The 66319-nt window shown below is 45.7% G+C and overlaps 3 protein-coding genes across 5 annotated transcripts in view; 2 read left to right on the top strand and 1 right to left on the bottom strand.

The window, feature by feature from the left end:
* Positions 1-6860: 6860 nt before the first annotated feature.
* Positions 6861-40912, bottom strand: tbcd (tubulin folding cofactor D). 2 transcript variants are annotated; one of them, XM_079746515.1, is made up of 39 exons: positions 40468-40912; positions 40325-40375; positions 40141-40238; positions 39947-40048; positions 39418-39564; positions 39000-39055; positions 37639-37771; positions 36638-36683; positions 36022-36154; positions 35496-35650; positions 35327-35387; positions 35083-35157; positions 34687-34781; positions 29473-29629; positions 26065-26122; positions 25935-25964; positions 25476-25561; positions 24821-24901; positions 24602-24672; positions 24356-24473; positions 23210-23270; positions 22622-22644; positions 22483-22514; positions 22251-22313; positions 22071-22147; positions 21793-21874; positions 21130-21248; positions 20943-21034; positions 19576-19716; positions 17810-17893; positions 17176-17334; positions 14267-14405; positions 8661-8782; positions 8305-8382; positions 8090-8179; positions 7897-7984; positions 7520-7629; positions 7320-7404; positions 6861-7096 (listed from the first exon to the last, which is right to left on the bottom strand). In XM_079746515.1, the coding sequence occupies exons 1-39, from the start codon at positions 40649-40651 to the stop codon at positions 7085-7087; spliced, it is 3594 nt and encodes a 1197-aa protein (XP_079602641.1). In that variant the 5' UTR covers positions 40652-40912; the 3' UTR covers positions 6861-7084. The 2 variants fall into 2 exon arrangements, 1 of the variants encoding a protein (XP_079602641.1); XR_013812258.1 differs by lacking the exons at positions 6861-7096; positions 7320-7404; positions 7520-7629 and having other exon boundaries at positions 7892-7984; positions 8090-8232.
* Positions 30558-34662, top strand: znf750 (zinc finger protein 750). Of its 2 annotated transcripts, none has more exons than XM_079746291.1 (3): positions 30558-30764; positions 32254-33514; positions 33621-34662. In XM_079746291.1, exons 2-3 carry the CDS (start codon positions 32268-32270, stop codon positions 34249-34251), a joined length of 1878 nt encoding a protein of 625 aa, XP_079602417.1. In that variant the 5' UTR covers positions 30558-30764; positions 32254-32267; the 3' UTR covers positions 34252-34662. The 2 variants fall into 2 exon arrangements, with proteins under 2 accessions (XP_079602417.1, XP_079602416.1); XM_079746290.1 differs by lacking the exon at positions 30558-30764 and adding an exon at positions 30775-31686.
* A 20332-nt stretch (positions 40913-61244) lies between the features above and the next one.
* Positions 61245-66319, top strand: part of LOC307082854 (interferon-induced protein 44-like) — a 10691-nt gene continuing 5616 nt past the window's right edge. The window contains exons 1-5 of the mRNA XM_079746579.1: positions 61245-61348; positions 61446-61466; positions 61574-61607; positions 64246-64474; positions 64850-64996. Coding sequence (XP_079602705.1) covers positions 61339-61348; positions 61446-61466; positions 61574-61607; positions 64246-64474; positions 64850-64996 — 441 coding nt within the window. The 5' untranslated portion in view covers positions 61245-61338. The remainder of the gene's footprint in view (positions 61349-61445; positions 61467-61573; positions 61608-64245; positions 64475-64849; positions 64997-66319) is intronic.

The raw sequence follows: 66319 nt of genomic DNA, 5'->3' as shown, positions 1-66319 counted from the left end.
AAACACACACAGAGACATGCACACACCCACACACACACACAGAGACATGCACACACACACACACACACACGCACACACAGACATGCACACACACACACACACACACACACACGCACACACAGACATGCACACACACACACACACACACAGAGACATGCACACACCCACACACACACACAGAGACATGCACACACACACACACACACACACAGACATGCACACACACACACACACACACAGAGACATGCACACACACACACACACACAGAGACATGCACACATACACACACGCACACACACACACACACACACACAGACATGCACACACACAGACACACACACACACAAACAAACAGAGGCTTTAAAGACCACCCCTGAGAGCTGACCCAGCTCTGCCCCCCACTGCTCCGGACTGGCACGCGGCCAGAACAAACTGGGCCCTCCCCCGGGGCGAGGGGGGGGAGCCACGGGCCCGGGGCCGTGCCGCTCCTCAGGCCCCGAGGAGACGGCAGGCGGCCAGTCGTCAGCCGCTGGCTCCTGGGGAATAGCATCATCCCACTGGCCGGGCCCCGGGCTCCCGGGGCCCCCGCTAGCCGGGAGCGGGAAGGCGGCGGTCAGGGGCCAAGGGGGGTCGAGTGGAAGCCGCGCGAGGGAACAAGCAGCTGGGCGGACCGTTCGGAGGGATGAGCTCATCGTTCTGGCCATCCGCCAGCCGCCGGGCCCTTGACCCTGGGGTCCGAGCAGTCAAAGCCCCAGCCCCCCCCTAGCTCCCTAGCTCCGCCCCCCCCCCCCCCCCCCACCCCGTCATGAAGTCACTCTCCAGGCACGGCGCAGCACAGAGCCGGCCAGGCACTGTAGCATCACTGGGGGCGGACGAGACTCCACACACACACACACACACACACACAGACACACACGCGCACATGCACGCACACACAAACACACATGCACCCAAGCACACACAAGCGCACGCACACAAGTGCGCACACACACAGAAACACACACATGTGCACGCGCTCACGCATGCACGCACGCATGACACACACTCTCACACACGCACACGCCACACAAACACGCGACACAACGTGTCGTGTGTAGATCACAGCCAAGTATAGAGAGATCCTTTGAGACGTGCTCAGACAACCGGCAGGCTCTGGTGATCGATTCGATGAGCAAACCCTCAAGACCCACAAGCACGCACACCAACACAATGGTTATGTCTTTAGAAAACTCTGAATTTAACCTCATGCTGGCTACTGAGTACACTGGAGAGACGGCCAAGGAGAGGCATGAGGGGATAAGATGTAGAAGCTTCAAGGCTAATTTTAGTCTGGTTTCAGTCCTCCCCAGACTACTGTAAAACAAGAGAATATCTTTCAGCAGGACCTTGGAGCCCATGCTGCCGTTAAGTCATGGTCTAAGCTCCGCCCCCTTGCCCTCGAAGGACAGATACCCGAGCAACAAGATATTTCCCAGAAGGCCTTGGGGCGCTCTCGGCAGGATTTGTGATGTCATTTTTAAACACAGATAGACCAGTTGGCCATCGACTTGGATATTTGGATCTGGATTCCAGATAAGACCAGAGCATCTGTCCTTCAGTGTTCCGACGTGAAGCCGTCAACGTGTTTGATTTGAACCAAATTCAATCGCATTATGGACACACACAAAAACACAAACACAGACACAAAAAGAAACACGAGACACAAATTCATACACATGAATCACAAACACGAGACACAAACACAGACGCACGACTCACACAAACACAGATACGGATACGGGCACATACAACTCAAACACACACACACACACACACACACACACACACACACACAATGTAAACAAACACGGTGGAACGCTGATAAATACAGACATTCCTCCTCAAACAGACCTGCCTGTATGGGTCAGGGACACCTCCACAGCAGAGGAATGTGCAGCATGCTGTGGCTGATAAGGATGATGAAATGAGTTCAGGACAGCCATGATAAGGAGAGATAATCACCTTCAGCCCTGAAGTGCTGTGTACTACTGCTACTACACACAGACACAGCTATATATATATACATTGTTGATCCCAAAACCAAAGGACTGTCAAGGTTTATAAGGTTCCTAATTGCAAGTACATTGCTTTAAGTACATTTCTAACCGTTGGTCAGTAAAAGGGCACTTTTTAACTTTTACTTATTCAATTAGCCAAATAATTGAAATCCGGCGCACGCGCGCGCGTGTGTCAGCGTGCGCGTGTGTCAGTGTGTGTGTGTGTGTCAGTGTGCGCGTGTGTCAGTGTGTGTGTGTGTGTCAGTGTGCGCGTGTGTCAGTGTGTGTGTGTGTGTCAGTGTGCGTGTGGGTGTCCACCTGGTACATACAAATCCAACTACCAATTAACCTGTGGTCCTCTAAGTAACAAAGCTTAGCAAGGATCCTGCACGGGGCTGAGGGATCCAGCTGCCTCTGTGTTCAAAGGACATATAATTCCCAACAACAACGTGGTCCTTTGCCTGAGTGCAGGGCACATGTTTGGCGTACGGCTGATTATGGCCTGCTGGATACATATGACGGCTGTGGCTTCCTGGAGTACCACCACATCAGCTGTCATTTTTTATAATCATAGCATCGGTGCTATTTCTAACCAATCATGTAATTATCATATCTCGGCTATTTCTATCGGTCGTGTAATTATCATATTCGGTCATTTCTACTGCCATTTCTTTTTTACAATTTCTTGGTTACATTTATCTTTTTGTAAATATATATATATATATATATATGTATATATATATATATATATATATATATATATATATATATATATATATATATATATAACATGATAGTTTGACTTTCATCTAACTGCTTATTGTTCAATGGTTTGATTACTGGTCAGATCTGGGGTCACAAACTAAAGTAGGGGCACTATGCACCATTGAGAAAGAAAAGGCGTGTCCTTGTCATGGCTATTGTCACGAATGTTACTTTTAATCCTGTTGACTTAATGTTCCTTTGAAATTGTCTCTTTTAGTTGAATGCCACAGTATGGCTGAGCACATACAAAGGGGAAGGCATCAAATACATTACGCCTTTACATCGTGTTATGTACATAATCTACACCAACATGTTTAGGACTGTTGAGGCATTACAAGGATTCTTAAGGTCACGTAAGTTCACGCAACACACACACACACACACACACACACACACACACAGACACTTCAGGCCAATCTTCCCGAAGGAGGTCAGTAATTAGCAGGTTGTCGTGTGGTCAGGCCATTCAACGTGGGATCTGTGTCAGCAGTTCTCTCTGTTTCTTTTATCTGTTGCCTTAGCGAAACATAGCAACTCTTACGCTACAATTGAGAAGAAAAAGGGCAAAAACAACAACACACAATGACCGGTGGTTAACGACTCAGCCCTAAATGTTCTGTTCACTGGAACACGGGCTGGAGGTCCACTTATCGCTGCCTCGTGAACCTCCACTCCATAAATCGAGCTAAACGAGCACCTGGACTGTTACTGTCGCTAATCACACCAACGAGCAACACCAGGTGTGGGTTAGAAAACACAGGAAGTATCGGAGTATAGGAGTCCCACCTGGTAATAATCAGCTCTCTCAACAACAGACAACAGTTCCAGTGTAGGCCCAGTATAGGCCCAGTTCAGACCCAGTGGAAGCCCAGTATAGGCCCAGTTCAGGCCAAGTTTGAAGCCTCAGCATACCTTAATCATCAAAGAAACGGTTTCCTAAAAAAGTTGTTGGGCAAAGAGGAGGCAAACCCCCAACTTTGTTCCTAGAGCCTAAAGTCTCTTGTTTTTTTCTTATTCCATTTTCCTGCAAACTATTTTTAAAGAAAATCAAGTACTACAAAGTAGATTCAATCGCAAACATATCTTTCAGAATGTTTAGTACTCTGTTGCTACTCAAAAGTTTTTTATTTCCATTTTAACTGCCTTAACAGTGCTTTTACCCTGTTATTACGAGTCTGTTTTACAATGGTTAGTTTGTAGCTTAAGAAAAAAAAAACCTCTAGGTTAACTTCAGGGCAAACAGAGTAAACATGGGTTGGTGCTTTCTCTGTTGAGTCGCTGATTGCTCTGAGGAAATGAGCTTGATTATCTACGCTTCTGTAATGCTGATCGCAATCTGGGGATCAGGAGGAACAGAGAGAAGTCTTCCGAGTCGAAAGACATCTGTGAATAGCGTAGTGGACGTTTCCTAAAATATATAATAATGGCTTCTCGTTAAACTCAACCATTTCACTGCAAAAATTCATAGTTAGAGAGACTCCACTTCATGTATCCCAAGTTTGCCAACAAATGAATAAAAAGCCATTCATGCTGCACACAGCTCAGCATTGTGGAGCTCTAACCTGCTCCTAAGTATATAGAGTGTATTTAAGTGTATTTAAGAGAGTGAACCCAGTGCCCACAACCACCAGTTGGGTTTCCATCCATTATACCAAGTCTAATTCCAACCAAACCCCATAACACGGTATACAGCTAAATAGGCAAAAACAATTGTTTTCCTGGACAAATAACTTTATTTTAATCCCATAATAAGTACAACAGTGGAAAGTGCAAGGAGGCTATGTCCTAATATCAAACCAGTGAGTCAATGAGGGAGTATAGCCCCCCCCCCCCCCCCCCCCCCCCCCCCCCCCCCCCCCACCTTTCGGCCCTCCTAAAAGGGCACCATTGTACAAAAGGGAGAGAGAGAGCGAGAGCGATCGCCATGGCTACTGGGGACCAACTGTAAGCCTTTTAGAATTATTAGCATTCCTCTCTTCCTCTGAGCACTGTAGCAGAGCTGCTCGCTTCACCATCAATCCTCCTGAGAGAGAGACAGAGTGAGAGAGAGACAGAGTGAGAGAGAGAGGGAGAGACATGGAGTGAGAGAGACATGGAGAGAGAGAGAGAGAGAGAGAGAGATAGAGAGAGAATCTCAGAGAGAGAGACATGGAGGGATGGAGAACGAGAGACATAGAAGGAGAGAGAGGGAGAGAGACTGAGAGAAAGAAACTCAGAGAAAGAGAGAGAGACATGGACGGAGAAAGAATGAGAAACATAGAAAGAGAGTGCGAGGGAGAGAGACACACACACACACACACACACACACACACACACACACACACACACACACACACAGGGGCGGCACACCATTTCTTTCAATAGCCAAACACCGGAATTCCCATCTAGCTGGGGAATTAATTAAAGTCGAATTATGGGGCGGCGGGCGGCGGCACGATATTGAGCGACCCGAGATAAAACCCGACAGCACCCTGGGAGGGGGGGGAGGCAGGGAGACTGACTGAGGGTGGGTGTGTGCCCTGGAGGACGCTGGGTTGGCTGAGCCAGAGCCATGGGTGTCACCACTAGAGACAATATGGGCCATTGATAGCCAAAGCCTCCATCTATCTACTGGGCCGGAACCATCCATAGTGGGGCGATGACGTGAAGCGTGCTGATCATAATAATAATCAGGGGGTTTATGAAATCGAGGACATTTTATGAGCATTTAATGAAATCATGTGTCCTGTTTTGCTGATAAGAGGGACGATGTTATCCATCTCCGGGAACAGCCCGGGCCTGTGCTGTATGTTGGTGTCATTGGTTAAGGGACAGACCGAGTGAAGGAAGCCATCATTAAGTTGTATGTTAATCAAGGTCAATCATGGATATGGTTATCAATGCCCCACCCCAGACACTAGAGCCCAAAGCACAGATTTCGGTTCGTATTGGTGGCGAGAGCCGACGATGAAATGGAATTTTTTTTTTTTGATTATTTTTTTGGCATTTTCAAGCTTATTTGACAATACAGAGTTGAAATGGGGAGACAGAGATACGGGGGGGAATGATCTGCAGTAAAGGTCCACAGGTCGGACTCGAACACGCGACCAGTGCAACGAAGGCCAGAGCCAATATGGTACCACTACGCCACCGGAATCATATTGTTTTAATGGAGCAAAACAAACCGCACAAACGTCGTGGAGCCATCATTTTGGCTCGTTTCATTTAGGAATCGAGTCTATTATGGATGAGTCGATAATGAAACAATATTTTAGTGTCTGTCCCGACACGGCTGTGTGCCTAAGAATAAGGACAATTAAACATTATTCACTGTACTCATAACAGTAGGCCTAACCTTTTCTCAGCTCTGTAGACTACATTCTGCCCACTGAACTGACATACATGGGTCTGATTTTTTAAAAAAATAAGCACCTGTAAAAAAGAGGAAATGAAAACCCATATTCATCGAGTGACCAGATGTGTCGTTCATGCCGCAAGAATGCACTGCCCTCAAAGAAATGATCAAACTTCCTTCCGTTTGAAAGCGTGGGCACATTTAAAAACCATGTGAATCGGCTGCAGAAATCCCTGCTCCTCAATGGTAAAAGTAATAAACTACATCATTAATTGCATTACAGCCAATGTAATGCAATAGGGTCCAGATTCCGTGGCCCGAGGGCTGCCGAACGGTTAACAAGCCCCGGCCCCGGCCCAACCCAGGCGTCCAATCAGAAAACAACTGCATCTTTGTTAGCGTGGGACAAGCAAGCGAGCAGAAACAATGCTGCTCCTATTGGGAGTCTAATGAGAAGGCCCGGTCTGACGGGGACACCACCGGCCCTGTCCGCTCCGGTCCCGTCCGGTCCCGTTCTGCTTGCTGGCTACAGGACGAGGGAACTGTTAACTGGCCTGGGACTGCTCCGCCAGGGAGCCGGGGGGTGTTCCTCCTACTGCTCACTGCTAACTGCCCAGTTTCATTGCTGGTCCCATTTAGGTTCACCACCATAAGGGAGGAGAATTATTCAACTTTGAGAAAAAACAGGTATGTTCCTTTCATAAATAAACATCACAAAAATGCCTTGGTGTTTTCATCTATTTATTTTTGCCCAACAATCTTTATTTTTTGCAATCCAACTGTGATTAGAACGGTTTAAACGGATTTGAACGGTGAACATTTAAATTGCACTAATGGTAAGTGGTTCTGGACTGCGGAGCACGGTGGTCAACTCGGCCCTCATCGATCGTCCTCTACGTTGTTCCTCTACGGGTGCATGCTGAGGGGTTACTGGTTTCAGCCGCCCTTCTAGGCGGGGCTCTGTCACAGGAAGAGAGGATTCAAAGTTAATCAGAGTAAAAAACAAAATAAAACATGGAAATTGGAAGAACTAGCACAAGTGATCAGAATACTTTATACCAAATACCAAACACACACGTTTCAAACCTCAAATGATTACATTTCACACCACACGGCGTCAAGCTTGATCAGTGCCCAGATCCACTTGTGTACATCTTAGGGCGTGCTATCCCTAAACAGTTACCTTAACAACTAGCTGGGGACGCGGCACCCCCAGCATGTCAGAGAGCTGATTCCTGAACGTCCGGACGGTGGCGAGGTCATTCTCCCTGGAATGCACATCGGGCAACGCACCGTGAGAGACGGACACGCGCATACGCACAGAAACACGCTGGAAAATAGACGAGGGACACTACGATCGCAGCGCTCACGTTCACCACTGACCAGTTCGTGTCGCTCAAAAGGGTCATGGCCTCGTCCAGAACCTCGGCGTCGACCACGTCGTCGTAGGTCAGCAGCATCTCGTACATCTGGCCGGCTGTTTCTTTTCTCACCTGCGGATGAAGGTGAATGGTGGTGGCATGGAGATATGGAGATTCAATGAGCAACAACCTTCACCTAGACTGGCCGAACACCAACACCAACTCCAAATTGTAACACGGACCATTCTCTCCATAAGCTTCTCATTTACCCAATTGCCACCATTCAGCTGAACAAGAGATGTCCGTAACACTGTATCCAATTATTTCTCCAAAACCAATAACAGTGATGAAGTGACACAATCGCGTCCCGATTGATCTGATCCAAAGTGGCAGACTCACCGCAAACAGGCCATGTCCCAGCAGCACCAGCAGCTGGGACAGAACCAACTTCCGGACCGCCCCCCGGAACTGGATCAGCCCACAGAACCTGGAGCAAGGCGGTCATGTCAACACACTTTCCCCTCACACGCACACTCCCAAACGGGTACACAAAACCAATTTAAGCGGGTCGATTGGCTGGGTCGGGACTCACACAGCGATGCAGGAGGGAAGCTTCTGCATACTCATGGACTTCTTGATCTCCTCTTTGCAGAGCGCCAACAGGTCTACGCAGAACGGATGGCTGCAGAGGTGAAGGAAGAAAATTCCAAGATCGTTTCCTTGAGTCCGTACTTCCTGGATACAAACACAGCATGATGCGAGGCTGAACTAGGACAGCATGTAAAACCATCCCTCTGCGACGCTTACTCTTCTTGAGTGGCGAAGACTTCAAAGCAGTTGTTGGAGAGTATCATATCGAGCATCTTCAGCAGAGGAATGGACACCCTGCGGGGAGAAACAGACCAGCGTTTTGACGACGCAGAATGATCACAAACATCTGTGTGTGTGAGAGTGAATGAGTGAGTGAGTGAGCGAATGAGCGAGCGCGTCTGTGTGTGTGTGTGTGTATGTTTCTCTGTGTGTGTGTGTCTCTGTATGTGTGTGTGTGCGCATGCGTGCGTGCGTGCGTGTGTGCATATGTGTGTGTGTGTGCATTTGTGTGTGTGCACGGGCATGTGGGCGTGCTTGCGTGCATGCATGGTTCTGTGTTTGTGTGTGCATACCGGTCACGGCGAAGGTTGTCTTTGAAGATCTTCAGCAGGGTGTCACCGAAGTGGCCCAGGGCGGTGCTGTCCTGCTGGATGCCCTTCAGGTGCTCGAACAGGGACTGGGACGAGAAGCGGACCTGGAGGAGGTAAACAGGGGGCCCACGGCATTGAGCATCACCGCTACGTCACGTGACCTAACCCTAACCCTGTGTGACTGCCACCCTGGGTCAGTGCTCGGTGCCATGGAGGTCAAGACGAGGCTACCTTTGTCTGTGTCTATCTATGTTGTTTTTCTATGAACACATCCTAGGAAAACACAGCACCACATCCAACGGGAATGCCCATACGATGTAGTAAGTGATACGGTAGCAATGCGGACTAACTAGTGCTAATATACAGACAAAAGGAGGGCCTAACAACGAATTGTTCTGGGCCACATGCCACACCATATTTCAAAGACATGCAACTCCCGCTGAACTATAATAAACAACAGTCATTTGTTTTTCTTTTTTTTACTATGGCACAAACCAGTGAACCCTGGAAACAACTCTTGAGTTACATTATATGATGATGAGGATGATATATTTTGCCAGACTATTTGCCAGAAACCTAATGAAATCAACCTGTCACGTCGCTGGAGAAAGAAAACAACAGACTAATGGCCGTTCTTTGTGGGCTTTACTTTTTTCCGCTCTTCCCTGCTTCAGAGCTTTGATTAAAGATGGAGATAGCAACTGCAGTTCAAACCAGGACAAAGGAAGTCAACCCAAATGCTTTCTCCCCATGGCTTTTGTGTGTGTGTGTGTGTGTGTGTGCGCACGCGTGCTGGTGAATGTGAGTGAGCTTGTGTATATTATATGGATACGTGTGAGAACAGTCAATTCCAAAGAGATGGATGCTGTGCTGGCTTGGTTTCCCCCAACACCGCCCTGTCCAAACATATCAGTGCTCATAGCCTCCGAGGGTCTAGGAGGAAAATAACTGGGGGAGAGGGGGAGGGAGGGGATGGAGGTGAGGCAGGGAAGGGGGAGAAGAGGGAGGGAGATGGTGTTGGAGAGCAGCGATGGCTAAACAGAGCCAACAAAGTGCCAGAAAACCGCACGGAGGGAATAGGCTTACGGCTATTGTTGGCAGGTGTCCACTCGCTTTGCCGTCCTCTGTGCTGTGAGCGCTCGGGCCAAAGAAGAAAAAAGGCCCGGGCCATATTTTTCTTCATTAGAACCGTAAACAAAGTACAAATGTAAGAAATAACCAAAGCCCCACCAATCCTCTGTTGATAGCCTGGAGGCAGCTCTCTTAAGACGGGCTCCTTCAGTCCCAAGGCCCACCGAGGGAGAAGGGCAGCGGTCCTAACCCCACCGCTGGAGTGAGGGGGGCATGGAGGGGGCATCGACCAGGGCAGGTCATCACTGTGCTTAGACGCTCCTACCCTGTAGTGCAGGACAGTGCAGTGGTTAAGGTGCTTGAGCCCTAGCCAAAGGCTTGTGTCCGTAGTCCACCTGTAGGCTTTTGTTGAGCATTGACTAAATAATAGTATGTCCCGTTATTCTTCAGTGCAAATGCACAATTTCTGATGGGTTTGACGGGTGACGTGTACTTATTCTCAATCGCTTGGGATACAAGCGTCTGCTAAATACCCTAAATGTTAATCCAATGATGATCCTTCAGATCACTCCGACATGGAGGTAACTTATCCATTGCTTTGGGCTTTGCCAGCGTGTTGCGTGCAGGGAGTAAAAAACAACAGGGCCTGTTGAGCCTGTGGACGCCCTCTTTATACAGCCTGCTCTTCGGTAAACCGTGGACATAAAGCTGTTTAGGAATATTGGTTTCAGCCGTCGAAGCGTTCCAGCGTTACTCCAACGGCACGGAGCCGAGGTGATGGCTGAAGGAATGTGCTGGAAAATCCTTTATGCATTCTTCCCTAATTATGCGGTCCTCATAAAATAAAGACGTTTTTAATAGACGTTTGCTGTTGCCCTGCAATATTAATATTCCTTCTCTCGTCTCTGTCATCGCCCAGATGTTTCTCTGAGAGCCGTACCAAACCGATGTGGCAAGACTCAACGCTGACTCATTGACGCGGACAAGGAGGTCATGCAGATGAATGATATTGATTCAAGCGTGTTTGTCAAAAATATATAATATATATATATACTGATGAACATTTAAGCTGCATGAACATTTAAGCCGCATTTATTGCCAGTTTGCCTGAGTTTTTGCCTCGTAGTAGTTTGTTTGTTTTCTGTTTTGAAAGATCACAGCCAGACAGATTTATTTGTCCCTCCAAGTTGATGGTCAGCCATATCACATTCTCTGTGGTTCTGCCAGTCAGCTGAACCGCAGCTGACCTTCAGATCCCCGCCCCAAGGAACATGAATGGTCGAAACTCATTTGAAGTAAAATAAATAAAAACGTGCATATTTGAGCAGGTTGATCAGGTTTCTGATGTTCTGATTTGTGAGACCGCTACTCCGGGGAACATTTGCAATGTGCAAAATTTTGAAGGAATAGATCTCGCCAAAATTTGACAGAAATACATCACAGCTTAACAACATGTTACTAATCACAGCGAGACTATCGACTCACACACCGATTGAACGGTGTTTCGGGACAACTGCACCTAGGCCTCCATGAGCGCTGCGTTCCGTCTGACTTGGAAGCTGCAGCGCGCCTTGCTGGCCAGACACGGAATGAAAGGGCCCCGGGAATGATGTGTGATCAGCCGAGATGACGCAGGCTGTCCCAGCAGCAGCTGCCCTGGGGAGCAGCATAAACAAGCAGGTCCTGCAGGGATCAGGAAGCCTGGCGCCTGCCCCGGCACGTTCCCTCTCACTCAGCCTCCGAGCGGGGGAGGAACCGGTGTGGCAGACACAGGGAGAGCGAGGCCAGGTCATCAGACATTTAAAAAAAAACGTTTGGGAGAGATAGAAAGAAAGGGGAAAAAAAGTGGGATGAAATGACAATCTTGTTTTTGGTGAAACCGTTGGTGAAACTAAGGCAGGTGGTGGGGGAGGGGGCATGGTCCCAGGTGTGTGTGTGTGTGGGTGTGTTTTGGTGTGCGTGTGTGTATATGTCTGTGTTTCACTTTGTGTGTGTATATGTCTGTGTTTCACTTTGTGTGTTTCGCTGTGTGTTTGTGGGTGTGTTTGTGTGTGTGTGTGTTTTGGTGTCTGTGTTGGTGTGTGTGTTGGTGTGTGTTTTGATGTGTGTTTTGGTGTGTGTGCGTGAGTGTTTAAGTGTGTTTACTTGTGTGAGTGTTTAAGTGTGTGCACTTGTGTGTGTGTTTTAGTTTGTGTATTTGTGTGTGTGCGTGTTCGTGCGTGTGCATGGGAGTCTGTCCGACAGACATTTTCCAGAGTCTTCATCAGGGATAGAGAAACGGATCGATGTTGATGATGCTGATGTTGATGATGACAGATGCATGTTGTTCTTCCATTTGCCTCGTTTGTGCTTCAGCACCGGACTGTGAGAAAAGGATTGTTTGGTGCACCTGTAAGTGCGGGAAACCCATTGACGCTGATGGGTACAGACGCGCCCCAATCCAGGTACGACCCACTAACATTCGCCTTGGGGCCTTTGAGCAACGCGCAGTGCATTCTGTCCCACATACAGACTTGCACCTGCCAGCCAAACCAGATAATATTTTTTTATATCTCCAGTTCCGAGGAGCTGGGTGTAAGAAGAGCCTCTTCTTGTTTTGATTTCCTTGGGCCAATTTGGTTGTTGGGTTTCAGATCCACTTTCTAGACTTTCTTGTTTTTCAGTTGTTTGGGGAAAGGCCTTCTCCCATTGACAGTCATACAGTAACACAACACAAGGCTGGGAGGGAAGACTGTTGCAATGGCACAACCTAGAGGAGGGGAAAAGTGCAGAACTAACAGGGAATATATATTCCTCAAATGATTGGCAATTGAGAATCACAAACCCCTGATACTATTTTCTACTACTTCCCGCTATCTAAAACAATTACAATTCGTTCAACTTTATTGCTACTAATTAATTGAATTACTTTATTTAATTACAGCTAATCACTTACTACTACTTTATTACTGCTCAATTTGATTATTCAATATCATTATTCTTCAAAATTAGGTAAATTCATAAATCTGGCATTTATCAATTTATAAAATAACAACCTAAAAAGTCAACCTAAAGAGAAAATCATCAAGTAATCTAATCAAGGTGGACCACCACAACATTATAGTGGACCGGACTACACTTCTATAGTGCACCAGACTAGATCACTATAGTGCACCAGACTAGATCACTATAGTGGACCGGACTAGATCACTATGGTGGACCGGACTACACTTCTATAGTGCACCAGACTAGATCACTATAGTGCACCAGACTAGATCACTATAGTGGACCGGACTAGATCACTATAGTGGACCGGACTACACTTCTATAGTGCACCAGACTAGATCACTATAGCGGACCGGACTAGATCACTATAGCGGACCGGACTAGATCACTATAGCGGACCGGACTAGATCACTATAGTGGACCGGACTAGATCACTATAGTGCACCAGACTAGATCACTATAGTGGACCGGACTAGATCACTATAGTGGACCGGACTAGATCACTATAGTGGACCGGACTAGATCACTATAGCGGACCGGACTAGATCACTATAGCGAACGGACTAGATCACTATAGCGGACCGGACTAGATCACTATAGCGGACCGGACTAGATCACTATAGTCGACCGGACTACACCATTATAGTCGACCGGACTAGATCACTAGTGGACCGGAGTAGACCACTAATGGACCGAACTAGTTCACTAGTGGACCGGAGTAGACCACTATGGGGGACCAGACTAGACAACCGTAGTGGACCAGGACCACACCAGACCACTCAAGTGAACCAGACCTCATCAATATAGTTTACCAGGCCCAGAAAAGACCAATAAACTGAACCAGACTACATTAATTTAGTGGACCGGGACCGGACTAGACCATTAAACTGATCCGGACTTGATCAATAAAGTGGACCGGGACCAGACTAGACCACTGCAGTGAACCAGACTCGATCAATAAAGTGGACCCGGACCGGACTAGACCATTAAACTGATCCGGACTTGATCAATAAAGTGGACCGGGATCAGACTAGACCACTGCAGTAAACCAGACTTGATCACTGCAGTGAACCAGACTTGATCAATAAAGTGGACCGGGACCAGACTAGACCACTGCAGTGAACCAGACTTGATCAATAAAGTGGACCGGGACCAGACTAGACCACTGCAGTGAACCAGACTCGATCAATAAAGTGGACCCGGACCGGACTAGACCATTAAACTGATCCGGACTTGATCAATAAAGTGGACCGGGATCAGACTAGACCACTGCAGTAAACCAGACTTGATCACTGCAGTGAACCAGACTTGATCAATAAAGTGGACCGGGACCAGACTAGACCACTGCAGTGAACCAGACTTGATCAATAAAGTGGACCGGGACCAGACTAGACCACTGCAGTGAACCAGACTTGATCAATAAAGTGGACCGGGACCAGACTGGACCACTGCGGTGAACCAGACTCGATGACTGTAGTGGACCGGGACCAGCCTTGACCCCCGTAGCGGCCGTTCTAGCGTGCGGTGCCTACCGTGGAGCAGGTGAGCCCGCCCACGGACACGGTGAGCCCCAGCAGCGCGTGGTAGCGGTAGTGCTCCAGGCCCAGCAGCTGGGTGATGTAGGGAAAGGCGTGCGAGGGAGCGTTCCAGTTCAGAGTGGTCCCCGTCTCACTGGAACACACAGAGGGGGAGAGAGGGGGCATGCATCCACCATCAGTACCGACACCACCATAGAGCTCGCAGTAGTCCGCCCCCTTCCGGTAGACCCCCATGGGACCTCTGAGATCGTAAAATATGAATGGGTTTCAATGGAGAGAAAGTGATAATTTTCTGGTCCCAGTCTTTATATGCCCTGGATTACACGTGTTGTTGCAAAGAAGTTTGAAAAGGTTAGGTTTTGTGTGAGGCCGCTTTGTGAACTACAGCTCTTCGCTGCTCTCGACGCGAATGATACACGGCACCACCACTCTTGTGCAGACATGGCGATCTCTCTGCTCCACTTTACTGCTTTTTTCCAAGGGGAGGATAACAGCATCGAAAGAGGTGAAAACCAGTATAAGTCGGGGCATGTGGAGAGTTTCAGTTATGCCGATGGGGAGATTGTCGGTCTTGTCCACGCCAGTCGCAGGGAGCGTGACGTCACATACGAGACGTGTAGTCTTTCTCGGCTTGTTTTCTCTACAGCATTTAACTGAACAATTGCACAATAAACGGTCAAACTCTTGGCATGAAAAAATATCACTTAAATCCACAATCAACATATGTGTAATCCAGGGCATATAAAGACTGGGACCAGAAGATAATTACTTTCCCTCCATTAAAACCCATTCATATTTTACGATCTCAGCGGTCCCATGGGGGTCTACCGGAAGCGGCGGACTAACGAGCTCTATTAAGGCTGGGTGTTCAAACATAAAACTGGGAGCTCAGTCTCTTCATATACTTTTGAAAATGAAAATAATTGCAGGTTCTAGTATATGTTAGTAGTGTAGGTAATATCAGTTCACAAATGTTACATGTAGGAGGGAAGTGCACAGGTCTAGCTCATAGCATGAATGAAGACCAGTGTTCCAGTACAGACCAAACTAATCAAACTCATCAACTCACTCTGACATCCTCTAAGCTGGGGCTAAGGCACGCTAAGAGAGAGACAATGGTAAGATGACATATAGTATCGTGTTCACTACTTCTTAGTGTCGCCAAATAAGGAATAAGTGCAGCACTAACAACCTAGGGATGAACGCATGGATGATTCTCCAGGATTTGGTTGGGTTGTTCAAAAAGTGACAGAACCATATGGGGTCAGAACAGTCTCATTAATAATGAATGCACAGAGAAGGATTCACAAAATTTTGTATTTTGTGATTTATATATAAATTACTCTCTTCTCATAAATACATTTCAATGCACACAAAAATGTGCCTTGTTTTAAATAAATGTAATATAAATCCATAAATATATGAATTAAAGAAATATTTGCAATTTTTATCAAATTGTATTTGGATGTTGTTACATTTATATACAAACTGTTAAACTTGAATTTACAAGACGCTTTTCATTTGTGAACTTGTTTGCATTTCTGTGGGAACTGGACTGTATTTATGTGTGGATTTTTGAGACTCTCCTGACGTGGCTGGATTCACAAATGCATTTTTTTCAACAAGGAACTCTCTGTAGCCAATCAGACGCCTCCTTCGTTTTCAGCCAATCACATGACTGCAGTGACTGGGTTTTTACATTGTGGGAGCCGTTTACTACTTTAACGGCACCGACAATCCCAAACCCAGTCGAAACTAGATGGAAAAAGTGTGTAGTTCAAAATGTGACGCAGCTTTGACTTCTTCGCCACTTAGAGATTGTTGTGTACGATGGGAACTGGGGAACGAGGGAACTGGGAGGCTCGGAGGCTGGACTCACAGGCCGAAACTGCAGTCATGTGATTGGCTGAAAACGAGGGAGGCATCTGATTGGCTACAGAGAGTTCCTTGTTGAAAAAAAATGCATTTGTGAATCAAGCCACTTCAGGAGAGTCTCAAAAATCCACACATAAATACAGACCAGTTCACACACAAATGCAAACAAGTTCACAAATGAAAAGCGTCTTGTTAATTCAAGTTTAACAGTTTGTATATGAATGTAACAACATCCAAATACATTTTTGATGTAAATTGCAAATATTTTTTAAATTAATATATTTATGGATTTATATTACATTTATTTAAAACAAGGCACATTTGTGTGTGGATCAGAAATGTGTTTGTGAAACTTATTTTTGTTTATGGATTTATTTTACATTTGTACATACCGATATCCATTTGTGTGTGCATTTAAATGTATTTGTGAGAAGAGAGTAATTGATACATGAATCCCAAAATACAAAATTTTGTGAATCCTTCTCTGTGCGTTCATTATTAATGAGATTGTTTTGACCCCATAGAACCAGCTTGCCAGCCTTGCGTAAGCCAGTCGCATGCTTCATATGAAGGGGAGTGGAAACGCTGGCATCGTGTTATCAAGTCAAAATGCACGCCTGCCAGTATGGACAAGTTGTCGATAGACACTAAATCCCTTAGGGGTAGAGGTCATAGGTTTATTTGATTGATATCAAATGATACAATAAACAGATTTTTGGGGGGCGGATTTTGTTGAATTGGTGAACGTCAAGACTGTGGAAATGAGCTAAGAAAAGCCTACATTTACATCTACAAACAAGTCTTTTTTTTTTTTTCTTTCATCCAAACAAGTCACAGACCTCGGGGTCGAACCCAGAATCCTTTGGCTGTGAGTCAAACATTCACACGCCTGCCCCAGGGGACATCTGCACTCGGTATTCAAAACATACCCGAGATTCATGTGACAACCCGTGTCTAACCTGCGGTGACACAGATGAAAGACAACGACAAGCGTCGACTGTGACAAGCCGCTGGCCCGCCCGACTCACAGGGGGAAGATGCTCAGCAGCTCCTCCCTGTGGTGGATGTGCGGTACTGCGGGGTCGGAGCAGTGGAGGAGGCGCAGGAAGACCATGCCCGCGTGAGCCCTGTAGCGGTCGATCTTTTCCGCTGCCTGCTGGGCGATGCAGCACATCATGCGCTCCACCCTGCGCATACGCATACACACACACACACACACACACACACACACACACACACACCATCATCATCATCATCATCCTGAAGTCCTGTGCGAGCATGTTTTCAATGGGTGGTTCAAAAGGCAGAACAAGTGTTTAAGACGTAACGTAGTTAGTGGTTGAAAGTCAAGCCTGCCAGCACTAAACATTAACATGATTTCGGCTGCACAGCGGCTGGGACATGCTTAGTTTAAAGGTTAACTGGAAGGTTGGCTTACAAAACATTATATTTGTTTTGCATATATATGTATGTGTCTTTGATGTAGTCTTTAGGAAACTAAATAAGGTTAGAATTTATGCTTCTGAAGGACTTTCACTACTAGAGTCACCTAATCAAGGCACTGGTCAACACTCTGATTGGTCAAACGTGGCACAACCCAACCCCCCTTACCCTCATCGTAATGCTGCTGGGAAATGTAGTTTGTGTCCAAAGTGTACTCACAGGTCAGGTGCGAGGAGCTCTGTGGCCGTGCTGACCACTAGGAGGGTCACCTCCATCAGGCTGGTCATGGCTGCCTCCCTCACCCTGGACACGCACGCACACACACACACACACACACAACAAATCAACAGACAATTTATCAAGGCCAAACCCAACTGACGGGACAAATAGTCCTGCTTGTATGCAAACATCTTCATAGATCTCGGTCGGACCGTGCGCGGCTCTCTGGCCGTTCGATGACCTGCGCACACTCACAGAGGCGCAGTCCTCCAAGAGCTTAGCGATGCATCGCCCTTCTCTGCAGAGGAACGCGTCGAGTGATCACCGATTGGTTGAGCGGGGAAGAGGGCGTATTGTTTACAATAACAGCTAGACACGAGAATAAATGAATGCACCCGGTGAAATCCAATCACTCTTCATTTGGTTGCGATACACCGACCACCTTTTGTACATTTTTTAATGATTTTGTCTTTTTTACATTGATACTTTTTCCAATACATTTTTGTATGGAGCAAAATCAATCTCCCTTTCAGGACTGGCTCACCAGTTTATTAACACATGTTAATTAACAGTTGCATATGGGGTAGGAGACGATATACTTCTCCCTTGTGTGCACATTGCCGTGACGCCAAAGCATAGACGCAGGCAGCTCTGTACGGATCTGGGCCACGTCACAGAGTCCCGATGAGGATTATCTCCGCAAACCCACGCTTCATACAGAACCGAGAGGTCAGCCTCAGGCTGCTCGATTATGGCAAAAATCATAATCACGATTATTTTGGTAAATATTGAAATCACGATTATTCAAACGATTCTTTTTGCGTGTGCAAACATGATGCATTCATTCATCATTCTCTCCAAAAAAAACCTCTATGAAACTGAGAACTTAGAAATCTCCTCTCGATTAATGGCACAACCCTAGTTCAGCCTCCGTTGTTACACTTCAAAATGGTTCCGTCTTTGCACATTCATTCTCAATGCCCAGTAATAACACGCTTCGTCTGAACGCACGTAAGAGACACGCAGAGAGAGAGCGGGTGCAGCTGCAGAGTGCGTCGCTAAACGTGCCCCGGTGCTGGTATGTCGTCCCCTCCCTGATGGCTCCCTCCCTCGGCCCACCGCCGCGAGCTCTCAGTACCCGTTGACAGCGCCAGATGGCCGCGGGGTGCCTTATGTTTATGTGAAACGCTAAACAACACTCCTTCTGGATCAGAGTGTGGTGAGCCACACCCGGCCAGTTATTGCAACAGTTGAGTAATCTGCTCAAAACTCAAACAGGTGGGAACAGGTGCACGGCGGAGAGGCGCACAGGTGGAATTTCTCAGGGAGGGGGAGGGGGAGGGAGAACAGAAAGGACAGGTGGAGGGGGGAGGGGGGAGGGAGGGTGAAACCTCTGCATCAGGAAGGTTTCACGGAGGTTTCACGAAAAAACAAGAATGGCAAATAACAAGAACGAAAATCGATCTTGTCGCTGATGTACGACGTTAACCGATTTGGAACATTGGCAAAATACAAATAGGAAAAAATGTAACACAGACGTTCACAACATGGCTTCTGAAGTGGCAAGGCTGGCGACAAATGACCCGCTAGGTGACATTCCTCGCGTGCAGGTAAAGGGTGCCTGGAGGCCACCTATAGGACAGGGGCGACACAGACACACCCAGAGGCACATTCCCTGGCCCTGAGGCCACAGCCCCGGGTGCAGAATGTGCATTCACCCCTGGATGGATCGTGTGTCTTTGTGTCTGTGTGACGGTCTATCTTACCAGGACCCCACGTCGCCCCTGCTGTCGGTGGTGTAGTCCCCCATGCTTTGGAGCAGGGGCCGGTAGACCTGCCCTATGTTCCCAGAGCAGATGACCGAGTCTGGGGTACCCTGGGCGGAGACGCCCACCTTCACACACAGTCTGAGCCAGAGAGAGAGTGAGAGAGAGAGGGAGACAACAAGATAGTGAGGGAGAGAGGGAGGGAGACAACAAGAGAGAGAGTGAGAGAGAGAGGGAGACAACAAGAGAGAGAGCGAGAGAGAGAGGGAGACAACAAGAGAGAGAGTGAGAGAGAAAGGGAGACAACAAGAGAGAGAGGGAGACAACAAGAGAGAGAGGGAGAGAGAGTGGGAGACAACAAGAGAGAGAGGGAGAGAGAGAGGGAGACAACAAGAGATAGAGTGAGAGAGGGAGACAACAAGAGAGAGAGGGAGAGAGAGGGAGACAACAAGAGAGAGAATGAGAGAGAGGGAGACAAGAGAGAGAGTGAGAGAGAGAGGGAGACAACAAGAGAGAGAGTGAGAGAGAGAGGGAGACAACAAGAGAGAGAGGGAGAGAGAGAGGGAGACAACAAGAGAGAGTGAGAGAGAGAGGGAGACAACAAGAGAGAGTGAGAGAGAGAGGGAGACAACAAGAGAGGAGTGAGAGAGAGAGGGAGACAACAAGAGAGAGAGGGAGAGAGAGAGGGAGACAACAAGAGAGAAAGAAAGAAAGGGGGAATAGATTAAATAATAGGAAAGAAAGAAAGAAAGAACGTCAGTCCAATAGTTAGCTTTTCTCCCAAACAAGCTGAAATAAACACGGGGGCTAGCAACAGGTGAACATGTCTTTCAGGTCTGGCAGGTAGGTGCAGCTGGCTGTTGATTCTAGTCCTTCAATCCACACCCGAGCAAAGACCCATAATCCCTCCATACCCCACCTGAGTGGGCAACAAGACGGCATGGGAACCAGGAGCCAGTGGGTGGGGGGGGGGGGGTCAGCAAGATACAGGCTAGGAAGCAACAAGCCCCTGGCCTTAGTGATCCCAGAGACACGATGGTGCACGTCGTTTCAACCGCAGTATGGACGGTTTTCACCAAGATGTTATGGTATGTACCAGGGCACAGGTAGTAGACTCCACTAGTGCAATGAGTCTACTACCCTCGCCCTGGTACATCGTAAAGGACCAGCCCTGAAATTCTGTGGAATGAGCGACACCCGTGTTGTTCCTGCGACGACGCCTCAATGAAAAGGGTCCATTGTTCTGAGCGAACAACGTCTCCTGAACAAGATGGCGGTATATACAATATGGGGTGCATGGCTTTGTGCTTTCTAGTGCACGAGGTTAGCGTGAAGACGCCGGGTCCAGGGTAAGAGGCGGTACTCACTGAGCGATGGCTCTGACTGCATCCCTCCTCCCCTCGGTGAAGCTCACTTCCTTCTGGCCCGCCACACAGGCCCCTCCCAGGCTCTCCAGGATCTAACACACACACACACACACACACCATGTTCAACTGAGTCAATAGGATGCTTGTGTGTATGTGACAGAGTGTAAACAAGAAGCTGTTAGCACACCTGCTGCAGTTTGGTGCGGGTCATGCTTTTGGGCAGGCAGCCCAGGGCCAGGGCAGAGCTGCTGCGAGTCAGAACCTCTGGACTCTTCAGACCTGCCACGTACTGGGACACCAGGAGGTCTGAGGGGGTCCCAACACACACACACACACACACACACACACACACACACACACACACGCAAAAAACAGGGCTGCATGAAAGGGCACTCAAGACACACTCAAACATTCGCCACGCATGTTCACAAACAAACACACACCAACACTTGAACGCACGCTCAGAGACGAGGCGAAATGCACACATTAACACTCGAACACACACTCGGACCAACACGGTTTATGTAAACCTTGACTGCTTATCTTGGCCTCCCTACCTAGCGATCTTGCACTGTATCTTATGTGTTTTTATGTACTGGTCTCTGTCGTTTTGTGTTTTGATGGTGTTTCCATCACTAACTGTTATCTTAGTCTGTGTCTCTTTGTTGGTGTGTTTGTTCGTACCTTGCTGCATCCTCATCTCCCATAGTGGGAGAATTCAATTTGACTTGACCTAACTCACGCCGGGATAAACAGAGACTCCCCTACAGACATGAACACCAGCAGGTTATGGGGTTATGTGTCTTGCGTTAGGTGACCCCAGAGGGTGTGACGGGGGGCTGGTTCTCACCCTGGACGTGTGGGTCCGCCTGGCCCGGTCCGACCTGGTAGTACTCGTCACACAGCGCAGCCAGCGCACCGATGGCTGAGTCCTGCGCAGGGGAACAACGAAAGCCATTGTTGAGGGGTACATGAAGAACACACAAGCCAGCAGCACGGTCTGTTTGTTCACCCAGTGGGGGCGGGGGGAACGGGGAAGAAAAGCCTGTTTTTTTTTATTTGCGCATCAAAAAGAAGCGCGGGGGAGAACAATGGAACGTCTGTGGGATGCGGGAATGCTGCGGTTACCCTGACGACATCTCTGGTACGGGACGACATGAGGTGAAGGCCCTTCAGGGTGTCGTCGATGAGCCACTGCCAGCCCTCTGGGAAAACAAGCATCATCACAACGCTTTGAACACCAGGACAACAGCAAGACGCCAGGCCGCATACACCATGTGGTCCAGTACGAACAGAAGGAGGAGGTACCTATGACGGGGTCGTCTTTCAGAGGCATCTTGGAGAGGGACATCTTCTCTATCAGCGTGCACACTGAGAAGGTGAGGGGGCCACATTGAGATGGTTAATAGCAGTTTAGTGTACAAAGGGATATGGTCCACCGTGACATTCCATTATGGCGAATCGGAAGAACAGATCGCAAAGCGTTGCATTCAGAACGTTCTTTGGATACGTCTTATAATTTTGTTTATGCTCAACTTACTTGCAGGTCTCATGAGCTCACCGCTGAAGCTCCTGTATGAAAACGAAACAGACTGTCGTTAATGATAAGTAAAGATCAGAACGAGTAGCATTTGATGTTATTCTACACACGAGTGTGACGACATTTGCTCTCAGGTTACCTGTACTGCTTTTTGTCCAGAAGCTGGAAAAGGGAAAGAAACACATAAATTATATGTTCCATATGGATTGAGTCGCCACAGGCGAATCAATCCAGACTTTGGACTTTGGTCCGTCAGATCTCGTAAGCCTAGATACACTATAAGATTACGAGATACTTTCAGCAGTCCAAACACAGAGGTAAGCCGGAGATGCACAGGATCATTCTTTGCAACCAATACATTTTTTATGTTTACAGCTGCCTTAAGGTAGAGTTATGGTTGGACGTCGACCCAACACAAGGGGGTTTACGGACCAATTATGTCCTTGCGGACCCACCTTGCGTCCAACGCAAGGGCCTGACGTGCGGCCCCGAAATTTGTAACCATGCGTCGAGACGCAATGTTACCGCAGCATCAAGGGCTGTGATTGGTCCGCTAACGTTAACCCGCCATAAACCCGACGCAGAACCAAATGGGTTCACGATTGCGTCGAAGTGACTGCGTGGTCATTGCGTCGACGTCCAAGTCTAACCATAACTTTAGTCTTAGTATAGTGTTACTTTAGTGTAGTAATGTGGGGTAGATCGGCTTATGATGCAGGATACTGACCGTCTTGTGGATGCCCTTAAAGCCCTCCACACATCCTGCTGGGATGACATCCGTCACAGGCCTGCAGGGAGACACACACGAAGGAATGACGCAGAAGGCCCAGGGACGAGAGGGGACGAGGGGCAGCAGGGACCCAAGGACGGATTAACATGACCAGGGGCCCTGGACACAAACCAGCCACGGACCCCTACCAATACGCTAATACACGCACTAGCACACTGAATTTGGTCGCATATTATAACTGCATGCAATCCACAATCACACAGGAGAGAGAGAGAGAGAGAGAGAATCTAACCCCGCGGCTGTGGGCATGCATAGTGCCAGCCGCTTGTTTAAACGGCAGAACATGGAGTCTGTCAGGCATGACTTTAAAAGCACCTAATGACTTCCTTTAACGAATTAACGAGTTCAAAAATGTTGAGATGGACGGTATTTGTTGTACCAGGGCAGTATCTTTAGTGTCCTTTTTTCGTTTATGCTATGCCGACTCACTTAGCACACGTTTCTCCATTTTCACTGTGAAATTGACCGTTGACCAAGCACTACGACATTGACGTCACGTCACGTTGTTTTCTTTTTTTAAATGTGATGTATTTATTCTGCAAATCAAAAACATTCAAATCCTTTTATGACTAAAGTCTTGAAAGTTGAATTTTTTTTAATTAAAAAAATAAAAAAATAAATTATAGATATATATATATCAAGGGCCCCCCCATTGGCCAAGGTCCTGGACATGTGCCCACTTTGCCCATGCGGTAATCCGTCATTGCTGTCCTGGGTTCGATTCTGAACGTCCACAGCCAATCTGGAGGCCTTCCTAACCCCCTGGCTGATCCTTAACCACCACATAACCCCAACCCTAATAACCTAGTCTCATTGGACTGTACATTTGAATACAAGTGTCTGCTGAATGACTCAATAGTGAATTACTCATAGCTTGTCACGGTCTCAGACCGTTTGAAGTTTTGCCCTTAAAAAGCGAGGGACATTTCTAGGGAGCGGTACTAGGTCTGAACTCTGCGCAGCGGCATGATGACTCTGAGTTCTGTGTTAGCTCGATGCTAACAAGTAGGATATGAACACACACACAAAAAACACACACACACACACAAACACACACACATTTAAAGCTAGCTGGGAGGCTACCTGTTGACGTCGGCGCCCAGCTTGTACAAGGCGTGGGTGATCTCTGCAAACGCCAAGATGGCACCATGGCGTCCGTGGAGGTCGCTGCTCGTCGTGCTTTGCAGGAGCTGAGGCAAAACTAAAACAGGACAGTGAGATTTAACAGGCTATCCCGGACATCCCACATTTCTATCGCATGCATACAAGGGTTTGGTGTACGGCTACAGTGAGGTGGTTGAATGCGGTGGTCAAGCCGCTGGGAGTCACCTGATGCCATGTATTCGGGAGCTTGAGGCGTCAGGTTGTGGAGGGCTTTGGTGGCCAAATCGCGGATTTCACTGGAAGAGAACGTAATGAGCAACAACCATCACCGTACGTCCAGGGGAAACCATCCACCCAAACAACATGAGCAACACGGGTTTGATTTTGTTTTGAGTAGTGACTCAGAGGCGAATGTCATGATGAGAGGATGAAGGAAGACCTTACTCGTTCCAGTGGTTGATCTTCATGGTGATCAGGTGGTCTATCATGGCTTGGGTGTACTCTGGGAAACTGGCGATGTAGACGCTGGGGAAAAATCAAAGCGACGTCACGGAGATCCGTATCTTATACGGTCGTCAACTCACTACCAGAGCTGCACAATGACACACCCTACCACTGACAATCGCACCTGGTTCATACCAGACGCAAAACTCCACGGGCTCTTGTTTTGGAGCCAGCCCAACTCTAGACATTGGTGTATAATAAGCGGTTCCTTTGTGATTTCTATGGAGTTAATTTGACTCCCATGATCGACTTCAGGCTATGTCACCAGTTGTAGCCCAAGGCTATTAAAGTCTTTGCAGTCGTACTTGTGGCGCTGTCGGGTTGAGCCGTAAGGACAAGTTCTGAAAGGCCCTCAGAAGGAGGAGGGGCGAGGAGGGGTTCAGGGCGTGGTCTTCTTTTGATATGTACACGGCCGACAAGCGGGCAGTGGTGTCATTTTGAAGATATTTGCATACTAGAAGGACTGCATAGCATTAAATTCAATGCATCCTTTCTGCTGAAGTACCTCCTTAACAACTCGGGTGTTTAGAATTATATATGCATGCTTATTATAAGGGCATGCCACGACACAATGGACATGGTACCCAGGTCTTACCTAATGGTGAGATAGCAGTTGCTGATGTTCCCCACCGCAAAGTAATCCGCCGTGGTTACAATGTCGATCCCGTGCGGGAACGTGCCCTGTGGGAGGTGCAGTGTTTAACCAGACAGGGACAATGGGAACCATTTTAATGTGTCAGACCATAAGGGCTAGCGTTACTATTAGCACCTCGCTGCTAGAATTACTCATTGATGTGCAGAGGCTCAAAGAATGATTGGGGAATGTTTGCCAAGCTTAGAAGCTTCGTCAATTACGGCCTGAAAGCCCTGCCGGCATACTGGGTGCACTAGTATCGTCTGACTGGTCTTCTTGGAGGCTTTTGTCTAGCTTCCAAGGGCTATGGCCAAGATTTCAAGTTGGTGCAAGAAGTCGAATTTCGAGAGGCAGAAATATAGTCATCGGCGGTTTCATTGGTGTTTTTGGAGGAGTTAAAAGGAAACCGGCGTCACAAACCTGTCTGCCGACATTCTCCTGGAACGCCGCCTGGAACAATAAAAAATTTAAAAATTAATTTTACAAGTAAAAATAAAGAGTTGTTGATGTTTGATGGGAGTTTTGATCTTATCCTGAGCTGCACACTTACCGACGCGGCTCTGCGACAGTTGACGCTGCGATCAAACACCGTGGTGATCAGCAGCGCGCTGCAGAAGGGGAGAGCAAGAGAGGGAGGGAGATGTTCATTACCGACGGCACGATATAACTAGATGGTTAAATTCAAGAACAAGGCACAGTCATTACAGGGCTTTATTCAGCAGGCGCACTGAAGGCATACTGCTTTACCATTATTGGTGATTGCTGATTGGGTGGGATACATCGAGACAGACATGTACAAGCAGAACGAGTTGTCCCCGACGGCTTTATAAATTGGATTTTTAGGTTCTCAAAATAGGTATTTGACTGAATTTAGCAGTGAAATACAGTCATGTAAGAACGTGATGATCACACATGTCCCCTATGGTGTTTTTGCCAAAGGCTTTACGCAGATTTTGTCGTTTTGCAAATGCGCATGCACACCCAAAACAACTTTTTTACATTTGTATACTTTTACCTTCACATCATTAATGACAAGATGTTAGTTAGGCCTCTTGCTCAAGCTGCCTTCAGGTAGTCAACCTACATTAAAAACCTTCATTAATGCTCAACATTTGCAAACCAACCCCCCTTACTACCCCTTCAAACTTAGAGTACAGTTGCTTATATAAAGCAACGCTGCACATGTTCACAGGCCTTTTGCATTGCTATTAATCTATGTAAACACTAATTGTAGGCCTGTGTCAACACAGTCACACATCGTTTACACGCCACAGGCATGTTTGCCACATGCTAAGATGTGGACCTGAAGCTGGCCACTTTTATTCCCAACAACTCGTGGCCTGGAGGTGCGGAAAAACAAAAGCAACGGAGCCCTGATTGTACCCTGGAGAGAGAAGGCTGGAGAACGGAATGACACTGTGTCAGACCTATATCGTCACGCAACCCCCCGCACACTCACTGTGTGTGTGTGTGTGTGTGTGTACTTTAGTGCGACACCAAGTGCGTGCCCACACACACACACAAACGGGGAGAGAAAACAAGTTGCGGGTATCGCCTGTAACACAATTTTAACTTGTGAGAAATGTCTTATTTGCAAAAGTGCTATTGTGAGAGAAATAGAGACAGAGGAGACAAAGACAGACAGACAGAGACACACACAGGGACACAGACAGAGGGAGAGACAGACGAAGACAAACACACACAGACACAGATAGAAAGGGAGAGAGAGTGACACAGAGAGGGGGAAAGCTACACAGAGCGACAGATACAGAGAGAGAGACACAGAGAGGGATGCCATGTCATCAGAGACACGATGCACGCAACAAAAAAAAAAAGAAAGAAAAAGAAAAAGAAGGGAAGCAGGACCCGGCTTGCCTGAGTCGCGCTGCCAAGCGGCGACCGAAACCGCCGTCGACAGGCGAAACCTGGCGGGGCTGGGAGCCTGGGAATGGCAGGGTGCTGCCGCCGCGCTACAGCGAGGACGCTCATAATGGCAGTCTCCAGGCTCCTAACCGACACACAGGCTGAGCTGGTCGGCACAGTCCCGGGCCACAGGTCCAAACACGCAGCCGCCGCTGCCGTCGCCGCCGCTGTGCACGGAGGAGCAGGAGGCGAACCGTCGGCGGGGACAAAGTGGTGCCGCGACGTGTGCACCAGTTGCGCAACACCGCTGTGTGTGTGTGTGTGTGTGTGTGTGTGTGTGTGTGTGTGTGTGTCTCTGTGTCTGTGTGTGTCTCTCTCTGTGAGTGTGTGTGTTTGTGTGTGTGTGTCTGTGTCTCTGTGTGTGTGTGTTTTTGTGTGTCTGTGTGTGTGTGTCTCTCTCTGTCTGTGTGTTTGTGTCTCTCTCTCTCTGTGAGTGTGTGTGTTTGTGTGTGTGTGTGTGTGTGTGTGTGTGTCTCTGTGTCTGTGTGTGTCTCTCTCTGTGAGTGTGTGTGTTTGTGTGTGTGTGTCTGTGTCTCTGTGTGTGTGTGTTTTTGTGTGTCTGTGTGTGTGTGTCTCTCTCTGTCTGTGTGTTTGTGTCTCTCTCTCTCTGTGAGTGTGTGTGTTTGTGTGTGTGTGTGTCTGTGTCTCTGTGTGTGTGTGTGTCTCTTTGTGTCTGTGTTTGTCTCTCTCGCTCTGTGAGTTTGTGTGTTTGTGTGTTTATGTGTGTGTCTTTGTGTGTCTCTGTGTGTGGCTGTGTGTGTGTGTCTGTGTGTGTGTGTCTCTGAATGCTTGTGTGTGTGTGTCTCTCTGTGTGTGTGTGTGTGTGTGTGTGTGTGTGTGTGTGTGTGTGTGTGTGTGTGTGTGTGTGTGTGTGTGTGTGTGTGTGTGTGTGTGTGTGTGTGTGTGTGTGTGTGTGTGTGTGTGTGTTGGAGGACTGTTGAATAATGCTGAAGCACAACTTCACTTCACACAAGATCCACTGCTTTAGCTCTCATGAACTGATGCCACTGACCCAACCCTGGTGTTCATCATTTGCATGTGTGTTGCATGGTGGACCATAATGTGTTCCTAAATGGGTTGCAGATTTACATTTGAGGCACATTTGACTAGTAATGATGATCTATTTATAATAATAACTTACACATACAAGTTGAGCATTCATTCCAAACAAACATCCTAGATGTTTTTCATCGCCTGTGGTTGATATTTTTGAGTAAACCTATGTACTCATATTCATGCATGGCCTGTTTTGCAAGTTGAATTTTTGATTTTTGATGCACAGCAGACATTATCACTGTAACAGAAAAAAACAAAAGAAATCAGAAAATTATAATAACTGAAAACAGCTGAAATAAAAATAAGTAAACACTTTATAAATCTGAAAAATAAAAAAAATAAGTGTAAAGATAAACAGGGCCATCAAGTGCTTTGATTCTCATCCTTTGAAAAACACATTCACAATGATAATGGTCCGTGGTATTGTAAGCTTATCTGCCAAATACTATTCGGTTAGAGAACGGAAAAGTAAAAACGCCAGACATGTCTTGAAAGTATCGTCATCTATACTAGTCGGAGGTTGTTGCATTCAACTTCAAGTTACACCATCATGAATCACTGCTGATGTCAAGTCATGTCACCGATGGGAGATAACAGGAAGGTGACAGAAGAGTCATCCCTTCGCACTCACATTCTTTGGAACGATCCAAAGAGTACCCGTGTGTGCATGCGTCACACGCACTCATGTGTGTTTGGTAAATGGACTGCATTTATACAGCGCTTTTTAGTAACCAGTGGCCACCCAAAGTACTTTAAAACATAGCCTCACTTTCACCCATTCATTCACACATTCACACACCAACGGGCTAGGGTTAGGTGGCTTGCTCAGGGACACCTCGACACTCATCTAGGAGGAGCCGGGGATCAAACTAGCAACCTTGCCATTACCAGCCAACCCGCTCTACCTCCTGAGCTACTGCCGCCCCTGTTTGCTGCTGCGGTTCATACAAGGAGCGATGGAGGCAGGATGGAGAGTCACCTGGCGATCTGGGAGACGAAGGGAGTCAGCTCGGGAGGCTCGTAGGCCCGGGCGAAGGCCCAGCACACGTAGCAAGCGGCGTCCCGCACGTTGGATCCCACACTGCAGGCGCCCCTCTTCTCGTCGTAGGTCAGGGCCTTCAGGATCAGGGGCACCACTGGGGAGACGAAACCGCAGTGGTTAGGGAACGCGGGCCGATGATCCGTTCTTCAGAAGCTAGTGGACTAGAATGGGATTCACGACAGGCGTTCTCAAGGTGGATGGAGTTCTAGCAGGGGAATGGATGGAAGGGTCGATAAAAACAAACTTGAAATAAACATTGGATTTAAAATTAATTCTAGTATGTGTATTAAATGATATTCAAGATGGTGTTCAAAAATGGCGAATGAATGAAGCGCAATTATTAAAGAATCAAAGAACATCTCAAATACAAGGCTTATCGCTTCCACACATTAGTGTTATATTCTTATAAAGAAAAACTGTGAAAAACTGAAATAATGCTAATATTATCACTAATGTGTTTTCAGATTATCACCACTACTTACATTTACCTCATAGTGAAAAAACTGTAAGAAGGCCAAATACACAACTTGCAAAAGAAGAAGGAAAACATGCTTCGACATGTTTTGTTGACCTCACTTGTTGATGAAGATGATGTGATCGTCATTATCTCGGAACATTCAAGCATTCAAAAAAACCTTTTTCATAATACCCATTTTTTCTAATATTATTATCCACATTTCAGATGCAGGAAAGACAACGTGAGCACAAACATTATCTAGGATGTGCTAAAGAGCAGAACAGGTGCCGCTGAACTCGATTCGTTACTCCTCAACAAACTGTGAGTGTGAGTGCGAGCAGAGGCAAGCCAGTCCCACCCCTTTGATTCCTACGAAGGGCATGATCCTCATGATAAGCAAGGGGGAGGCTATGGGAGAGAGTGAGAGAGAGAGAGACAGAGAGACTTTAGCCCAACATGTAAATTGTGGCTTGGGGCTTGACTAATATCAGGTGCATCAATGATGCCCGAGGGCCCTGCTGTTTGGACTGAGGGCCCGCCTCTTTCTGAGGCAACACCTTAGACCGAGGAACTCGGCACACAATTAACCATCACCCAGCGGAGCGGAGACACAAACACCAACACACACACACACCAACAGGCGTAATCACCCCGGACTCCGTCAGATATACCCCAGAACATTGTATATGGAAACTATCCCTGGCTGCTGATCTTGGAAAACTTCTCTGGAGGGTAACGCATCGGGAGGATTCTCACCGCACCAGCCCAGCAGGTAAGACCATTCGCTTTCGCCCTAACGGAATCAATGTTTCACCTGGGAGACAGAATACTCACTCGCTTACACCGTTTTAACGCCCACACACAACCAGTCAAAGACTTTGCCAGGGTATTTATGTTCTAAGTCTAAGCCGTGCACCTGCTACCTTGGGACTATTATCTGTTGCTTGTCATGTTCGAGAGCCAGACACAGAAGACACTGTATTTTTGTTTTTCAAACAGCTTCAAGTGTCAAAGTCAGTCGTACATGCGTGGGTCAGTCGTAAATACTGAGTGCAGGAGGCCCTTGGTTGGTTCTTAGCATGGCCGTGTCGTGTTTATTTCAACCTGTAGTTTAATTGTTATATTTGAAGGATGATATTTTTGTTTCGTTTTAAAGTAGGTCTGAATTAAAACACATTCTAAACGAGGAGAATCTTTAAAACACACAGGCATTCTACCGTGTGCCCTTTTCTCAGGAAGGGAGTGGTTTGGGGCAGAAACTAGAGTGACAACTTCTTGCGACAGCGTCTGACAAGCAGGTTCCTCAGTGCAGCAGCTGAAACACCTAACTCACAGCCATAGGCAACGCTTCAATTCAAAAGCTAATGCAGATGTGTCGCAAGTAACAGCTCATGCAAATGCGCTACAACCTAAAGCCAGGTCCAGGGTTTCTTACACACACACCGGCCGGAGCCTCCTAGGGTCTTTCCCCATGCGGGAAAAAGTATGTTGGGAAAGTATTTCCCAACTTGGGGAATTTCTAGCCCCGGCTCGGATACGTTGAGCGCTTCGGATGATGGAGGCTAGTCGAACACATCCCGCAGCTGTAGTCATGGGAAACAGGTGGCCGCTGCTTCCCACGCCGACAGCAGCAAGTGCAGCAGGACGACACCAGAGCAGCAGCGAGTCTGGACATGCCCTCCAGCTCTCCCTACGTAAGCGCCTCCTCCGCCAGCCTGCCCGGTAGACCATGCCTAACGTTAAGGCCGAGGCAACGGGGTGACAAATACATGGGCGGTGATACACCCACACGGACGTGTCATGACACTTGCTGCTCAGCATCGATCATACCCGGCTACAATCGGGGCCACCCGTATACTGATGAGGACACACGGGTTGTTTGCATACCGTCTTAAGAGTGCTTTTCATATCTGACTGTTATCGTACGATTGATGCCCAAAAAAAGCACATAGCAGTTGTGGAATAGATTAGCCCTGAGGGCGCAGGAATTGTGCAGTTAGGAATTTTGTCATGGTGGCAATTAATCATGCACACTGAACAAATAACCAGCAATGGTTGGCCTCTCGCCACTAAACCAGTCGGACTACTCTACTGTGATATTCCTCAGAGGAGTCGAAGCATATAGAATGTGCCATGGGTCTTTTTTTTTTATCAACATCATTCTATATTTTCTATATCGACGCGCTTTTTGTGAAAAGATAAAGAAAATGTCACTATAAACACACAAATGCTTCAACCACATCCACCTCTTGTCATTTCAGTGAACCTGACGAACATGGAAGTCGCCTTGGAGCGCAAGCCCAAGAGGCCCCACTACATTCCCCGGCCGCCAGGGAAGCCCTTCAAATACCAGTGTTTCCAGTGTCCCTTCACCTGCAATGAGAAGTCCCATCTCTTCAACCACATGAAATACAACCTGTGCAAAAACTCCATCTCCCTGTTGTCCCAAAAGGGAGGCCAGGCACCGAGGCAGGCCAAACCCTTGATCAAAGACACGCCTCCCGCCCCATCGTCTCCCAAAGACCGCCCGGCCGCCCAGCCTGAAGCGGGACCTGGTGGTCCTGAACAAGAGGAATCCAAGGCGGACGAACTCGGTAGTGGGGATGACAATGAAGAGGTAGACGTTGGCTGTAACAGCCCGATCCAGAAGGACGGCCCCGAGATCCCGATGGCGGAGAAGGAGAAAGACGAGAACAAAGAGGCCAACGCTCCGACACGCCCATCTGCCTTCTCGCCCGTCACGCCTAAACGAGAGAATCCAGAGCCACTCGCCTCTCCGCGGCAGCAGCAGCCGTCGGAGGAGCAGGCGGTGCCGCCTCACAGCAACCACACCTTTCCGTGGAGTCCTATCTCAGCGCCCATCCCCTTCAAGTCGTTCACCTCGCCCATTGTTCCTCAGTATCCGTCGTACCTTCTCTCAGAGCACCCTCTGCTCTACTCCTCGTACTACATTCCGGAGAACCACGGGGCCGGCCCACCCTCCTTCCGCTCAGACTTCCTGGAGCAGAGGCCCCTGGTTCCGCAGCCCGTCCCCCCGACGCCCCCCTCGCTGTTCCCCCAGTACCCGTACAGGTACTGCCCGCCGCTCCACCCGGGCCACCCTCTCCACTACAACCTGTACAGATCCCCTGAACTCTCCGTGCCCCTACCTAGATCCAGATTCCTAGATCTGTATAACCCAGCCTTCGTGCCTAAGAGCTATGAGCTATACATGCACCAGCGTGACCCTCAAGGCAAGCCCGCCGAGGAGGACGGCAGCCAAGAGCGGGGGGAGGACAAGGCCCCCAGATTGAGTCCCGCGACTGGCTGTTCAGCCTCAGGGTCGCCCGACAGGCCGATCCCCTCCCACAACCTCCAGAGGGACGCCGAAGCTCCCCATTACACCGTCCTGGGAGAGCAACAATCCAATGCCGACCGACCACAACAGACAGCGACGCCAGTGCAAACGCTGCGGGTCGACACGAGCAAAGAGCACACTGAACAAGGCCTTCTCCAGGCGAGGCCTCTGCATGCAGACCAGAGGTAAATCCAGCCCATTTACTTCCATTAAGAACGACTGAACTGAACTGAGCTCAACAATGTCAAAAGCACTTTTGACATGCGTTAACACTTTTTCCTCTTCTATTAGATCAAATGAGAGCACCAGGTATTCATCCCAGTCCCTATCCGGGGAATACCACGGATCGCCGTCGGCGCGGGATTACGAAAACGCTGGGCGGGAGCACAACATGGCACCTCTCAACCTCTCCACGAGGGCCCAAGAGAAGGACAGCATTCCGTGCGACGAGCGTCCCGGCAGAGCCCTCGAGGAGGACCTGCCCCTGAACCTGAGCCTCCGACGCTCGCTCTGCAGCCACGACCGGCCCGCCGGCCCTCGGCTGAGTCCCGACACAAACTCGGACGACGAGGACGAGGACGAGGAGCCCGGCGACCGACAGAGGCAGACGGCGGCGCTGGCCCTCTGTCAGCTGGCCGGCGTCGGCGCCTCGTGCGGAATCTCCGCCATGATCAGCGGCTCCTCGCGCGGTGCCGCCACCGCCACGATTAACAGCTCCGCGGGGAGCTCCTCGACAGACGCTCCACCGAAGGGCTCTTCCTGTGCGACAGCGGCGGAGGGGAAGCCCAAGGCCGTGTGCAAGCAGGCCACAAAGGACAGGGGGCTGAAGAGGAGGCACAGTGCGCCGGCAGGGCAGAAGTCGACGCCCGGACACCACAAATCGGCCAAGAAAGCGGCGAGGAGGAGGCCCCGTTGCAGCTAACGGCCGATCCGCTCACATCCGGTTAACTCTTGTTCATGTTCAACGTAGTGACAGTGACTATCGCCATGGCGACATGTTTATAATCGATCAACCTTTGACCACTAGAACAAATACTTCTTATGCACTGTGACCTGTTGGATGGGCTGTGACACGGACGGCTAGCCAGGTGGTCTATCGGCCACTGGCGAGGTGGACCCCAGCACAAATGTCCCCAAATGCACTGAGTTCATGTTGAAGGTAGCAATATATGGGCAAAGCATATCTCATTAACAGAGGGGACACACAAGCGAGGTGATGATACGAGTTGTATATATAAATTACTTTTAAGGATGTTATTGTTCTGCATGTTTGTCTAAAATGTTTATGGGGGTTTTGCGTAGAGAAAAAATAAAACAGATTTTAAGTAAAAGATATGTGTTTTCTGTGTCGTTTTACCATTTGCTAGTCTGGAGGGCAACAATAAGCCCCTCCTGCCCAGCTCTGCCAACGCGAGGCAACCTCCATGCCATGCGTTGTCAGTCTCCTGAAAGCTGTAAAGCACACACACACACACACACACACACACACAGAAAAACCAACACAGACACAGACAAGAACAGGCACACACACACAGACACGCACAACAGTCACACATACAGACCAACATAGACACACACACACACACACACACACACACACACACACAATTATGACGCAAGTCAGTAAGTGACGACGGTATTGTTTGTGGTGAAGTGCTGAATAACATGAAGGAGGTGGTTAACACTGTGCACTCAAATATGTCAAACGGACAAGGCATGATGGGCTGTGGTGGAGAGCAGCTGGCGTTCTCACCTGAAGCAGGCGAGCACTGATTCCACCACCTCATCCGCCAGCTCCTTGGGCAGTCTGCCCGTCACCCTCCCGATGCTGAGGATTAGAACACACACGCCACACACATGAAGGTCCTCGCCGCTCCAGGATCCGCCCTCTGGACGTGGGACACGAGCAGGCATCGCTTGAAGCCCGACACGTTCTGGAGATGACTTCGGTGAAGGATCATCGGACCACAATGTGAAGGGAAAATACTTTGGCTTACCCCTTGGCGGCTGACCAGCGCACGATGGTTTCGGTGTCTTTCAATCCCACAAGTAGTTGCTCTGTTGAAAACAAAGTAGTAATAATTATGAACATGGGTGGATGGAACCAGACACGTTTCATGCAATGATCAAAAATATGCAAAAAAACGGCGACAAGGCCAGACAGACCGATGACTGTCTCCACTTCCTCCGGGATATCGTAGTCCTCTTCCTGATCCCGCATCTCCACGTCGGGGGTCCCGGGGGTCCCGGGGGTCTCGGAGCCTGGAGTGGACTGGGCCATGGAGAGGTTGGCTGCCAGGGAACGGCTTCCTCGTTGGTACCTTCAGAACACATGCTGTGAGCCTGGGAGTCTCCCGGGTTTAAGCAACTTAAACACCTTGATGGCAAAAGGAAGATTGCAATAGAAAGATGTGCAATTTGTAGTTGCGATGCTAAACTAAAATCATTATGAGGTTATTCACAAATTGGGATCCAGTGTTTTCATACCCTTCACAATAGAGATGCTGCTGTCATTCATATTGCAGTACTGATCATGTGATAGTAGTGACAGTGTTGTGTAAGTTCACACTTCACAAGAACCAGATATAAGTTTAGTTCATGTGATAGTGACGGTAATGTGGGTTTAGATATTGCATTAATCAATAGAAATGTGATGAATCCTCTACTGCTAGAGGCAAGCCTTGCAGCTGACCTCCATTTTGCCAGCCGGGGCTTGAGAAAGGTGAGACCCAGCCTCTGGATCAGTTTGACCCCCAGCTTCCGCAGCATCTCGTGGTTGCTCTCCAACAAGTGCTTCTGATCCAGACATTGCAGCACGGTAGGAGCTGGGAACCAACGCAAACAGGAAGTGAATACCTTCAAACCTGCCCACATCATCTCTCTAGGTGTAGTAAAGATGCATCGTGTGATATTTTAAAAATATAAATATAAGGTTTCTATTCAACAGGGCCAAATTGAAAATAAATAGTTTAGTGGCAAGATAATTAAAATACCATTAAAGAGTAATTGCTTTTGATTGTATAGAACCCAGAATATACGTTATTTTTATGATATGAAACTAAATGTTCAACTATAATGACACCAATTACAATTAGGAATAATTGTAATGCCGACTATTTTTGTTCCCTCGCCTGAGGTTGCGATGCATTCAAGGCCATGGGAATGTAGCTTGTAAAAGAAGCAATGAGTGAGGGGAGAGGCACTGTGTGTGTACAGGGCACTGTGTGTGTACAGGGCACTGTGTGTGTACAGGGCACTGTGTGTGTACAGGGCACTGTGTGTGTATAGGGCACTGCGCGGCCGCTCACCGTGCTGGAGGAAGTCATCTCGTTTCCCGTGTTTGAAAAGCTGTGCCTAGGGACATGGATGATACCAACGAGTCCAATCAGTGACACTGCATGGGACAAACCATTGTGGCGGTGTGCCACTTAATCAAAAAGGTCAATAACACCAGTAGCCGTTGGCTATTATTAGAAAAACAGCCACAAATATACACACGCGCCATCTCATTGAACAATATAACAATATGGCCACGTTTTTCCGAGGCGTCCCGAAAAACATCACAGTGCCTGGAGGTGCATTGAAGTGCCCCTCCAGGAATGTCCCCAAAAAAGAACACAACTTGAGTTCCAGTTAGAATGTGGAGTAGAGCTTCGGCAGAAGGTTCGAAAACCGGTGGGCAGAGACCGGCAAACATCATGGGATTTTACTCATTTTCGATAAACTACTGAGCCATTTCAATAAAATGCCATGTATTCTTATGTTGAAAATCATAGAAGTATAAAATAATATATAAAAAAAACTTTTGCAAAACACTTAAGAAAATTCAGGAATGTGAGGGAGTATGCAAGCGTAAGCCCAGCAGGCCTGCTGTCTGAACACACAGAGCCAGTTTTGCATGCCCCGGGCACCAAGATGGCTCCCAGTTTCAGCTCACAGACGTGACGCACTAGGGGACATGTAACACAAGTGTTGTTTTTTTAGCTGGAATTAGGACTGCTAGTCATCTGTAGGAAGGGGTTGCCTGACGTAGGTTATCTGGTTGTGAGTCGGAGTGAGATCGCATCGTTAAAGGTGATTACGGGGCTGATTTAAATACCAAGAGTTAGGTTTGTATGATGAAACACCTAAGGCGATTATGTTTTATGGAATGCCAAATTGATTCGTGTTGATTAAGCTTATTGGAACACAGAAAAACTTGAACTTATAAAAAAATAAAACACATCGACAATTACCCTCTGCAGCAGGTCTGCATGCCTTAACTGTAAAACATTATGCAAGCACACACTAATGCAACCAATGTCTTTACCAGAGACTGCAGAGTGCCATCCATCACCACTAAGTCGATCATCAGGCTCTCATCGGCCTGCATGATGGTGGTGAGACTCCAGTCCAGGAAGTTTGCCAGGTGCTTCTTCTTCACATCGGGGCGTGTCATAAACCTGCACAGACACGAAAAATCTGTGAGGGTTGCGGTAAGTGTGACGATTATTCACTACGTGAAATGACAAAATAGAGTATCAAGTGTCTCATTTTACTTTTGTGATAAGATGTGATTTGGACATTTGATTTGATGAACTTTATTCATACATAGGGGGGAACCTGGATTAGATACCTATGACCATTTGCCTGAAGAAGACCCAACACGGTTGAATCGTTGCTTGATGAGAGCTTAAGCAGTGCTGCGGACCTTACATTTCTTTCACTTTGACACCTATGCATACAGCCTAACGGAGACATGTACAATACACCACATTACAAGAGAGCTTCTTAATCATAGCTCAGTGTGCTCAGCAAGTAACATACCATGGCAATAGAGTAAAAAAAATGAAACATTTGATGTTAGTGTTAAAACAGTAAGAACCTTAGAAAAACAACAGTGCTACCATGACCTACAAGAGTCAGCCCTACATGTTGCACGTTTTAACAGTGGCTTGGGTGGGCGACTCTGAGCCAAAGGGTACTACTGGGTTTAATCCCTCCCATGTCCTAAGCATACGTGTAGACGTCCTAGAGCAAGATGCCCAAATCCTACAGCCATTCCCAAAGGCAGTGTATCGGCACTGACTGTCACTGCCTTTGGATAAAAGCATATGACTAAATAGTTATAGTAATGGATGACGAGTTTGATTTCATCCTGATTAATCAAAACATAAGACGCTAGCCAGATGTATCAGCCAGCCTGTCAAAGGCTGGAGAGCGGAGAGTATACGTCATTGTTTGAAATTATAAGTCTGCCGGTGGTAACAAGTGTGCAGACACACACATACACACAGAGCTGCAGATGAAGATTCACTGATTGGATTCGGAAGAAGAACAACCTCAAGTATTTTCTCATACTTTTTTTAATTAGTAAATAAGTATAAAACGATAGGATAAAATCATGAAAATGAACTAATAAATAAGAAGTCGATTTATATAAGTAATTGTACACCATGACGTCATCCCACTGTGCCATCTACTGGTTAGAAAAATGAAGTACAAGTTGGACCTCCATTAAGCCCTTATTAGCTAGTTATAAAAATGCCTAAACTCTATAGAATAAATGATTGTGTAATCATCTATGGTTACACACAAAACTCCTGAATATGCTAAACATTGCTTTTACTTTAGTTAATATAATACCAGACTTAACATTTATAGCATTGCAGTGTGAAACTGCGCACTTACTTTGAAACTAATACAGCCGCAGCATATCGGCAAGAATCAGTGACAGTCAAGTATGTCTGCAAAAAAACAAAAATGGTATATGTTATTATAACAAGCGTGTAGGTAATTCAAATACTGCAAGCCTACAATCTGCAGTCTGGGTATCCACCACAGTATTGCGAGTGATTTGGTTGACAATGTTGACCCTTTTCTACCTACCTATTGACGTAAAAATGTCTCTTAACAGGAGAACATCTCAAGCATCTCAAACTCTGTGTCTAAATCCTAAGATCTTCCGTTACACTTTAGTAACAGAGGATGACATTGTATTAAGATAATAGGACGTTTGGATTCCACACCAAGAATCAAAGTCAGTGAAGGAACCCTAGAACAGCGCGTAATAGTATGCAACCCACCGTATTATATAATAAAATCATACCTTCACAATAGCCAGGATGCGGTCCATGGTGGGCTCTCTGGCCTGTCCACTGACTGAGTCCAGGTGGCCATCAAGCCGTGAAAGATCAAAGGGTATGAGGCAGGTCATCGACAGCCACAACAGCAGCATGTAGCGGGTTTCCCAAATCTGTGAAAAGTAAGGGATGATGACGTACAGCAATCCTATAAAGCAATTCCACAGGCTGTTAGACCTATAGTATTACATATTTTGATTCTCAATGCAGTGAATAGAAGATAAATAATACATAAAAGGATTCCAAGAAACCATAGAGGAATCATGCGGTTTTGGTATGAATAATATTCAAGAATGGAATTACTATAGAATCAAACACTGAGTTGAATGTTGAGGTTTACTCAATGTAAGAAAGCAATAAAACAAACCATGAATCATCTGTCCAACAAAGGGAGTTGGCAGATCATAACACAGTCACACATTCATTTTTAAGTGGAGTTACGGATTTAATAATTGTTAATTTTGCCATAGTAAAGTAGAATTGATCCAAACTCACCTCAGGGTCTTTGGGATTCTGCCTGGACAACAGGTCCAGAACTGGATGGACATCAACAACCTCATGAGGAAAGAGCTGCATGAAGATCTTGTATCCTCTCACCTAGACACACAAAGAATTGGCATTGACTTGTATAGCAGGCAATGCACAAAAAGAATAGATGCTTGGTATTGAATGGATTCGATTTGTCTGACCTTAGAGATGATGTAGAGAAACTTGAAGCCCAATTGAAGCAGCGAAGGGGGAGACTTTTCATTTCTTGCTATGTCTAATATCATGTTCATCATCCATTCTATAAAGAAAAAACAGTACAATCAGACTGAGAGAAAATAGTTCAATAACATTTACACAATGTGTCAATGCAAGGTCTATTCTCACCAAGATGTGGATCCAGAAGATGAGGCTGCTCCTGGTATCTGTCCATTATGGCTGTAATAGATCATTCGAATGTTATGGGATGTCCCGTTTCCACCAATTATGTAGCACATGGATGGGTGCACATATCACTACGATAGTCTCACCTAAGAATTTCTCCGTCACCACCTCTTTGGTCGCAGCATTATCACGGATCTCAGGGAGGCTGGCAATCAAAGCGCGGATCTCATCACTCTCACTAAATCCACCCAAGACATTACTTTTGACCACCAGGTCGGGTTCGCCCCCATCATCGCCGCTGGTTTCGTTCTTCCCCACCGTCAATGTCATTTTTGCTTGATTTCTGCCTATAAACGTGTCGCTGTATCTGCACAAATTGGACCTGTCAACATCAGTGTTATTAGCACTGTGGCTAGCGCTCGGACAGATGCTACTCTTGCACTTTTAAGTTAAGTTGGCCAACATGTGAGTGTGTACGGATGTGCTCGTTTAAACGAAATTGCGAATCCTGTGGAAAATCTATCGCGATAGTCGTTTTAGATTATCCTGAAATCTGTTTTCCTGAATAACTTAAGTACTGTACCATTTGGTTTCTAGGGTGAGATGGGTAGGTATCCACCCAGTACGGTGGGCGATAAGGTTCAAGAAAATCGCTTCGTAAAACGTCTGTAGGTCTCGCCCTTCAGCGCTAATTGTTTTGTTTTATTATACAACAAAGCTATAATGCAGCTTATACAAGAGAAGAATACCAGAGTTAACACCAGAATCACGTTAAAAGTGTTTGCTTATTGTGCTGGAATGCTTTATATTATACGTTGAAATTTTGTTTTATTTACTAGCCGAAAGTAAAAGGCCGATGCATGGAAAATAGAAAACCGGACCAGAACGATCGGCAGTTTGAGTTTCAGTCAAATATTTCCAATGAAAGCATATGTAAACATCACACACATAAACACGAGTTGTTGTAGGCCTACAACAAACACACACATTGTGGCAACCCGGCTCTGTGAGTGACCCGCCTCCCCTCAATCAGCGTCTCGGTCCTTTACAGTTTAAACAAGCACGTTTATTAAAAATAACGGACGGACGTGTCCCTCTGGCCGGAATCACGTCCAACGGGTATTCCTTTGTCTCGCTGGGGGTAACCACGTCCCGAGGGTATTCCTGTCGCTCTCGTTCCTCAAGGATCGGTCTCTCCACACGAGAGCCCCGATAAAGTCTTGAAGCCGGCTATTTCAGCCTTGCTTCAGCACCTGCTGCTCAGGTGCTTCGCATCCCGTTGAATGGTTCCAGCGCCAATGGGCTCATTAGCGCCATCTGGTGGAAAGGGTCTCTCTCTTTCCAATGTGCCAAATTGTTTTCTTATTATTTGGTTTTGCCTGATGTGGTGGTTGTTGTGTCTTGGACAGAGTCCCAGGACAAGCTGGCTAAGGTGACATTTTTCTGGGTGTAACTGGGTGAGGGCCTTGTGGTGGAGTGTGTTGCTGTCACTTTACTTAAGGTGGTTATAAGCTTGTATCACTCTCTTCTAAATTGTAATGTGAATTTAGGGGGTTAGGGTTAGGAATAGGCAAAAAAGGGCTAGGCATAGGGTTAAGGATTAATGTTTAAAAAATTAAGGAAAGGTTAGGAAAAGGCGAGTTATCCCAATTACGATTAATGGTATTTTTCTCAATAGGTGTGCTTCGCATGCTAATTTTATGGACTTGAATGATTCCAAGTGAAGGGTGTACCACATGTTTTACCATCCGTCAGCGGTTTTCCTTACAAAGTGAAAGTGAAAAGGCATCTTTATAAGACAGATGAGTAGTAAAACGTAAACACTCTTCATGTGCTGTTGATTCAGCGCCAGACGGTTTTCCACTTTGGACGATACACAATACAAATATGGGAGGAGGTTCGTGAACAATATACATTAAAACTGAACATTTTGGTTACAGTCATGCTGAATGTATTAACTTCTAAAAATACTAATTCTATTTTTTTGCATGTTATCAGGTGATTCAAAGGAGCAATCAGGTTATATATCATTATATCACAGTGAATGTATAACGAAATTACAGCAATTAGGCAACATTTATGTTATAATATTAATATTTGAACATTTTCACACCATGTTTTTTGCTTTGTGTAATTATTATTTTCCAGATGATATGGTCCCAGAACCTTGGAGAACGATGGATTGGGGGCAAGTAGACCTGCTATTCCTTCATTTTTACGAACAAAACAAACTGATTGTTTGTTTCTCCATTTTCAGTAAAATGATTAGTATAGCCTTTATATCTCACCTCCATCTATTTATTGCATGGTTCAGTCTTGTGTAGAGATTCAGCACAGTCGTCGTTGAATACAATCTTCCAGTCGCTGCGTTAAAGTGAAAATGTTAAAGTGTCTTGCAATACATAAATCATCTTTGTGGCATGAATCAACTTTTTCAAAAATAAGGATGTTCAATATAATCCTTAAAATTTAATCTCATCCTAACCAAATGACATAAATACAATGACCATTCTACTTGAATGGCTGAATACGGGAAGAAAACAACACGACAACCAAAAACATAGGTTTAATCAAAATATGTGTGAGATGCCAGGACAGTTGTCTCTAAATAATAGTTAAATTCTGCATGTGTATGTAAAGGGTACACCAACCTATTAATTGTCCTCCACCTCCCCTCACATACCTCAGATAAGCAATAGAATAAGGCTAACAGACAAGCACAAAACAAGAAAGAGAGAGATCAACGGTCGACTATATATGCTATATATGACTGGTTATATGGCAGTTCTTTGTCAAAGATAACCAATTGGCAGGATAAGTGGCACTTTGCCCCTGCCGGCAAGTCACAACTACACAACTATGTGACAACAACATATCAAGCTCAAACTAGACCTTTAGTCGTCCTGAAACTGCAGCCTCCGATATTTCAGGTATCAATATGGATATTACTATTGTACCTCAGTAGATGGACATTGTCTATTGTCTGTTCATGTCCGAAGTCAGAGACACTATTAAAATTCCTGTGCGTACAAGCCTTAAGTAAACATGTACATTGAAATTGAGCCTAGACTAGGGGTTCCAAAATAAATAAACATCTTCATCTTCCTACATCTTTAGGTGTCGCAATAAATTGTCACCACAATCTTTTGCAGACAACCTCATATGCAGAATATTGATCAATACAATGCAGTGGATGAGCAAAGAATGCCAGTGCAATTATTACTAATGTGTCTAACTAATGTGTCCTGTGTGTTTAATTTTCAGCTAACAATTTTTCCAATTAAAATATTGTAAAAATCAATCATGTTCAAAGTGGGCATGCTAAAGAGTCATGTTGATTAATTGCTCTCAACAGGGAGAATAGTAAAATAATAAAATATTTTAGATATATATGTTTTAACCTGTGAAGTAGGGCTGGCCATCTGTCCACGACCTCTCTCACTCATGGACCTACAAGCGCTCCAACGATTTCTTGTTGACGAAGGGCATAGGTTGTGTTCATGAGCTTGCCTATGACTAATTGGTTTCTCTCAGTCTTTTCGACTTCATGTATGATTTCTTCTCTCATTGTTTCCAGAGTGGCTGGGGTTTGATCCTTCGGTAAGTTGATGATGTAGTTAACCTCAGCTTTTCAAGCTTTCTTTATGTTTTGATGGGGGTGATCATTGTCGGGGTTGTTTCGGCTCCGCCTCCCTGTGTTGATGGCTACTACTGCAACCCCAGCTTTGGCCTTTTCATGTGGGTATGGTTTAAAACTGTAGATCATTTCTGCCATTTTGTTAAGGATTTCACTCTTCTTTGACCTCTTTAACTTCAGCCATTTTGCTGATCGTTCATAAACGCGATTTCCTTCTTCTAGTATATGCTCCATTTCATAACCAAAACCAGGAACAACAAAGTGATCAGGCCAACTCTCCTGGCGCTGTAACGCAGGTACATGTGGGAGTATGTCTGTGTCAGAAGATGCAGTAGATGAGGTGTCACATTCAGGTCTGACGACTCGCAATGTACCCATCTCTGGTAACTCCTGGATGTCTACAAGAAGACAAAGATCACCATCAAAGTCTGAATCCTCATAGTACAGGCTAAAGTCCCCATCCAGTCTCGGCTTGAACCTCTCTTGCATTATTTCTTTCAGCTCCAGACTGACTTTGGACGTTTAAGTAGAGTAAGTTTCAGGGCGGCGTCTCGTGCAACATACACACGCAGCACATGCTTCTGGGCAGCAGCCATCTTTTGGTTCCTAAAAGACAAAAACACGTTCATTTTCAAGGAGAGTGAAGGTGACACACACAACGTGTACATGCCCACAGACCCACTGGTCCACACAAAAACTAGGACACCACCTGAACGATGGGATGTATGGAAGGCCAGCTGCTGGAGTGGGGCGGTTTATTCATGGACAAATTGGTCCGCACAGCTCCAAGAGAATGTTGCAGTCAGCTGTTTACGTGCTTCAACAAATCTTCAGTGTAATAATATGAAAGGTTTGGGTGTCAAGAGCAATCCTTCATCTATGTTGTAAGCGCAGAGAGGTGTTTTGTCATATAGCTCTGATGGGTTGTGAACAGCCAGATTCTTTGGGAAAAGTTTGTAAGATCTCAGGTGTTCAATGCTGTGTGATGTGTGCTCTTGGCAAAGAAAGACAACACTACTGTTAACCAGGAGAACCTGTTCAATTCTACAGTAATTAGGCAGTCCTCCCTCTTGTCCCACAGACAAAAACATTCCTACATCTAAATCAGTTCCGCCAATGCAGACCTTTGATGTGCTGTAAATAACATTGCTTGCTGTTATTTGTTCAATGTATGTCTTGGCAACATTTGGAAGCATTGATACCAGTAAAGAAGAGACATTTGATGTCTGCTGGTGAGGTTTGAAGAATTTTGAGGCACTGAGATGGTATGCTACCATGTTTTGATGCATGTCTGCAAGTGTTTTTAACACAAGTTTTGTGTGTCATGTACAACTCTCTTGTGTTTACCCTCAAACCTCATTGTCCACAAGTGTACAAGGGGCCCAAAACGGGGTACAAGGTCAGGATAGTGTTCAATGTAGTGATGCTTAGGACGGCGTTTGAAATCTGGAAAGGCTTCTTTCAGCATCTCTCTATGATCCTGTATCTTGGACTGTAAATACTGGATGGACTCCTCTGTGAATTCTGAGCACAGCGATAACTCTACTACCTCTTTTAAGTCCATTAGCACAGTCCATGCTCCATCCTCTTCAGGAACTGCATTCCCATTAATCAAAGGGAGCAGTCTATGCAATGTGGCATTTTCATGGCCATTCCCACCAATGCTTTTCTTTGCAGTGAAGGTCTGTGGTATTTTATGAGGTTTGTCAAGCTTGTCTGTGTGCTGGTATGGAAATGACAGAATTCTCTCGTTCAAATATTCAAGGGTGAAGTATTTGCGACGGATCATCACTCCGATACACAGGGCGAGCTCTACGGGTACAATGCCCTCAAAAAGATTGTGGAGGGCATCAGGTGGAAAGCCAGTGACAGTATGAAAATGCTGTAGATGCTGGCTCAGGACACAATCTGCCTGAACACCATTCTGACGACTATCCCCATGAATTACAGCATGCACATCGATATTATGGCTGTCTTTTGTCCTAAGACTGAACTCGCCACTTGCAACTTCATGAGTCTGAAATTTAGCTTGTGTCTCTGTGCAGAATCTGCAAAAATATTCTACTCTAAAAGACTTGAAAAGCCTGCCAAAGCCTTACCAATAGACTCAATGAATACCCCATCTTGTTCAAGGGTATGGAGGTCTCTCAACAAAGGACCAAGTGCTTTTTCATAGCAAAATGTCTGTATGTCAGCCACTTTACATAAAGCTGCAAGCTGAATCAAGTGCAGGGCTGATCGGTATTTACTGGGAAGATCAGCAAGCATCCAGTATACTGAACAGATTTTGTGTATTTTGCTTGATGTGCCAGGTGGATTGGCTATTTCCAAATCATCAATGTACAAAATGAGTGTTATCTTTAACTCATCTGAAGACAAGAATGTGTTCTCTTTGAAGTACAAACCATCTTGGTGGTTTACATAATGACTGTTTTGTGCCACTTTTGTTTCTTCAATTTTGTATGTAATCTGTATGATTGAATATTTTTTGTATCATCTCAAGAATGGGAACATGCACTGCTGTGTGTCCTGGCTGTAGCAGATACTGTACAGGCTTTACCACAGGGTAATTTCTTTCGATGAAGGTCTTCCTTCTCTTGGTTGAGAATAACTGCTTCCCCTTAGGCGCTGACAATGTTCCACTGTTTCCTGAGATGCCATGTCAGATACATGAAGAATAGATTGCATCTTTAAGAATAATGATGCCAAGTTCTGGTTCAACTGGGCTCTTAAAGTGTCAGGGGGTCAGTGCCACACTGACCGTTTACCTCATCGAGATCAAATGTGTCCGCAGACCCTGCACTGTGACTTTCAGCAGGTTCCCCAAGACTTTCTGCTGAAACTACAACTGGGGCACTATCATTGTCTGCAACACAACACATTAACCAAAGTCTGAATCACCACCATGTTTTCTACTTTTGTGTGCATTAAACGCTGAGTAGCTATTTGTTCATTAATTACAGCTCTTGAATGAGCATGCTACCATCTCATGACTTCGTAAATTACTTCTCAAATGACCAAATAGAATTTCCTCAGAAAAGGGCTGCTTGAAGCTACAAAGGACATGTAAAAAACACATGCTCCTTCAGTTGCACCTACTCTACATGAATCATTATGAGATCTTGACAGATGAGCTTTCATCGCTTCGAATGATGGAAAAGTAAAAATGCAACTGCCATAGAGACATGGCAGGGGGGACACTCTTGAATATTGGCTATGCAGTATAGTGCCAAAATAATTGGTCCGGGGATTTGAAGTTGCAGAACACAATTTGCACTTCCACTCCATTGGGCCAACTTCACCCTGCAATTTAAATATTTTAAATTGAACTAAACCATTTCAGCCCTGTTAAAATGTGTGTAAAATTTTGAATGAGGGGGGAAATGATTATGCCAACACATCAGTAATTTGATTAAGTCTGTTCTGCTGCAAAAAATCTAAACATTGTTAATAATTCAGGGCAAAAATCTGGGTGAGTAAGACCCACCCACCAGAACGTCAAGACGTCGATAGCGTCATGACACTAGTATGGTTCTTAAACTTTTGAGCGTTCCACACAAATAGCAATAAAATACTGAGCCCCAAATAAAGTGGCATAAATCTTAACAGAGCTCAACACTTTATAGTTTGGTCAACTGCATAACGACATTTGACTGGTATGACCTTATTAGTTATGAGCTAGTACAACTGTTTGGGTTTACAGTGAACACTCTCCTCAACGGTAGTCCATGGCCCCTCTCTGAGAGGCTAGATTTCCTCTCCCAACTGGATGGCACCCAATCCCCAGTGGGTTAAAGCTCTGATTGTGAGCCACTAGTAGCTGCCTGTGACCTGGCAGTATCGTTGACCAAACTCAAGAGGACCATTTTTTTTAAGAGGATTGATTTAGCCCTGTTGGTTACTCCTGGCTAGCTGAATAAGGGGGTTATTAAAATCAAGGTCTAGTTTTCTTTTATCTCAAATAGACCACAGAGCCAAGACACTGGGGGAATATAATTCATCACATGCATCAAAGAGAAAATTCCCCAAAAATACATTAAAAATGTTTTTTTTTCATGTTCGGCGAAAGGAGGAGGCGTGTTCTGGCGTTCCCTGGTGCTATTTCGCACTTTCAGAAAACAATTCCGCCACAAATCAGGAAATACCTGGTTTAAAGGCAGTGGTGCGTTGTTCAGATGCTATTTTAAGGGCGCATGCATAATGTTGCTTGTGCACCTCGCGCACACACTTTGCTTCTCTCATCTACCTAGCCACACATTCTTGGTAAATTATTTGGGAAAGAACAGCTGATACGGCGGTAATAAGTTGTACTTTTAAATCAATGCATCTGCAAACACTGTACAGCAAACACATATTTTCTTAACACAGACATTGTGTACAAGCCCATAACTTTTAGGATTGATGAGTATTTGATCTTGAGAAAACATTGTGTTACTGCAAGTGAGTGTTAAAAAGGATGAATGAATGTGGGCGCGCGTGTGTATGTGTAAAATAATTAATGAATGTGGGCGCGCTTGTGTGCGTCCATCTGTTTAAACACACGCAAACTAAACACGTAACGCATAGTACAGTCCATGGCAATGTATATTAACGGGGGGACACATGCATATTAGGAACACAAGTCGATAACGATAATGCATACAATACTGGTTAGAAATGACGTATTGCGTATATAATTAAATAGAACTACAGTTACAGCATATCATATGTGTGCTAAGTTTTCTTTGCCATCCACGCTATTCCATGTGTGAATTAGGCCATATTATTTGGCACTAAACTGAGCCATTTGAAGTTTAAAATTCATGTGGTCATGCATCTGTCTCATCAGAGAATGCAAACGCGCTGCCAACATATCAACTCGTCAGATTCAAATGCGCTCATGGCTTTTAAAGGAGATGGCACTCTCATTGGTTTATTGCCACACCTACGGGTAATTAGGCTACTTCAGACCAACCCTTTTTAGATTTGCGTTGGGCACAAAGAGTCATTTATCCGCCGGTAAAATAGCAATATCGCTATAGAACCGCCCACAAAGCCACTTGCGTTTGCCGCTTCTCACTTGCGTTTCAGACCGTTAAAATAGGGCCCAATAACTGTTGATTCACTGTGTAGGCTAACGATCTTGTCATTAGTTAGAAAGATGGGTATTCAACATTTAACTCAGGACTCATTTGTTCAGAGTTCACCTAGAATGTGCATAGCCTCCCTACTTACCCCCCACCACCTCTTCTCCATTACTCTCCTAAAAACACCCTTTTTACACACTCATGTATGTTTGTAGGGCCTGGCACTTAAAAATAGTGCTTAGAATCGGGTAGCATCTTACCCTGGCTATCTTTTTTGTATACAAGGAATGGGTTAACCTAACAAATGTAAGTGCTTGACACAATGAAAATCCTTACTGTACCGACAGAGATATATATTGTTGTTTCTCTTTCTTCTGAGAATGTACTTATTGTATGTCGCTGTTGATAAAAACGTCTCCTAAATGCTCAAAATGTGAATGTAATAAAGCGTTACTGAGCAGGGAGGAAAAAGTTCAAGTTCCGTTTCAGGGTCATATGGTGTTAACTGATAAACTGGCCAATAATATTGAATATGGATCGCCAAACCGAAATACAGGCTTTTGTTTTAACATGGATGTAAAGAAATGTAATAACTATGGTCAGTGGTCACCTGGTTATAATCCGCTTTTCTGGGTGCATTTTACATCAATGTATCATTACTTACAACATTCCCAAAGTTACCTGCCAGTCCCACGTTCATGGACCCTTTATGGTCTGTACTGCTCGCTCAGCCTCGCCATTGCTTTGTGGGAATTTGGGGCTACTGGTAAGGTGTTTGAACCCATATGCAGAGGCGAAGGAAGCGAATGCCTGGCCGGAGAATTGAGGGCCGTTGTCAGACATGAGCACCTCCGGGATGCCGTGTCTGGCGAACATCGATTTCAGATGGTTAATCACATCATTGCATTTTGTGTGTGTCAGCAGGGCAAGTTCGACGTACCTGGAGAGGTAATCAACGACGAGCAGGTAAGTTTTTCCCCCCAGTTCAAAGAGATCGGCCCCCAGCTTTTGCCATGGGCGCTCGGGGCAGTCTGACGGCATGAGTGGCTCACTGTGATTGCGGCGCTCTTGCAGACACGTTCTGCATTTGAGCACCATCTCCGTGATTTGATGTCCCAGCCCAGGCCACCACACAGTCTGACGGGCACGTGCTTTGCACTTCACGACCCCTTGATGGCCCTCGTGCAGTCTGTCCAGCACATCGTTCCGCATTGCTGCTGGAATGACTAGACGTGTGTCTTTCAGCAACAGTCCATCTTGTACTGTGAGTGTAGCCTGCTCGGGCCAGAAGTGTTTCAGGAGTGGTTCCTGCTGTGCGTGATCTGGCCATCCGTCTGCACACATTTTCATGACACGAGAGCATACACTGTCAGCTTCCAGCTGTGCTTTGAGTGTGTCCATGAACGTGGGACTGGCAGGTAAGTTGTTGACAATGCAGTCCACGTAAATGTTCGTGCTCTCCATCAGTTCAGTGTCATTTGCGGTCATTTGTTTCTGTACAGGTGAACGTGACAATGTGTCAGCAGTCCAGAGTGACTTTCCAGGAACGAGCACGATGTCATAGGAGTAGCGCATGAGCCGCATTCGAAAGCGCTGTATCCTTGGTGGCAACAGGTCGAGTGCTTGTGCGCCTAGTAAGGAGAGGAGCGGCTTATGGTCAGTCTCTAGGCAGAAGTGCTTTCCTAACAAAAAGTCCCGGAAGCGCTCACATGCCCAGGTTAGACCCAGGGCCTCCTTTTCTACTTGCGCGTAGCGTTGCTCAGTGGGTGAGAGTGAGCGGGATGCGTAAGCTACCGGCCTCCATTCGCTGTTCCATTTCTGGAGGAGCACGCCCCCCAGTCCATAAGATGAAGCGTCTGTTGATACTTTGGTGTCCCTGCTCGTGTCATACATGGCCAGGACCGGTGGAGAGATTAGTGCTTCCTTCAGCACCCTGAAAGCCGCCACCTGGTCGACACCCCACTGCCAGCAGTTCTTCTTTGAGAGAAGGTCACGGAGAGCTTTGTCTTTCTCTGATAGCTGGGGTATGAATTTTCCCACCTGGTTTACCATCCCCAGGAAACTCCTCAACTCGCTCACGTTTGTAGGCTCTTTCATGTCCCTGATGGCCTCTGTCTTTTCTGGATTGGGGCTGATGCCTGACGTGGTGATGACATGCCCGAGGAACACCACCTCACTCCTGGAGAGCTCGCACTTGTCTGCATTCAAAGTCACCCCTGCTTGTTCAAGCTTTTTCAACAAGGCATGGAGACGAGCGTCGTGCTGTTCTTGGTCTGTTCCCCACACCAGCAGGTCATCGATGTGGCAGACCACCCCGTCGAGTCCATCTATCACCTCCGCCATGACACGCTGGAAGTGCTCGGGCGCAGAGTTGATCCCAAACGGAAGACGCTGGAAGTGATACCGTCCGAAGGGTGTTATAAATGTTGTGTATTTGGCTGACTCCTCAGCTAAAGGAATCTGCCAGAATCCCATGTTCGCGTCTAGTTTACTGAAGATTCTGGCTCCAGCTAGCATTCCTAGACTCTGGTCGACTGATGGCAGGACATACTTCTCTCGACACACATACTGGTTCAAGCCCGTGAAGTCCACACACAGGCGTAGTCGCTGGCTGTTCTTCTTTGGGACGACGACGATGCCGGCGCACCACTCCGTAGGCTCCTCGACGCGCCTGATGACCCCCATCTCTTCCATCCGCTGGAGCTCCTCCTTCACCTTTCCTATCAGAGGCAGGGGAATTCTCCGTGGAGTCTTTAAAGAGAATGGCACGGCCTCTGGCTTGAGCTGGATGTGGTATGGACGCCTGATGTCGCCTAGGCCCTTGCAGAGTTTTGGGTAGGTTGCCTTTAAAGAGTCCATGGTGACGCTGTCGACTCGAATGAGTAGACCCAGGGCAGTGATGGCCGGTAGCCCGAGCAAAGGTGTGCTCAGGTTTTTGACCACATAGACCTTCTCCTCCGTCTGCTTGGCTTTGTAAGTCAGCTGCATTTTTGCATAGCCAGCTACCTCCAGCTGAATCTTTCCTGGACCCAGCAAGGGTTTCTCTGGCTTGTGGAGGACAGGCATTTGTGCCCCCGGGAACAAGTCTTTCAGGTCACTGTCCGAAATGGCGGTTACATCTGCGCCGGTGTCGAGTTTGAATTTAATCACTTTCCCTTTTATCTGCACATCAGCCGCCCACATGTTGTTTTCACCTGACACAGAGCCCAAGAAGAAACTTTTCCCCTCTTCTTCCTCAATGCACGCTACCACAGACTTGCTTTTGCAGACGCGCTGGTAATGGCCTTTTTTTCTGCAGCCCCGACAGGTTGCATCGTTGGCGGGACACTTGGCGGGCCACTCGTGAGAAGGCCCCCCACACTTGTAGCACTGGGCGCTGTGCTGCATGCCTTTGTCTCTGCCTTGCGTGTGTTGGCGGGAATGTGCGCCGCTGCTTTTCCAGTTGGTATATTGCTGTCCCTTTTTTATCAGTCTGTCTATGGAGCTGCCCTCCATCTGCATCACACTGCTAGCGTCACCCCTAAGTGTGCTCTGTTGCTTTTTGACTTCTTCAGACTGTCTTGCCGTATCAATGGCTTTTTGCAAAGTCAGTTTTTCCTCCATCTGCAAGCGTTCAGAAAGTCTGGTGTTTGCAAGCCCCACTACGATCCGATCTCGTATGAGTTCATCATGCAAGACCCCATATTGACAGTGTTCTGCTAAAGCATGCAGGGCAGTGACGAATGCCACGACAGTCTCATTTGGTTCTTGTTTTCGCATATTGAAGCATGCACGTTCAAACACAATATTCTTTTTCACAACAAAGAAATCCCGGAATCCGTCTTTTACTTTGTCATAAATTTTCGTGTCAGCATCACTCAGTTTTAATCCTCTCAATACATCGTCGGCTTCATCCCCCATACAATATATCAGAGTGTTAACCTGAGTTTCCTCGGAGTTCGTAGTCAAGTTGCTCGCTTGCCGAAACCTCTCGAACCTCCGGATCCATTTTGTCCAATCGAGCGGTTTGTTGAAATCAAAGGGCTCCGGTGGCTGGATGTTGAATGTAGCAGTTGGTGCACTAGCCGCCATGCTCGCTTGTTGCACGTTAACGTTTCCCTCACGTTGTTCGCTCTTAACATCCACCAATGTCTCTCCCTCTGTCTCTGTCGCCGTGGACCGTTGTGTCCTGTGCCTTTTCTTTCGGGTCATAGACACAGCACTTCTGACACCATGTCGTATATTCTATTTGAGAAATATTAATTCAGCGCGGACAACTGTGTCTTGACTTTACAGGCACTTTATTAAACTGCCATGAAGACGTACAAACCCAGCATCATGTGACCACACACACATAATCCTATTGGTCTACTGTAACGTAACCTGCGTAATACATTAACCCTTAATGTAATGTATTCAGATACACCACAATTATCATTATTATTAGAAGTGACAAGTAAAGGGTTGATTCCAAATGTTTTAAATCGTAACAAAAGTTAATCAAAATATGTGGAAGAGGTCGGAACAATTGTGGTCTCGCCAAAACAAAGAGATCAGTAGAACAGAAAGAGGCCAGGGCCCCATTTACCGAAAGCATCGTTAGTCTAAGTAGTTCCTGAAGTCCGTCGTACGAGCATCGTACAGTTTTCACACCGTTTCCCGAAAGCATCGTTGCGTAACGAACGTCGTGAAAACACTCGTAGGTAATGAGGGCTCCAGTGGTAGGCCTACCTGTAGGGTGATAAGAGCATCGTTACTGTAGCCTCAGTGGAGTCACCAGCGGACATTCCATGGTATTGGATGTGTTTTATTAAAACACATCCAATACCACTGAATGTCCAGCTGGCGCAATTTCGCAATACCCAAAAAACAGTGGTTGCCGCCGATAGATTACTCTTAAGGTACGGCCACACTGAACGCGTTACGCGCGTTAGAGGCGTTGAATATCGGCATTTTTGCATAGGGAACCATTGGTTTAGGCGCGTAGATGCGTTACACGCGCTAAAGCACCGCGTTAGACGCGTTTTACGCACCTAAATAACGCACCCAACGCACCAATGCGCCCAACGCGCAGAGTTAAAAAAAATTACATTTTGACGCGCCAACGCGTGACGCTTAGCCGCGATAGCCAATCAGCGTTGAGCTTGACCCGATGTCACTGGCAGAGAGACAGAGGACGCACAGAAAGCAGAAAGAACATGGACGACCAAATCATCGTTTCAGTGTGTGCTGAAACCAGTGGCAGTTCTAGACAAATTTTACTAGGGGGGCCAAAGAGGGGCCGGTGTTCAACCAGAGGGGCACAAAAAAAAGGCACAAAATGATATTTAAAGATTTATTTATTTTATTTTCAAATCAGTAAAATACAAAGAAAACTTCCCTGTATGGCCCAATAAAACAAACCAGCTCAACTGTACTGCATGGCTTTTTAACTTAACCACTCAATTTATGGAGCTCATGCCCTAAATCCTGAAGCTAAAGGAGGTAGGGCCGTAGAAAAATGAAAAATACAGTACAGGGTACAAATACAGTGTTTCAATTCAATGTGAACAAACCTCCAGGGTACAACAAAGGGTATAAAAATGTGACATTACCTATTAATGTAAACACTACACTACAACAACAGGATACGGCGGTTGTGCTGTCTGGCAAAACGGTCCACAAATGCATCCAGATCCAGAGCCTTGGCCCTTCTGGACTCTATGCTCAGGACACCAAGATCACTGAGTCTCATGTCAGTAGTGGTGGACCGCAGGAAGGTTTTGATCAGTTTCAGTGTGGAGAAACTGCGTTCGCAAGAGGCTGAGCTTACAGGAAGGGTTACGGCAATCTTGCACAGTCTAAAGAGTTCAAAGAAAACTTCCCTGTATGGCTCAATAAAACAAACCAGCTCAACTGTATTGCATGGCTTTGTAATTTCACCACTCTGTATTTTTCTGTCCAAAACTCTCTTAAATTGATGCCCTAAATCATCAATGTCTGCATTGTACAAACGGCCAAATGAAAAAACATTTGTCTCCTTTAAAAAGGCATCACTCTGGGGGTTGAGAGACTGTATGCTTGTCATGAGTTCACAGTTGGTATTGGAGAAACGTCTGTTCAACTCCTTGAGCATGCTGTCAATTACAGGATAGAAAAATGATGTGCAAAACATAGCTTTGTCACGTTCTACCTCCCTCTGACCAACAGTGCTTAGTGTGCAGTAGCCACTGAGCCTAGTGCTCAGCATTGTCTGACGTTTTGCCACTGATGGTGCAGAATCACAGTGCTCACAAATAGTCAATGCTTCATCCCACAACTTATCAAAGAAAGACTCCTGCCTGTGGTCTTTCAATGTCTGGACTAAAGCATTTACCAAGTCAACAGCTCTAGCCAGATCAACAGTTTGTGACTATAACATGTCAGACAGTAGTTTTGTCTCCCCAAACAACTTACTAAGAGTGACAAGGTGCACAACAAATTGTAGGTCAATTTGAGGCAGAAGACCTCGGGCCTCAACAGTTCTTTCACCATGGCGTTCTTGAGCAATCTGTTGCAGTAGTCGTTTAAGGGCAGGTAGAGTGTCAATTATGTTGCGTAGTGCTAGAAATCGGCATGCCCAACGTGTGTCGCTTAAACGTTGCAACTCTCTTGTTTTGCCATACATTTCTTTTTGGAGAGACAGCCATTTTGGGTGCACATATGAGCCAGAGGTAAAAATATAAAGGCTCTGTAACAAAGAAAAAAACTCCTCTGTTTCTGGGACATTTTTGACTACATCAACTAACACTAAATTGAGACAGTGTGCACTACAATGAATGTAGAAGGCAAATTTAGCCTGTTCTTTGATCCTTGCCTGAACCCCTGAATGTTTACCGCTCATAACGGCAGCGCCATCGTATGCTTGGCCTACAAGGTTATTTTGTAGTTCAGGCCGTAACTTTCCAGTAAGTTCACTATTTTTCCAGTTAGGCTTGCTGCATCTAACCTCTCTGCAGATTCAAAATGGAGAATACTCTCCTTAATGGCCCCATTGTAATAGTACCTGAGTGTGAAAGAAATGTTCACTTTTTGAAACATCCTTTGTTTCATCTGCCATGATGCTGAAAACCTCACTGTTCTTCACTTCTTCTATGATTTCAGAACAAACCATTTCTGCCAAACAACCCAAAATCTCATTCTGGATGATCTTGCTTGTGTACTTTGCATTGTTAATAGAAGTTAATCTTCTCTTAACAAGTGGGTCGTGGTTAGCAACTGTGCTAAGAATTTCCCTAAAGTTTCCTTTGTTATTGGACTCTTCAGATTCATCATGCCCTCTTTGTGCTATGTTTTGTGTGGCTGTAAGTAACAGCACTTCCCCAATTGTTTTAATGTATGCCCGATTTTCTTGTACTTGTTTAGTGTGTTCTTTGTTAAGGATATCTGCTAGTGTTGCATCATTTTTAACAGCACTTTGATAATCCCGCCATGCTATCATCGCACACTTGTGTCGCTCAGACTTTGCATGAACTGAAAACCCTGCCTTTCTCATAGTTGCATTTTTCCAGTTTCTAAACCCAGGGGTTGAAACAAAAACAGTGTCAGGGGCCTTTGGTGTGCTAAAATGTCTACATGCATAGCAATATGTAGAGTCCATTATGACAGAATACTCAAGCCATGGATGAAGAGTATACCAGTTTTGCCTGAAGCACCGTCTTCTGTCCCCCATCAAAGTGGTTGGGAATATATTCAAGTTCGGCTGTACTGGTGCATCATTCTTGGACTTGCTGATATCTGTAGAAAGATGTACAGTAAACATAGAGCACAACTACAAAATTTATTTACTTACGCATGTATATCTGCATGTAGTTCAAGTTTGTGCCATATTGGCACAAATTGAATTTACAGCAGAAAGCATAATTTTAAGGATACACAGTAGACCTACAATGAAATTGTAATTGCACTACTTTGCAAACAGAAATAACCTTCTTCATCACAAACCTGCAGTACTTAATCCACATGGATGTACTTGCTGTACCTCTGGCTGTTTCTCTCTCTGTCTCTGTATGTTTTCTTCCTCCTCACCCTCTTCTTCATCCTTCTCAATCTCTGAAATTTCCCTCTCTGTGTCAGAGCCCTCACGTTCATCACATGCCCTCTCTCCAACCTCCTCCGACTCTCCCTCTTCCTGCTCCTCAGCTCTCTCAATACCTTGACTTGTTTCTCTCACTGCTGTTTCTTTCACTTTTTTGTTTACTGGGGCAAAAAAGGATGCTATATTCTTTCCTCGTTTCATGATAGCTGCTATTAGAAGAAAAAATCGTAGGGGCATGCATTACACTTCGTTGCATAACCATCTCTCCCTACTTAACACGGGAAGATCAACAAGTCACATAAAAGATTAAATCGTTTTGCTTACCTTCGACTTTTGCAACAGGAGAAATCGTAGCTCCTTTCTTTCTCCAGGAGTATTTGCTGAGCTCGCATTCACCGAGCAGCAGCAACACAGTGTTTGGGTGCGCCGTTTGGGTGCGCCGCTCTAATTTACCCGTGTAGAACGTGCAGCAACAATGTTTGGGTGCGCCGTTTGGGTGCGCCGCTCTAATTTACCCGTGTAGAACGTTGCGTCGCATTAGTTCCGCTTTTGGCACTCGCGTGTAAAATCATAATCAATTCATAATTGTTTTATTTGGTCAGCACGGTGGGGCCACAGGGGGGGCCAGGGACATGTCCACAGGGGCACGGGCCCCCGTGGGCCCCCGTGTAGAACCGCCATTGGCTGAAACGATGAGGAGGTGGTGAAACTCACCCAGCTGTGAGCGCCTACGGAGGATGTCATGCACCAGAGTTTAGATTCTCTGCCCGAGCCCGAGCTCGAGCCGAACCGCGGGCCGGGTCGGGCCGATATTTCCCACCACTATCCTCGGGCCGGGCCTTTGATTGAGCGTTTGTGTGTTTGTTTTTTTAATCATTGCTTTATTAGCCTAATCTGAGGAGAAATCTATGCCATAAACAGAAATATTATAGGCATTTTTACACGGGTCTTCTCAATGCCGTGGAACGCTCCGTTCACCTGCATGGGTAGTAGTCCGGTAACTTGTCAACCCCAGCGTCTTCGGTTGCTAAGCGACGTCAACGTCTCTGGCGGACTATTTCTCTGCTAATCAACACTACGAATGCTGTTAACGAATAAATTGTAAAAAAAACAAAAAAACACACCATGTGAAGTTATTGTATCGTGTAATAAGCAGGATAATGTATAGAACGTCGCCGGTCATTATCGAAAATAAGCCCCTTCAGGGCGAAGCAAGACACCTCCGCTGGGCGGGCTCATCTAGCTGCGTAGGCGCGTTGAACCATTTTTGTGACACACAATGATCAAGTGTCAGGTTAGGCGCATTACGCGCATAATCTTACATGCGTAATGCGTTCAGTGTGGCCGTACCTTTAGACTACTGTTCGATTTATACAGCAAAGACAGAGACATGTTCGAAGTCACCAACAACATAATTTATTGCAGCAATTTGAAATTCCAAAAATACATGCGCAGCCGAAATGTACCGATCAAACGCCACCTCACAAGGCAACCCTCTCACAAGGCATATAATAAAATCAAATTATTCCATTGCTCTTTGTCGCTTTCGAGCTGCACTTGCTGTCTCCCTCCGATTTCTTTCTTTTTTGAGATTTTTTGCCATAAAGCACTGTAGGCGCTTCGGTGAGGCTGTGCTGAAGTTCACTATATATTGGACTGTGTCTAGACAGTTACGAACATCCCTGACCTTAGTGGAGTGCACAATTGCCAAGTTGAGAGCGTTGTGTCTGCAGTGAACGTAGACTGGGCAGTAACATTAAATAACTGTTTTAAAGTTTGATTGGATGCTATGGGAAAGAAATTGCTTCATATTTTTCTTCACTGGTGTCATATTTCTTCTTGTTAGAATAATTTAGGAAAAAGCATAACGAAAAAGATGACTTGTTTCTGTTCCCTCTGTATTAAGGGATTCCACAAATAGCCATTCTAACAAAAATCGATGAGAAATCTTCCCCTCTCGTTAAAGAAAACCTTAAAAATGTCTACAGCTGCACGTACATCAAGAATGCGGTAAGTTCTGTATCAATACTGATTTTAAACAACAGCATTTGGCCCTGTTCCGTTTTTCTAATGGAACAAGAGCCTTAAAGCCTTTATCCAGAGGGAGATCAAATTATAATTGATATTTACCCTATGTATCTATAAACGTCTTTATGAATGGCCCCTAACAAGAAACTATACAATGGCACAACTTTAATTTGATAAAATGTATGGATCTTACTCTCCATTGTTTTTCATGTAATTTTCAATATGTTTCTAAAATCTCTTACAAGAGAAAAAGCTTGTATCTTTCATCATGAATAACTCATTGTGGGGGAAGGGTGACTGGTCCCAAAAAGTTTACGTTGTTTATTTTCTCAAGGAAAGGAACAGTACTACTGATTCTTTATTTTTGCAAATACCTTTTAAAACGAACAACAAACTTATCAATTTGAACAATAGTGACAAATCACCCAAAAGATAAGACCTCATCTCAAGTACTGATTTGCTTTTCACAGATGGAGAAGCTCAGTAATACCGTGGGATTCCCAGTGAACTGCATCTTTCCCCTCAAGAACTACCATGCAGAAATCGAATTGAAGGATGAAGTGGATATGCTGATTCTAACTGCACTGAGAAAGATCCTTGATCTTGCAAATGACCATGTAAATGCTACCGGTGTTGCAGCCGCTAACTTAAGCGCCAACAACGTCAATAGAACCTAATAAGTTCAAAGGGACAATGTGCAAAAATGCTGCTTTGTCTCGCTTTTTGTCCCACTGATGTGATCTGATTGATTTGAATTCAAAATGTCTAAATATGCTAATAAAGTTTAAACTTATTGTATAGCGTTAAGAAAACCCCTGGACTGATTGCCTTAATACAAATTGTAATGTGACACAAATACAAATTGTAATGCAATGTTAACCGACACAGTAGGCCATCTTTGAAATTTGTAAAGATTTGTAAAGATTTAACAGTCAAAGTAAATATTGATATGTTCATTCATTATGATACTACTATACTGTAAGTAGGCCTACCTGAGAGGCATAGCCCTCTTCTATACGTTGCAATCGACATCCACCACTGGCCAGGCAGAGCTCCCCAAGTCCAAAGACACAACGCCACGCCCATTCGTCGTGACGTCAAAGAGGATGCTTAAAGTGTAATTCCGGCGTAAATTGAACCCAGGGTCATTGTTTTGGCATGAAAACCCATCAAATAAGCACTCCAGATACCTTTTTCATTGGAACTATTTATTAGAGTTTGCCTGGCGCAATGTTTGGCGTCCATGTTATTGGCTTGGGGTATTGAGCTTCGCTTCCAAATCGGCATTTTTGAACCACTAATATTGCTAAAAATAGCACCAAACTGTCGTGTTTTCTGAATAATAACACACGCGAGTCCACTGTTAACTGGTTACCGCTTTATTGAAAGCCCGGCAGCATTCCCCCGAGTGTCCGTGCATCGGGCTAAACCTTCCCCCAACACCTAGGTTCCTATCAAGTTATTATTATTATGAACTAAAGTGCAATAATACCACACAAACCTCTACAGTAGCATGACTAGGGTCCCTACACATAAAACGAAGCACAAACAACTTAGTTTGCAAACCCGGAGTTTATTTCAAAAGACAGTTTAACAAGCATTACCCGGTAGGTCCGTGTTGACAGGAAGTCCACACAAATCGATTGCCGAATGCGCCGAGTTCAGTTCAAGGAGGACAGTTTTGGAATGTATATTTTATATAATTTATATTTATAAATAATATATAGCAAGTGTTGACACGTAAATTAAAGGACATGCATATGTAAGTTACAGTTACAAAATATTTGTTCGCTACACTCAAGCATGGCACGTTGTTGACAGAAGACGCACTGCACACGTGACCGAATGTGCCGGAGTTCAGTTCAAGGAGGAAAGTTTTGGAATTTATAATTAATATAATTAATATTTATAAATAATATATAGCAAGTGCTGACACGTAAATTAAAGGACTTGCATATGTAGGTTACGGTTACAAAATATTTGTTCGAAGTGTTCCCCATTGCAAAGATGTGACAGGTTTTTTCTAAACGATATACTCATATATCCTTTTTGCTTGTCTCTCTGTTCATTGGCCACTGGTCAGCGCCAACGTGCTATGGGGCTCTTCAGTTGTGTCACATGGTTTCCCGTAACTGAGCGGTTTTCCTGAGTGAAAGTGAAACTGCATACAGGTATATATAGGCCTATATAAAACAGAAAAAATAACCATCACTCTTCATGTGCTGTTGAATCGACGACACACGACATCAATATGGGAGGAGGTTAGTGAACAATAGGCCTACATAAAAACAGTTTTGGTAGTCATGCTGAACATATTTATTCTCAAAAGACTAATTATTTACTTTTGTATGTTATCAGGTGGTTCAAAGGAGGAATCAGGTTATATTTTTTTATATCACAGTTAATGTATAACTAAATTTTAATAGCAATAAAGCATTTTTTAATGTCTGAACGTTTTTAAACCATGTTTCCTCATGTTTCCATAGTTATCAATCCACCTTGGAGAACGGTGCATTGGGGGTACGTAGGCTACTATATCTTCATTAAACAACAACAAAACCTAAACAGTTTTCAGCACACAGTTATCCTTCAATACAATCTGGTAGTAGGTGCGCTTAAAAGTAGAACAGATGGTGGTCAGTAGATTTGACGTGGCGTCGAAAAAGTCAAGATATCAGAAATCAAAGGCGAAGCAACGGAAAGCTGAGAGAGAGAAAAAAGGCAGACACGTTTTTCCAAACAAAGCTAAATATTTATTGTTACATCCCCGTGGTGGATATATGGGAGAGAATAACAAGACAACCAAAACAATCAAGGATCCAGAGGAGAAGTAAAGGGTTTATTCCAAATGTTTTAAATCATAATAATAAAAGTTAATCAAAATATGTGTGAGAGGCCGGAAAAATTGCGGTCGTGCCAAAACAAAGAAACCAGTAGAACAGAAAGAGGCCGTCTCTCTTCCATATCTCAAAGCTCAATGCAACAAAAAAGGCCTGCCGGGCTTATCTAAACGAGCACATGGGTGAACCTGACAAGCGTCTCTAAAAAAAAAACATTTATTTCTGTGCCATTATTGGATGTCAAATTTCGTTCCACTGAAGGGGTTGTTTTGTTACGCCATGCGACGTCTTTTTTTCGACGACTACCGAACGTCTAATGTTGACGTCCGTGGGACCTCCGTGTAAGGGCTATTATAGTCCAAATGTGTTTGTTTGTGGACGTCTTTTCAACATCAAATTTAGACAAACTCTTGACGTATTTGTTCTACTACTTCTATAATTTATTGTTAAGCTGAGATGGAGCGGTGACTCCTCGTCTCTGGCGTGGTGAAGAATAAGCAAAGCGATAGATTCTCTTTAGCCTTTATGGAGTATTCATTCTCTAGAATACATGGCTGACAACTGTCCAGTCAGTTCAACGACAATGTACAACGTGACAGTTTGACCTACGCGTTACTTTACTAGAACGTAGTGACATCATCACGTTGTCCCTTCAAAGTAAGGGCGCAATCATATATTAACACTTAACATTTATTTATTTTATTTATATGTTTATGGTTGTTGCCGTCGGAAAACGAGAAACTGCGATTTATTTTAATGGAGCGTCGGAGAAATGATACGGACCCGAAGTGAACTGACAATTGCAGTTTTCCAATTGAGGAGCATAGTCGAACTATGGCATTAATCGGAATAAGCTGTGCATGTGTTAACCTGCTGACCGGCTCACTTTGAAAAAAGCCCTTAATACAGAGCTGTCCTCGGCTGTCCTTGACTTTAAAGGTCCCATGGCATGCTACTTTATGAATTGCTTATATATATTGCAATTACAATTACAATTAGGGCATTTAGCAGACGCTTTTATACAAAGCGACTTACTTCGGTTAATATACACATTAATATACACACCGACGGCAGAGTCAACCATGCAAGGCGACAGCCAGCTCGTCAGGAGCAGTTAGGGTTAAGTGTCTTGCTCAGGGACACATCAACAATCAGCTAGGAGGAGCTGGGGATCGAACTATATATATATATATATATATATATATATATATGTGTTAGTGGGTCCTTAATACAGCAGCCTATACAGAAGATGTTCAAGAAATTCAACCTTGGTGCATAATTACAGCCACTACGAGCCAGTCCCACAATGAGCTTTCCTCAAACGTGGCGTTCCACGGGTTTGGCCCTGAGCAGCTTGCGGCCACGGTACCATGCGCTCGTGTTTGCAGTGGATGTATCGCAATGGCGAGGCGCACACAGATTTTAACCATGTTCTGTAAATATTCTAGAACACTCCGGGTGCTCTAGCGGGAGTCCTGGAGCTCTAAAAAATATCATATTATAAATAAATATCTATATCATATAATATATTATGGCGACCACAGGGGTAGGCGCTCGTTCAGCTGCGCAAGGGATTCTGGGGGGTTCATTTATCCTGGGGGTTTGGACCCTTTCGGGGACATTGTGGTTGTTGGGTTCAGTGGGTTGGGGTCATCGTTGCCGCCACCGTCACCGAGAGTGACGTGTTCGTTTACTGGGTGCACTGGTTTCAATGTTTGTGGTTGGTCGTTAATAAAGGCAGTCCGTAGTTGTGCAGTGTATGGGGCACGGAACTGCATAATTGGTTCAACCTGGGCTCCCGTCTCGTTCTTCCCGTGCTGCTCGCCACAATATATATTATCACGGCCAAAAGCTGTGTGCGCCTCCAGACGATATTACGAATCTCAAACGACTGCGTCGGGTTCTCCGACGTCTCTGGTTCTTCCACTTCCACCACTGCCTCAGCAGCGGGCAGCACCACCCCCCCCTCGGCGCTGGTACTTCGCGGCGGTGGTGCTTCTATCCGACGTCCAATGTTTAGTGGGATGTAAAGGGTGCCCCAACTAAGTAATTGTCCTCCGACTCCCCTCACATACCTTGTAGAATAGTACTGTAGGACTTGCTCAAAGAGAAATAGATAAGGCCAACAGCCAAGCACAAAACAAGGAAAGAGAGAGCGATGATTGAGGGGAAAGGTTATACACCCATTCCCGGTCCAAGGCAACCAATTAGCAGCAGGATCGAAATGAAAATGTAACATTGAATTGAATTAAGATGATGTTTATATATGCAAGGTTTAGATGTTGTTTATAATTTATGTTTTCCTTTCTTTAAAACAGCAAGAAAAAGGATGAGCTGGATTGGCTGAAGTCATTCTGCCCTCAAAAAGACAACCCCAAGCGTCTTAGAGTCCTTCTGTGTGGCCCTGCTGGAAGTGGAAAATCCAGTTTCATCAATTCTGTTGACAGTATTTGTCAAAAAAGGATAACCAGTCCTGCAGATGCCAATAACGCTCAAGGAGCTGACCCAGAACTGGCCAAAATCGCCGGGCAGTCTTACACCCTCAATGTAAGATCATTGAGGAAGAAGTCCTCACACACCTTTCATTAACATCTTGATGAGTAACTCCTGATCCTTCTTTGCTATTGCAAATAGTTAAAGCTAGTTGTAGGATGTTTAGAGTCACAGGCTCACATGTCTTTGGAACAGAAAAACTGCTACGACTTGAAATTCTATTTGTGTATATCTTAATGTGTTGCCTATTGTAGTGGTGTATTTTTTCCCTTTTGTTTGATTGTGTGTACTGTCTGTATGTATTCCTTTCTTATTTGTAAAGCGTCTTTGAGTACTTAGAAAAGCGCTATAACAAACTGATCTATTATTATTATTATATGAAATACACAAGTGCATTTTTACATTGGAAATTCCTTTGGCCTTTAATAGTACAAAACACATCAAATCCAAAAAGATACGCCAGGACAATATTACCCGTTTGTCTTCAACGACGTCAGGGGCTTGGAATCGACCAATGGAATCTTACTGGAGGACATTAAACTGGCCATTAAGGGACATGTGATGGAGAATTACACGGTATGGTTGTTTATAGTGTTAACTTTTATTATAACACAGCCACTGAAAGTTCTAGCGCTGAGAGGTGCTCATATAACTGCAACACTAGACTCCATCCCTGTTCTAAACTAATGCACAACATTTCATTCAACTTGCCAATGTTCCATTTGTTGACAATGGACAATACATTTGGCTTGGGAGCATGATTCAACTAAAAAATAAGATGAATTGTAAGAGCAAGACCCAACTGTTCCAACTTTATTATAGGTGGTCCAAACAAATGATGCCTAATGGTTCTTTCAAGGATAGAGTCCATATGAGCATGCTCATATCATATCGTGCTCGATTCATATCTAAAATGACATTCTTTTCACTGCCAGGCCACACTACATCCCTTTTGAGCCTAGTAACAGTGTGAACTGGTTCTGCAGATAAAATGAAAAACATGTGTTAACTGATAAACTGGCCAATATCATTGGATATGGATCACCAAACCAAACTACAGGCTTTTGTTTTAACATGGATGTAAAGAAATGTAGTTACTATGGTCAGTGGTCACCTGGTTATTATCCGCTTTTATAGGTGCATAATATACAGTGGGGCAAAAAAGTATTTAGTCAGCCACCAATTGTGCAAGTTCTCCCACTTAAAAAGATGAGAGAGGCCTGTAATTTTCATCATAGGTATACCTCAGCTATGAGAGACAAAATGAAAAACAAAAATCTAGAAAATCACATTGTCTGATTTTTAAAGAATATATTTGCAAATTATTGTGGAAAATAAGTATTCGGTCAATAACAAAAGGTCATCTCAATACTTTGTTACATGCCCTTTGTTGGCAATGACAGAGGTCAAACGTTTTCTGTAAGTCTTTACAAGGTTTTCACACACTGCTGCTGGTATTTTGGCCCATTCCTCCATGCAGATCTCCTCTAGAGCAGTGATGTTTTTGAGCCTTTGCTGGGCAACACGGACTTTCAACTCCCTCCAAAGATTTTCTATGGGGTTGAGATCTGGAGACTGGCTAGGCCACTACAGGACCTTGAAATGCTTCTTAAGAAGCCACTCCTTCGTTGCCCGGGCGGTGTGTTTGGGGTCATTGTTATGCTGAAAGACCCAGCCACGTTTCATTTTCAGTGCCCTTGCTGATGGAAGGAGGTTTTCACTCAAAATCTCACGATACATGGCCCCATTCATTCTTTCCGTCACACGGATCAGACGTCCTGGTCCCTTGGCAGAAAAACAGCCCCAAAGCATGATGTTTCCACCCCCATGCTTCACTGTAGGTATGGTGTTCTTTGGATGCAACTCAGCATTCTTTCTCCTCCAAACACGACGAGTTGA

This window comes from Pollachius pollachius (genome assembly GCF_949987615.1).
Source record: "Pollachius pollachius genome assembly, chromosome: 11".
Taxonomy (NCBI): domain Eukaryota; kingdom Metazoa; phylum Chordata; class Actinopteri; order Gadiformes; family Gadidae; genus Pollachius; species Pollachius pollachius.
This window is presented reverse-complemented; position numbering and strand designations above follow the sequence as displayed.

What these genes read in the sequence shown, in the direction of transcription:
- tbcd (XM_079746515.1), bottom strand. Translation starts at nt 40,651, where the DNA reads ATGACATTGACGGTGGGGAAGAACGAAACCAGCGGCGATGATGGGGGC. An exon ending in AAGATCAACCACTGGAACGA is followed by an intron (nt 24,673 to 24,820) that starts GTAAGGTCTTCC and finishes GTTCTCTTCCAG; the next exon opens with TGAAATCCGCGATTTGGCCA. An exon ending in GTACCAGAGATGTCGTCAGG is followed by an intron (nt 21,875 to 22,070) that starts GTAACCGCAGCA and finishes TCCCCTGCGCAG; the next exon opens with GACTCAGCCATCGGTGCGCT.
- znf750 (XM_079746290.1), top strand. Translation starts at nt 31,545, where the DNA reads ATGATGGAGGCTAGTCGAACACATCCCGCAGCTGTAGTCATGGGAAAC. An exon ending in TGCCCTCCAGCTCTCCCTAC is followed by an intron (nt 31,687 to 32,253) that starts GTAAGCGCCTCC and finishes TTGTCATTTCAG; the next exon opens with TGAACCTGACGAACATGGAA. An exon ending in CCTCTGCATGCAGACCAGAG is followed by an intron (nt 33,515 to 33,620) that starts GTAAATCCAGCC and finishes CTCTTCTATTAG; the next exon opens with ATCAAATGAGAGCACCAGGT.